Source organism: Diabrotica undecimpunctata, chromosome 2 (genome assembly GCF_040954645.1).
Source record: "Diabrotica undecimpunctata isolate CICGRU chromosome 2, icDiaUnde3, whole genome shotgun sequence".
Taxonomy (NCBI): domain Eukaryota; kingdom Metazoa; phylum Arthropoda; class Insecta; order Coleoptera; family Chrysomelidae; genus Diabrotica; species Diabrotica undecimpunctata.
This window is the reverse complement of record NC_092804.1, coordinates 119,285,621-119,344,969: the sequence shown is the minus strand read 5'-3', so window position 1 is coordinate 119,344,969 and position 59,349 is coordinate 119,285,621. Positions and strand designations below refer to the sequence as shown.

At 33.2% G+C, this 59,349-nt stretch overlaps 1 protein-coding gene across 1 annotated transcript; it reads right to left on the bottom strand.

Moving 5' to 3' along the window:
- Window positions 1-9,481: 9,481 nt before the first annotated feature.
- Window positions 9,482-39,596, bottom strand: LOC140434821 (antichymotrypsin-2-like). Its single transcript, XM_072523382.1, has 4 exons — window positions 39,440-39,596; window positions 26,886-27,677; window positions 24,064-24,202; window positions 9,482-9,637 (listed from the first exon to the last, which is right to left on the bottom strand). Exons 1-4 carry the CDS (start codon window positions 39,545-39,547, stop codon window positions 9,516-9,518), a joined length of 1,161 nt encoding a protein of 386 aa, XP_072379483.1. The 5' UTR covers window positions 39,548-39,596; the 3' UTR covers window positions 9,482-9,515.
- Window positions 39,597-59,349: the final 19,753 nt, after the last annotated feature.

Below are 59,349 nucleotides of genomic sequence, written 5' to 3'. Positions count from 1 at the left end.
TACAGTAAATCTTTTTTTATCTACAGTGTCCTATGATATCTTTTATGTCGCTGTACGTTAATTATTATTGAAGATACTATGTAATGCCCTCTTGGTAGTCGCCTTGTTTGTTTTTTTTCTATCATCTGACTATATTCGTTATATCCTCTCCTTTTATTTGCTAGGTCGCATGTTAGGATTTGATCAGTTGTTTATTGTGTATTCAGTTAGAGGCCTTCTTTAAGTTAATAAATTAAAATTTGTCTTAAAGTAACTCTATTTGTATTCAAGATACTGTGTAGTACCTTCTAGTAGTCGTCTTGTTTGTTTTTTATTACTTAATATATTCGTTGTTTCCTCCCTTTTTATTAGCTATTTAGCATGTTATGATTCGTTCAGTTGGTTACTTTGTACTTAGCCAGAGGCCTTCTAAGTCAATAAATCAAAATTTGTCTGTTAAACTATTTTTATACTTAGTGCAATATAATGTCTCGTATGTAAGTATATATTCATTAATAATGAAGACACTGTGAAGTGCCCTTTTAGTAGTCGCCTTGTTTATCATACCTTCCAATCGGACATATACCAAAAGAGATATGATCTAATGTCCTCTTAGCAATGCCGCAATGTGTGTTTTTTCTATGTCAATATATTCGCTACTCCCATTCTTTCCAATGATGTATTATACGTCAGGATCCCATAAATTATTCTACCCTTACCACAAAATACTCAAAAAATGAGCAGAATGAACCTTATTTTTTTATGGGATTTTACATGGAAAATAAAGCAGAAGCAGTATAGCAGCGTTTTTATAGGTATAGCTTTTACTTAATTGTACTTTGATTTAATTTTATTTAATTCTATTCATTTTTATTTAATTTTATTTATTGTTTTTTATTCTTACTTAGTTTCAAATATTTATATTTTAATTTGGTAAAAAAATTATTTGGTTTTGGTTTGTTAAACGTCATTTTATTTTTTATAGTAAGTGTATGCTCATCTTACCCAATGAGATTTAATAAATGTATATTATACGTCACTGATCTTACCTTACAATTATAGTAATGTATATTTTTAGCAATTTTTAGAAAAAATTAATTAGGGTGATGTAGTAAAATTTCTGATAAACAATACTTGGAAAGTCAATTTGTAGAATGTAGAATGGTAGTTCAGATTTATTTCCTAGGTGACTTCGTTACGTAACTGGACAAACGGTGTGGACATTTCGGACATTTCTTGGTCCGAGCCTAAAAATTTAGCTTTTTGCTTTATAAGTCTAAATTTTATGCATTTAAGAGAGCTTTTAGGTGGTCGAAAATTAAAGTTAGGGCAGTTTTAATTTATTACTTAACTTTAAATCTGAGGTATTATTTGATTAAGTAAACGCTAATTTTGTTGAAATTTAAAATTTTTAGAAAGTTACCGAAATTTTGATTTTAGAGAATGTAGAGGTAAAATACTGTTAGCTTCATAATATTTAAAAAATATTTACAAAGACTATTTTAAGCGCTCTTTAAAGAAAATGCACTTAAAATAAAAAAAAGAAAAAAAAATTTCTAGTTAGTTTGCACTATTAACATTAACCCATTTGTTTCAAAAATTGCATAAGTTGAATCCAACTTTTTTTATAATAATAAGGATCAATGAGTAACATAAAGCTCTCTGCATTTCCTAAAATCCAAATTTTCGTTACTTTGAAAAAACTTACAATTGATCAACTTAATTTGATTTAATTTTGTATAAATAAATATATATATATATATATATATATATATATATATATATATATATATATATATATATATATATATATATTGTATATATAAATATTATAAATTGAAAAATATTGTACTTACATAACTATATAATTTTAATAAGTTAAGTTTTAATGTTTTGTCAATTTAAAAGTTTAATGGATTAACCTCATGTTGTAAGTTTTTATACTAGTTTTATACAATGTTATTTAATTGTAATTTCATGGTATTTACTGATATCATATTTTAGCATATCCTGAAGAAGCAAATAAATTTTGCGAAAGCTTGATTAAAGAACAAAGAGTTTCACTTTCCTGCGCTATTAATGACTGCATCCTCAAAATAAAACTTTATTTTATATATAATTTATATATATATATATATATATATATATATATATATATATATATATATATATATATATATATAGATAAATTTACGCACTTTCAAAATATCTTTTAAAAAAGATTTTATTTTTAAAATAGTACAACTAAGTTTTTACTTCAAAAATTAAACAATAAAAATTCTTAATTACAAAATGAAACGCATTGATCAGAGAATGATAATGGAATAATTAAAATATAAAATTGAAAAATCAAGTTTATTGTCCCTTGGTTTGCAATTGCTGAGCTTGCTATTCCTTGGAGTTCAACGAACAATAATGTTAATAGTCTGGGAGCTAATGGTTACATTTCTTCTCCCTCGGTGAGATTTGACTTCGTCTTCGAAGTTCTTGATACTTCTGCTACTAGTTCGTCTAAAATTTGGATTTGGGCTGTGTCTAGCTTAGGTCCGAAAAGGATTTTGGAAATACGTTTTCTTTTCTTCAGTAGGAATATTGTTAGGATCGATGACACAAATAAGATAATTATTAGTGCAGTGATGCTGACTCCAGTGGAAAGTTGCGGTAAATTAGCGGTCATCTCGATAGGTTGAATTTGTCCATGCGTTTCTGGGATTCTCAATTTTTCGATTATGATTTCGTGGTTTGCAATAAGTTCCATGGGTATGATATCTGATACGTGGATTTCTAGATTTGACTTTCTGTTGAATTTGATGCCATCTATGGTAATGGATTCATTTGTGGTAAGGATGCTGCTGGATTTAATAGTTTGTTCTCTAATATTTATTGGTTCTACTATTCCCAATAGTATCGCATTGTTGGTTTCTTGGAAGAAATTTTCTTTGGCTATACTTTTGGTGCAATTCTTGACATTTGGTATAGTACATTGGGATCTTACTGGTTTTGTGCATATCATGTTTCAGCTTGTCTCGTGCAGGTCTCGAACCATTTATTATTTGAATGATAATGTGCTGGTGGAAGAATCATAATATGGTCTGCATTTGGAATAGGATAAATTTTAAATGTGTTGTGGGATTGTTCGTAGAGGATAGGAATTTTGATTATTATAAGCATGGTTCGCTGTGTGACACAAAATAATGTTTTGGAAAGTTCAACTAATTCATATGGGTATTCGTCATTTACTAATAAAGAATTTCTGGGATAAATTTTTAAGAGATCGGCTTTAAGAGTTTCAAGTTCCTTTAATGTAAACAATTCGATATTGGAGATATCTAGATGAGATAAGGAGATGGTTCTGATTAATTTCATAAAAAATTCATAAATGTTTTGAAGGTTTAATATTTCGTTCTGTAGTGCGACATATCCATCGAGGTCAACTGACAGCTTGTTAATAGTGGACGTGAGCAAAGCATTATTTTTATTTAAATTTACCAAGAGTTCTTCGAACCTCGTATCGCTGGCTTGCCCATACGAGATCTGATTATCAAGCGTTTTAATTATCTCGTTTTGTTTCATTTCTATAGCGGTAATATGAGTTTTTAGAAGGTCTAGATCTGAGTCATCTGGGTTTCCTGTAATGTATTTTATAGCTGTACCTAGAAAGTTGAAAAGTCCTCTTTTTTGCGTTCTTTTACGTGTAATTTTGTGTAGGTCATCTTGTGCTTGTTGTTGTAAATGTTTGTATTGAGTGTATAATGTCGAAAGCGGTCCTCTTTTTAGGTTGTCTTTAAAATAGTCTAATGGGCTAATGTTTAGGATTTCTTCTAGTTTTTCTAAGTCAATGTGAAGAAAGTGTCTGTGGTAGTAAGAAATTTCGTGAGATTTGCCAATATCTTCGGCGAAGTATCCATTATTGGGAACTTCCAGTATTTTGAGTGGATGTCCCAGGGACAGGGTTATCCTGAAAGGAGATTTTGTTTGAAATATTTTTGTCTACATGTTTCCTGGTTCGTTTTACAAATTTAAGGTGGGTGCTAGTTTTATTTTGTTTATCTGTCTTTCCGTTATTATTTTTTCGGTTATTTTAGTCTTTTCTTGTTTGTCGGGATGAATTGTGGAGTAAGGGGCTTGTAATTTGGGTTTGTGTTTTTTCTTAGATACATACAGAGGTTGTGAAAGATCGACTTCGGGTATTTCTTCGGCGTTTTCATTATGTTTGTCTAAAGCGTGTTGTCTTTTTTCTTTTTGTTTATTATAAAGTTCTTGGATGAATGGTTGTAATTCGTCTTTGTGGTTTTGGTTGTATGTTTCGTACACTGGAAGGTCGAAATCGAAATGTATTTCTTCGGCGTATGGACCATAAAGGATTGAGAAAGGAGAATAGTTGGTAGCATTGTGAATAGATTGGTTGTAGATTAAAACGGCATGTGTGAATAGTTAGGGTTTTGTGCGCGCAAGGTGCGAAGTTTTTCAATAAGTGTGGAGTGGAAGCGTTCTACGGGTGAATTAGAAGATGAGTTGTTGGCAGTAGTAAAATGTATTTCTATTTTATGAAGGTTTAAGAATTCTTTAATGACTGCAGAATTGAATTCTGTGCCTGGGTCGCAAACAATTTTTTGGGGATAGTTATGATGAGAGAAGTAGTGTCTTAGTTTACTCAGAATAGAGATCAAGGTTTTGTCAGGTAGTTTATAACATTGAGCGTACTTGGAGAATGAATCTACAATGGTCAGATAAAGATTTTTGTTACAATGAAATACGTCTATGTGTAATATGTGGAATGGTTTTTGTCCCAAAAGTGGTCCTAATTGTGGCGGTTTGTAAGGGTGTCTTTCGTACTTGTTTTGTAAGCATATTTCACACGAGTTGATAAAGTTTGAGATTGTAGTTTGCATAGAAGGCCAGTAAAATTTATGTCTCAGATGCTTGTAAGTTTCTACTATTCCATTATGGTTATCAGTGTGGTATTTTCTGATACATTCTAACTGTTGTGTTTCGTCTTCAATATCTTGTAATAGTTTGTTGCAAAATATTGTTTTGACTGTGGAATTTATGTTTTCTTTAAAATAGTTACATATGAATGGTCGGAATTCGTGTGGTATTTTTATAGCAAATTTTTGGTTGGGCCTAAGTAAATGTTGGAAGGTTTCTGGTAATTCGTTTTTCCAATCATCAGTGATAGTTACTGTATGACGGTGTTTGTTAAAAATTTTCTTATAAGTCATTTTGTATTCATCAGAGTGAGGTACAAATATATTTTGGTTGGATGACAAGTTGATTGGTTCTTCTGATATTTCTATTCCTGTTATGGGATTTTCGACAGAGGTGTGTTGCGTGTTTTCGTCCGTTAGGTTTTGGTTTTTGTCAAAGTCGTTTAAGAATTCATCGACGTCAAATTAATCATTAATATCCGGTGGTTCAGCAGAGTTTGAACTAGTGCTTAAGGCGTTTATTTGAACTCGGCTGAGAGCGTCGGCTACTTGATTTTCTTTTCCTTTTTTATATCGGACTTCAAATTGAAATTCCTCAAGTTTAATCCTTTGGCGAGATAATCTTGAGCAAGGGTCTTTGATTTTATTAATCCAAACGAGTGGGTTGTGATCGGTTTCAATGATAAAATGTTGGCCATAAAGATATGGGCGGAAGTGTTTACAAGAATCTACCATGGCAAGTAATTCTTTTTCGATTGTGGAGTAGTTCTGCTCTGCAGTATTTAGTGTGCGAGAGTAGTAGGCGATTGGCTGATTATTCTGAGATAACACTGATCCAATAGCGACATTAGATGCATCAGTGGTCAATACAAATGGTTTAGAAAAGTCGGGATATTGGAGAATCGGGGCGTTGGTTAGTAACTGTTTACATTTTTCAAAACATTCTAAAAATTCTGGATTAGTGGGGTCAATGATTGCATCTTTTCGTGTGCATCTTGTGAATGGAGAGGTGATCTTTGCAAAGTTTTTACAAAAACGCCTGTAGAAGCCAATGAGACCTAAAAAGGATTTTATTTCTTTGACAGTCTTGGGTAGAGGGTATTTTTGGATAGCTTCGATCTTACTGGGGTTTGGTTTTATACCTTCGGGAGTAACTATGTGACCTAGGAAGGCAACTTCTTTAGTCAGAAATTCAGATTTATCTAGTTGGACCTTGAGATTGTTTTTTCGAAATGTGTCAAAGATTGTGGAGATGTGGACCAAGTGATCTTGTAAAGATTTTGAGAAGACTATAACGTCATCCATATAAACAAAGCAAAATTTGTTTAGGAATGGTCTTAAGATGTTGTCCATTAATCTTTCGAAAGTGGCAGGACTATTCTTTAGTCCAAAAGGCATTCGTAAAAATTCGAAGTGGCCGTGGGGTACTGAAAATGCTGTTTTGTGAATAGAGTTTGGGTGAACTTCTATTTGGTGGAAGCCTTGAGCGAGATCTAGGGTAGTGAAGTATGTAGCTTTTCCGAGATTGTCAAGGATTTCATCAATTTTTGGTAAAGGATACTTATCTCCAATAGTATTCTCATTGAGTTTTCTATAATCAATCACCATACGGAATTTCCGTTTTCCTGAGGCGTCAGGTTTCTTGGGAACAATCCATACAGGTGCTGAGTATGACGAAATTGAATTTCGGATTATCTTGTTGTCCAAAAGTTTGTTTACTTGTCGAGTGATCTCTTCTTGCATAGATTTTGGATGTCTGTAGCCTCTAACATAAATGGGTGATTCGTCCTTGGTTTTTATTTCGTGTTTCACAGCAGATGTGAAAGTTAAATTCTTTGAATCATCGTAAAAAATATCTTTGTATTTTTTACAAAGTTTTATGATTTTACTTCTTTCTTCTTCGTTTAGGTGTTCTGTTCTTATTGCTGGTTCGTGAAATTCGGTCGGAAGAGGTGAAATTTCATAATTGTCTAGAGTTTCGACGTGTAAAGTGTCTAATTGCATAGGTTTTTGGAGTATAATGTTTTCTAAAAATCCGTCACTTACATTGTGGATTGAGTTAGGTATTTGTAAATTTGCAATTTCTGTGGCGTGAATAAAGACTTGTCCTCGTTGTATGTCAACGGGTATTTTATTGTATAAAGTATAGAAATTAATTTCGACATTGTGAGTGGTTAAGCTTAGTATTTTAGTTTTATAATTAATTACGGCTTTAAAACGTTCAAGCTCAGAGTTTCCTAAAAGAATATCGAAATCTTCGCTCCAATCAGCGATTCGAGCATTTATGGGTTCGTAAATATTATAGACTTGTAGTAGAGGTGTTTTTATGTTTAGTAAATAATTTTGGGTTGTTTTCATGGATGTCAGTGTGAAGGGTTTTTCGTGAATATGTGATGGATCAAAATATTTTAAAACTTTTGGTGAGACAACTGTGTGGGTGCCACCAGTGTCGATTAATACTTTAATATTTAAATCAGGTAAGAAGAAGAACGGTAGTCGGGGGTTAGCTTGGAGATTACTTAGATCGATATTGTCTGTTGGATTCTCGAGAAAATCCTGAGAAGTTTCTTCAATTAATTCTTGGGGATAGTCATTGTCATTAACTTCGAAATATTCAGGGGCGTATTCGAAATTTTCAGGGGTGTATTCGAAATTTTCATCTGAGTTTGCATTAATGTTAAAATGATGCGTACGTCTAATAGTGGACGCATCCAAATCCATGGGTTCATTTCTTGTGGCGATAGTCTGTACCTGACTCATTGGGGTAGCATGATATCTTTCAGGTTGGGGATTTCGGATTTGTCTATTGAAATTGTTATTATTTTGTGGATTATTTCTAAAAGAATTAAAATTAGAGTTAGGAGTTGCATTGGCGTTTGGCCTAGTAGCAAAATTTGTATTCTGATGGGCATTGTTTCTTGATGTTAAGTTAGAATTCGCTTGAGAAAAGTTTTGTCTCGGATTAGAGTTGAAGTTTGGTTGTCTCTAATAAGAGTTGGAGTTTAGTTGTCTCTGATAAGAGTTGAAGTTTGGTTGTCTCGGATAAAAGTTAGAGTTTGGGTAAAAAACATTTCTTGTGGGATTTGGGTTATTGTTAAAAAATGTCTGGTTTGTATTAGCAGGTTTTTGTTTTGGTAAAAATGGTTTGTTATTTTGTTGCGTCTTTAAATAATTCATATATTTCTGTTGAGATTTGTGATTGTCATAAACTATACATTTTTGGAGCGCTTGTTCAAGCGAAGTTATTGTAAAATGCGACAAATATTCGGCATATGGTTCATTAATACCTGTGCAAAATGTTTTTAAAGCTATATCTTTAAAATAGGGAGTCTTGAAATTAACAGTTTCAACGTTATCATTTAGAGTTGTATGCTGTAATAAATCGTTTAAATTTCTTGTAATTCTCTGGTGGTATTGATCATAAGATTCGTGATTTTTCTGGACAGTCGTTGAAAGTTGAGTAACTAAGATATCTTCGGAGCGTCTGTCTCCGTACTTAGCTAAAAGCGCTGGCCTTACTTCAGCCCAAGCTGTTTTGTTTGAATAATTAAGAAAATCCCGCGGTTCGCCTTTGATACGAGCAATAATGTTAGAGTTTAAGATAAATTCTTGCGAAGCTGTAAGCTGTTGGCCTACCAGGAATGTAATCAAGTTATCGACCGATTTTAAAAATGTAGATAAATTATCTCCGGTGGAAAATTCCGGCAATGTAGCACATAGGCTAGTAATATCGGCATTTAGAAAAGGCATTTCAACTTCTGTGATAATAATAGTAGGGATTTGTTGAGTAAAATCGGGATCGGCGTTAATACGGGTGTTAGAATCAATTTCAGTATTTAATGTGAGATTTTCAAGCAAAGTATTTAAATTATTAACAGAGTCTTGCGAAATATCAATGAAAGTGCTCATAAATCAAAAATAGGAATGAAAAGGAAAATGTACTTACAGTAGGATGATCTGTTGGGATGTCCTGCACATAATCTTTTCTTTTCCGGTTCGGATTTCTCGTCTAACAACTTCGTTGACCAAGGAAACTGCTTATGTTTCTTGTACGAGCTGTATCCTGTTCGCAGCGCCAGATAAATTTACGCACTTTCAAAATATCTTTTAAAAAAGATTTTATTTTTAAAATAGTACAACTAAGTTTTTACTTCAAAAATTAAACAATAAAAATTCTTAATTACAAAATGAAACGCATTGATCAGAGAATGATAATGGAATAATTAAAATATAAAATTGAAAAATCAAGTTTATTGTCCCTTGGTTTGCAATTGCTGAGCTTGCTATTCCTTGGAGTTCAACGAACAATAATGTTAATAGTCTGGGAGCTAATGGTTACATTTCTATATATATATATATATATATATATATATATATATATATTTATATTATGTATATGTATATAATATATATTTATATATATATATATATAAATATATATATATATATATATATATATATATATATATATATACATATATATATATATATATATATATATATATATATATATATATATATATATATATATATATATATATAGAGGAAAAACTTTGCCACAATAAAAATACAACTTAAAATTTCAATCTAATATATTTTTCCACAATATTAATATTTACTAAATTTTCCTGCAAATAATGTTAATCCACGACTTCTTAAGTAAAATAGGAATGGATGATCTGCGTTAAACTCCTCCGGTATTTCCCCATTCGACCAAGTAATAAATTGAGCTGAAATAAACGGGCGATTATTCATAATACTACTTTTAATTTTTTAGTAATTAAATTTTAAGTTTTTTAAACAATTTAATGTGTTTAAAAACAACTGTTGCATTGAAAAATCGTAAATTCTATATACGAAGAACTAAGAGTTACGGGGTGGTGGATATGTTTCTATACTACAGAGTACAGAGTAAATTTTATATTCTACACTAATAAGGATTTCTTATTTTCAGTTTTATATGGCTCAGCTAATTTTGGTATTTACTAAGAAGTATGCGTTAAAAGCATAGCAATCATATGTGGATGAAGATGTTTGTTTGTTATAGTAAAATAGATTGTTTTTGCTTTTGTTATTTCGGTCTATGCTAGAGATCTTGGCATGTTCTTACTTGTGTAACGATAGAAATATACTTAAGTATTAACAACCGTTTAAATGGGAAAGAATTTTGTTTGAAACATCTTAAATATTTAAATTAAAATCGTTATTTGTTTTTTAGTAAAACACCAGATAGGGGAGACTGGTGTACCTTGAGCATGGTGTACCTTGCGCTACAGTCAATATTTGACTAGTGCAGCTATGCTACGTGCGTACTGCGTCTTACCGTGTTATATGGCCCTTAATTTTATTGTTTTTGTAAAAAGATGTAACGATTTTAAATTATAGTTAAGTGTGGGTCGATTGTGCAAAACAGTATCAATATTTATGAGTAACAAATTGAGTAGTAGTCTGTCTCTTGGTAAGTGAAAAGAGCAAAATATCTTTATTAGTTAGTGACAGGTTTGGTCTGGGTGTGCACCTATTTTTGTTTAATTTTGCATAGGGTAATTCTAGGAGAGATGGAGTACAAAATTTAGAACTTCGTTATAATCTTTATGTGAAAAGATACAAAATCGTGTAAACTATCAAGTTAAAGAGCATTCAGCTGACTACCTTTTAATAATAAAATAAAGATGTTATTTCTAAAAAAAAAAAAAATTTATTAAATGAACAAAATCTATTGTAAGATAAAAGCCATCTCTCCTCTACTATATAGGAGAGATGACTCGCCACCTAAGGTGAGATGGCATGCTCATATTTATTAATAAAAAAATAATATTTTAGAATATTCAAATCTACATATTAATTTTTAGTTTTACATATTCTTCTTCCACACACATCACAAAAGTTTACGTATTCTGTACAACCCTTATGCACCCAACGGGTACAATTGACGCACTGAATCCAATCTTCGCGCTTAGTGGTCTTTTCATAATCTTCGCCGCAGCTAACACATGTTGTTTCTTCTTCATTGCCGCTGGAAGAATCGTTATAAATAATAGATTCGTCCCCATGGTCTTCGTCAGAGGAAGAAGCTTTATATTTCGTATTGTTTATAGCGCGTGTTTTCGTAATTTTACGTTTCGACACTGTAGTAGTTTTCTTCTTTTTACGATAAGTTCCAAGTGTTTTTTATCAATATTGGCGGTAATGGTAATATAGTAGCAACTTGCTTAGTTCTCTTTTTAACAGAATCAACACTAGTTAATGTAGGTGCAGGAGAAATAATATCTACTAACTTTCCCGGAGTCTCTTCCTCTGAATTTTCCTTTTCGGTAATAACTGTTTCTGCAGGCGGATGAGTAATATCTCTGAAACACTTTAATTTGTTTATGGCAGCTGAAGGATTGGGAATGTGCTCCGGAACTCTTTCGGAATTTGCTTGTTATTTGTTATTAGTACTGCTCGTACCCAAATAAGCATATTCTGGAATTACGGATGGACCAAATGGGACAATACCAGTAGCTTTAAATGACGAAACAGCATTTTAAACTGTTGCTGATTTTTCCCAAGCTGTGGCAAAGAGTCGACCAATTTGAAGTCTGCCTATTCTTCGTACTAGATTTTCTGATAAATATAAATTATATGACTGGTAATAGAAAGCTTTCAGCGATTTACCAAATACCCTATCAAGACGCTGTAAAAACTGCGTAGTGTAGCTTGGAAGGCAAAACGGAATAACATCATTTTCGGAAGCGTATTTTAATGTTTCTACACTACTGCAATGGGAAGAGTGGCCATTCAAAAGTAGTAACACCATTCCTATCGGTTTTCTTGAGATAAATTGTTCTTTAATCCATCGCAGAAAAAGTTCCTTGGTAACATACGCTGATTTTTCACCTATAAATACTGTTGCACCAGGTGGCATACCTTCTTCAAATTCTGCTTTTTGTTTTTGCCTTTAAAAATGCACACCGGTGATATAAAGAACCCCTCAGCGTTACATCATGCAATTACTGTGATCGTTTCTCCTTTTTCAGCCGATGTTACTGAAGCAACATTTTTTAAACCCTTAATTGCTATAACATGTTCCGGCATGTTATTAAGCTGCAACCCTGTCTCGTCAATATTGTATATTGAACCAGGTTTATTTATTAATAAATGTTCACTTAAGATATTTTCAAGTAGAGTGAAATAAGCAGAAACATCAGTTTTATTCATTCCTAAAGCTCTGGCGGCAGATATACCTTTAAATTTTCTTACTGACAATTGCTTATTTCTTCGTAGAAATGATTACAACCAAGTATAACCAGCATTCTAGCATGTCTGCATACAGAGAAGTATGCAGACATGCTAGATTCTGAGCTGTTACGTCCTGAACCAAAAGTAAAGAACTATGAAAAATTTGTAGATGTACTCAAAAATGTGTCTAGAAAAGCTATCCCCAGAGGATGTAGACAACAATATATTCCCGGGATGTCCAGCGAATCCAAAGAACTAATGAGTTACATACGAAACATACGAAACATACGAAACCCTCTATTCCACTGACCCTTTTAGCCAAGAAAGCTAAGTCAAGCTTAGCTAAGTCAAGCCAGATAGGGAAAGTGGATTGAGACCCTGGAAAAATGGACATGACACATAGTTACAAAATAGTATGGAACCTTGTAAAAAAACTTAGCGGTGATCCAAAAGAACATAAACCACCTTGCAAGGTTACAGCAAACCAAGTCGCTGTTCAACTCCTTATAAATGAAAGAACTACGAACCGATATAAGAGTCCAAACACTAGAAGAATATTGGATTAGGAGACAAACCACCTAGGTACTCCTTTTACACTAAAAGAACTCCACGACGGTATGAACAGGTTAAAAAACGGGAAAGCTGCAGGTGTGGATAATATATGCAGTGAACAAATAAAGCATCTAGGCCAAGGAGCAAAAAACTGGATCTTGCCATTTTATAACACGTGCTGCAAAACCTGCGAAATTCCAAAATCATAAAGAAAATCTAAAGTAATAGCCTTGTTAAAACCAGGAAAGGACCCAGAAAACCCCAGTAGCTACAGACCTATCTCGCTGTTGTGTTACTTTTTTAAACTAAACTCGTACTCGCCAGAATAGAAAAAAATGTCGACAAGCACCTCATCCCACAACAAGGAGGATTCAGACCCGGCAAATCTTGCACCAGTCAAGTCCTCGCACTAAGAGAACACATTGAAGAGGGCTTTGAAGAAAAACTTATAACAGGGGCTGCTTTCGTAGATTTTACAGCAGCCTATGATACAGTAAGGCACAAAACATTGCTCCACAAATTATACGACACTCTCAATGACCACCATCTGGGTAAGGTCGTATATTCATTACTGCAAAAGAGACGTTTTTTCATTCGATTCGAATGATACTTGGTCGATTTCAAGCAGTTGAAGCATGGTTGACCAACAATGCAAGGAAACATTCGATGTATACTCAGTTGCTAAAGCTCCTGGAATAGCTTACCCTTAAGCATATATGCCCAGCAATATTACTCATGGATTTAGTAAATCTAAAATCTACCCCTTTAACAAATTTGTGTTTTAAAATGACGATTGATTAGCTTCCTATGTTACTGATCGCTCGATAACCTCTCCTTTTCCAGCTTCAGTCGACACCTAGACACCACATCAGAAGTAGGGACGTTAAGTGCCACTCCTGCAATGCGGTTACAAACAAGGCAGCCGTTTGTTACTGTTACAGGACCTTTATGTAAAGAGTCTTCCCACTCCACATGTTCTTTTTTGTTTTAGTTGCGGGAACTTTAAGGGACAAAATTCATTCAGTTCCTGTTATTGCATAAGGTGCAACATGTAATACAACTAGTTTTACTCACGAAAGTAAAGAACCAGAATTTCTGTCGACTCACAAAGAAAAAAATGTGTTAAAATATGTATAACCCTGGAACAAGTTCAGCTTTACCTTAGGACATAGTTAAAAAAAAGAAAAGCTGGTGGAAGAAAACCGGGTGAAACCATGATAGCTACAGACACTCCAAAAAAAATGCTATTAAAGTAGAAAAAGAAAAAGCACGAGCAAGAAAGACAGCGAGAGAGAAAAAGGTGAAAACCAGAAGAAATATAACAAAGAATTTAACAGACGCTCTCTTAAAATCATCAAGCCCATATGTACAAAAGCCAAAGTCTAGAGAAAAGAAGGAACGATGGCAAGCAAAACAACTTCAATTTATTGACTCGTCTTTTGATACAGAAGACGATGTATTATCGTCGTTATATTGATATCGATATAAGTATTATTTCTTCTAGTGACAGTAAAGCTAGTACAAATGACTGCGTTTACTGCAGCAATTCGAAGGTTTATAACAACAGTAGGGAAAAATGGTGCAGGTGAGTGCATCTCTTATGGTCGACAGAATCCTTATCTATGTGCCGGAATTGAGGAAAGTGCTTGGAAAACATATGATTGTGACTTTTGACCTGTTTAATTGTTTAAGCGAACTCTGTTACAAAAAACAAAATATTCTTTAAAACTGTTATTTTACTTTTGTTATCTTTTTCTAAACATTATCACTATTATTTCTAACATTAAACATTATCACTATTATCGCTATTATTTCTAACATTAAATTGGACTACATTTTGACAAATATCGAACCACATCTTTATAAATCAAATGTTTTCGAGGGCACTTCAGTGACCATAAAGTATTTTTACTTAGTGTAAATTTGCAAGCCAATAAAGTATCGAAAAAAGATAAAAAAAACCCATCAGTTACCATCAGAGCGATAGGGATATGTCAGATGAAAATATGTTAATGTTTAAAGCAGGGATTTCTTCTACAGTTTTTGATGAAGTTTATTCACAATTGAATGCTGAATATGCCACAAATTCATTTGTTAGCATTTTAGATTACAATCTAAATTTATATTGTCCAATAAAAACACGGTATAAAGCACACAAAACAAATAAGGCTACATGGGTAACAAATGAGGTAATACACACTAGTGAAAATTTAAAAAATCTACACTGGATAGCAAAAAACAAAAAATATAGGGAGCCTCGAGTCTCAAGATACCTATAAATAGGCAAAGAAAGAATATAATTCTCCATTAATAAATACTAAAAAAAAAACTTTCATAGTGACTTAATTAATCAATTTTACAATATACCAAAAATAATTTGGAATTTAGTAAACAGTGAAACTGGTAGGCAAAAGAACAGGTCTGATATTATTCTACATTATGATAACAAAATTATTACCAAGTCTTGTGACATTGCTAATTCGTTTGCCCCATATTTTGCTACAATTACAGATTGCAATCTTCAAACTCATTTTGGCACTTTGCCTTCTTCATGTACTACCTCAAAAATGTGTAAAAAACATTTTTATTACCCGTAACTCCAATTGAAATAAAAATACGATCAACTAAAAAATAAGCCTACTACTGGTATTGATAACATATCTGTAAAAATAATAAAACTGATAAGTGATCATATATCGATTTCTTTAACCCATTTAGTTAATCTCTTAATAACAACCAGCCAATTTCCATCCATATTTAAAATGGCAAAAGTTATTCCAATCTTCAAAAAGAATGACCCTCATGATATTTCAAATATAGACCAGTATCTGTCCTTAGCATAAGTTCCAAAGTAATAGAGAAGGTTGTATACAACAGAATGTAAAATTTTATAGAAAAATACAATTTATTAACTCCAAACCAACACGGCTTTAGATCAAAAAAGTCGACACTCACAACTGCATGTAGCTTGTTTGAGCGTATTTATGATGAATTAGATAGTAGAAACCACGTGGCAGGACTATTTTTTGATCTATCACGAGCTTTTGACTGCTTAGACATAACTTTTATTCGCAATAAATTATAAAACGTTAGTTTTAGAGGGATATTTCTAGAATGTGTAATAAATTTCTTAAGTGACAGGAAGAGTGTTGTTAAGATGAAAGAATCAAGCTCAGAACCATACACGACAAATAAAGGAGTACCACAGGGATCCGTGCTGGGACTATTATTATTCCTAAGTTTTATTAACGTACCAGATCACATAAGGGCACTTATAATATCAATGTTTGCTGATGATACCTCGTTAATAGTCTGAAGACTGTTGTTGACTGCTTTATACGCTGGTGTAATACCAACAGACTAATATTAAACATTGACAAGACGGAAATTATTTATTTTCATTCATACAACTCATCTACCTATGACTATATCTTAACCATCCATGATAGAAACAACAATATGTTATCTTCCACTCACTCTACAAAGGTTTTGGGTGTGTTCATTGATTGTAATCTCAAATGGTCAGAGCAAGTAAATTCAGTGCACATGAAATTGAATAAAGCTTTTTATGCTATATCTAGAATTAAAAACACCCTAGCCATCTCGAATTTAATGAACGTTTATTATATCCTTGCTTACAGCCACATGTGCTATAATGTAATTTTGGGGGGGAACTCAGTAGATAGTAACAAAGTGTTCATTATCAAAAAAAAAAATAATCCATAAAATGTTTAATTTGGATTATCAACAGTCTGGTAAAAGAATTTTTATTAACCACCAAATTTTAACTTTCTACTGCCGCTATATCTATAAATGTTTACTTTATGTAAAAGAGAAAATCAATACATTTCCAGTAAATTCAGACAATCACTATTACAATACAAGAAGTGCTGAATCTTTACGAGTTCCTAAACACAGAACATCCAAATTTCAAAATTGCTTCAGATATATGGGACTGACCTTATACAATCATTTGCCAAAAACTTTGAAAGAAATACTACTTTTCTCTAAATTAAAAAAAAATGTTAAAGATTTACTCTTAAGAAAAGCATATTATTCTATAAATGAATATCTTGAGGACAAACTGCAGCAGCTTCATATTTTACTTGTAAAAATGTTATTTTATATATTTTATGTTTTGTCAGCTACTTATTTTTATTGGCCCGGCATAATCTATCCCTGTGTTAGTAAAGGGATGACTCGGGTTCACTCTGTCTTTCGGTAGATCTCCCATTAATTGTTGTGCTGCTTGGCTTTTATACCTCCTGCACCTTAAACATTTTGCTAGATGATCTTTCACGGTTCTTCTGCCGTTGATTATTCAGTATTTCCTTTTTATGTACTGTAGTGTTTGTTGTAATCCGCTATGTAGATTTCTTGCGTGACTATCTGTTATAAGTAACTTTGTTAATGCACTATCCTTTGGCAAAATTATCGGATGTTTTTCTCCGTACTTTAGATTCGTGTGTCTCAGTCTTCCGGTGACTCTTAGAATTCCTTGTCTATCCAGGAATGGTACCAATGACGCTAATTTATTTTTCTTGTCTAATTGCTGTTTCTTCTCCAGCTTATTTATTTCTTGTTTGAAGTAGGCGTGCTGTGTGTGCTTTATCACCTTTAATAGCGTTTCCTCTAATTCTTGGACTGTAAGCTGACTTTGTCCATTGTCTTTCTTTTTTCTGCATTTGTCTGCAAATCTCCTACAATATGAAAGTACTCTTCTCATTCTTTCTAAATTTGAGATTCTCTCGCATATGTCCTCCTTTATCGTTGTCATGTGCACCGTTATTTTCGTTTTGACTTCCTCCTCATTTGTCTCTGGTATTTCTTCTGATTCATGCGTTAAAGTTTTGTTACTAGTCAGCCAAGTTGGTCCCTTTCACCATAGCTCTGCTTCTAATAATTCTGATGCGGTACTTCCACGTGAGAGGATGTCCGCTGGATTTTCCTTTGTATCTACCTTATGCCAATTTTTCGGTCCTATAACGCCTCTTATTTCCTCTACTCTGTTGGCGACGAACATTTTCCACCTTTTTGATGATCCCCTTATCCAAGCCAGGGTTATCGTTGAGTCCGACCATGCATATACCTCAATGTTTTCCCTGTTCAATGCTTGTAGGGTTTTCTTCATTAAATTTGCTAGTAGTACCGCGGCACACAGCTCGAGCCTCGGTAACGTCGTTTTCCCTTTCAATGGTGCGACTTTCGATTTTGCTATCATTAGATTCGTTTTAATTTCTGGGCCTAATACCCTTGAGTAGATTACCGCTCCATATCCTTTCATAGACGCATCTGCAAATCCATGTAGTTCTACTTTGTTTATCTTGCTTAAGTTGTTTCACCTGGGCAATGTTATTTTCTCCAGATTTACTAATTGCGCCTGGTATGTATTCCACCTGCTTTGTTGGTTGCTAGTTAATTCTTTATCCCAACTGGTCTTTTGCTCCCATAATTTCTGTATGAACATTTTCGCCTGAATTACTACAGGTGCTATCCATCCCAGTGGGTCGTATAGTTTTGCTACTTCTGACAGTACGTGTCTTTTCGTTATTTTCTTTGCCGTCGTTATCCCTATTTTGAATGTGATTATATCCTCTTTAGGTGACCAGTGTATTCCTAACGTTTTCCGTACTTCTTCTTGTTTGAATGCCTTGGAGTCTACGTTCCTCATATCCTCCGGTACGTTCTCCATTATTTTTTCTTCGTTGCTCAACCATTTTCTAAGAATGAAACCTCCTTTTCTGAACAGTTGTATTAATTCCTTTTGGGCTGTTTCTGCTTCCTGCACTGTCTCAGCTCCTCCTAGTATATCGTCTACATACATGTTTTCTTTTACAATTTTCGATGCCAACGGGTACCTCGCTCCTTCGTCTTCTTGTAATTGTTGTATTGTTCTTAACGCTAAAAAGGGTGCTGCGGCCGTGCCGTATGTCACCGTCGTTAAGTTATACTCTTGTATGTGGTCCTTTGTGTCCTTTCTCCACAAAATTTTTTGATATTTTTGGTCTTCCTCTGCCATTCTGATTTGTCTAAACATTTTTTCCAGATCCGCTGAGTATGCTACCTTATTGGATCTCCATCGTAATAGTATATTTGTCAAATCTTGTTGTAATTTCGGCCCTGTGTGCATAATATCATTCAGGCTTACTGTCGATGAGCTTTTGCTTGATGCATCAAACACGGCTCTTATTTTCGTTGTAGTACTGTCCTCTTTTCTCACTGGATGATGAGGTAAGTAGTACCCATCTCCCTGGTTTTCTGCTATTACCATATGACCTTGGTTTTTATAATCTTCCATGAATTGTCTGTAATTCGCTTCTAACTGTTTGTCTTTTGCAAACTTCCTTTCTAGTTGCATCAATCTGGCGAATGCTTGCTGTTTAGATTCTCCTAACTTTGCGACGTCTTCCCTAAACGGAATTTTTACTTCGTATCTCCCTTCTTCATTCCTTTTTACAGTCTGTCGATACAGTTCTTCACATTCTTGTTCTTCCACTGAGAAACTTGTGTCCTGATTTACTTCTTCTAATTCCCAGAAGTTCTTTATTTGTACGTCCATTTCTTGTCTTGATATCATACAGCATACTTCTGCTTTTATATTCTCCCTTTCTCGTGCTATTCCCGAAACTATCCATCCTAGTTTGGTGTTTTGTCTCAGGAGTCCATTACTTATTCTGTGCATCCCTTCTGTCAATATGTAACTGTATTCTTTTACTCCTAGTAGTAAGTCTATCTTCCCTACCTTGTAATATCTTGGATCTGCCAGTATTGCATTTTTCTCGTTATAGTCCGGTAGAATTATATCCTGTTCCGGTAAATTCCTTGTTATCTTCGGTAGTACTAGTGCTTCTATTTCCATCTCGAAGTCACTTTCGTAATGAGTTTCGATTATGAGTTTCATACTCCAGTTGGCTGTTTTTTCTCCTGACGAGCCTATCCCGGATATGGTCGCCTGTATGGGCTTCCTTGTTGTTCCTAGCGTCGTCGCAGCTTGTTCAGTTATAAATGCGCATTGTGACCCTTGGTCGATTAGTGCTTTCATTATGTGTGAATCTCCTTTCGCATCTCTTATGCGTACCACAGCTGTCGCTAGTAATGCTTTACCTTCCTTATGGCTTGCACAGTTTACTGAATTCAGCCCACTTTGTTGGTCGTTGCTATTCCTAGGCCCATTGGTATCTTGTGTATTTTCTTGCCTTCCGTTATTTTGTTCTCTGGCGTTGTATGGATTATTATTTCCTCCTCTGTACCTATCAGCTTGGTACCCGTTTCTTCTATTGTTTGAATCTCTTCCATTTCTTTCTTGTGTTTGTTCTCCTTTCGTTCCATTGGAGTTTCTTTTGTTGCTTGTGTTTCCTTTTTCATAATGCAACATATGGTGGTGGTCTCCGCCACAGTGTCTGCACCTATATTGTGAATAACATTGTTTTTCTTTTTTATGTGCTAGGCAGTTTGTACACAATCCTTTTTCTTTTATCATCCTGTTCCGGTCTCTTACATTGAGTTCCTGAAATTCTCTGCAGTTCGGTACTCCGTGATCTCCGTTGCATATCACGCAATGTGTTCTTGGTTTCCTAAGAGATCCTCCTTGCTTCTCTTGTCTTTTTTCTGACTCCAGCAGTTCCAGTGTCTGAAATCTTCGCTGTAAGAATGTTTGTGTCGATTTGTACGTCGGTGTCTCTCTACTGTCTCCAATGTGGTTTTCGTACAGCCTCCTAGTTTCATTGTCCCATTTCGTTATGATAATTCGGGCTATCAATGGGCTCCACGCTTCCGTGTCTGTTCCTAACCCTCCTATGGCTTCCAGACTTTCGTGGAAGGTGTCATGTAGTGATTTCAATGCTCTAGCAGAAGATTCCTTTACTTCCTGCGCTAGTAGCATCCTGTCTATTAATTTAAACAATATCATCCTTGGGTTCTCATACCTATATTTTAGCATGTTCCAGGCCACTTCGTAGTTGGCCTCGGATATGTTTAAGTGTTGTATCATTCTGTTGGCTTCCCCTCTTACTTGAGTTTTTAGGTACTGCATTTTTTCTGCGTTTGATAACTGGTCGTTTTCATGTATTACTTTAGTAAACAGATCGTGGAAAGTTCTCCACGTTTCATATCTGCCTTCATACACAGGGATTTTTACCTGCGGCAATGTCACACCGTCCCTCCTCTGTGTGCTTTCTGGCCGTTGCATTCCTGGCCTTATTTTCTTTAAAACTTCCCTGACTTTTCTCTTTAGATGATTTATTCTCTCTACTTCTCCATTATCTGTAGCGTCTAGTTCCTCATTTACTGCTGCTTCAATCATTAGTGTATTCACCTTTTCCATGTATTCTCTTAACTCTGACTGCAATTCTTCACCCTCCTGCAAGTCTTGTTCATTTTCTGGCCGTAATAATTCCTCGATTCTTTGTTTTCTTATCTGTATCTCCTTTACTTTCGGTGCTTTTCCTCTTTTCAGCACCCTTTCATATTCTTCCAACAGGGTTTTCCCCTCAATGTATATCTTAAATACCTGATCATAGTATTTTGTTTCAAAATATTTTTCTTTCGTTATACCCCCTTCTAGCAGCTTTTCTTGGTTATTTAAAAATTTTGCCCAATATTCTTCTAATTTTTCCTGTCTATCCCGGATGTATTGTTGATTTTTCCGAGATTAGGAATCCTTTTTTGTATTTGAAACGAGTTTCGTTATTTCTGTTCCTAATTCTGCTTGCTTAACGTATATGCTTTTCATGATTATTCTTATAAATTTTTACATTCAGCGGTAAATATATTAGACAATACGAAATGTACGTTATTTATTAAATAAGTATACCTGTACTATAACACTTTCTTTTCTATCGAAATGTGCAATTTAGCGAAATATGAGTTTGACCTTGCCTGCTGTGCTATTCTTTGTACTGAGGTAGGTCAAGATGTAATCCACACACTCTTATAATGATATATATACATATATATATTGTTATCAAAATAAATGAAATTATTTGCTACGTAATTATTTTAATTTTTCGAAATAAAGTATTTAATTGAATTAAAAGCAAGCTATATGTATGAACGTTTCTTTTTTCAAATTGTCATACAAAATTACTGTTTAGTAAGTTATAGTTGTGAATGACGTTTATTTTTTGTTTTATCAATTCTCTGTATTATTTAAATGGTATACATTCTAAAGTACATTATTATACGATTGATAGAGTGGAGATTGTTGTTCTAAATTGTTAAATTGTAATAAAAAAAAACTTGTTAAATTGTAAAATTGTAAAAGTTGGAAGATTTTGTAATTATTCAAAAACTTACGGTTTTTTGTGTTCTTAGACGTTGAGGATCCCTCGCTTCTGGTGGGTTCTGCAATCGGTCCTGTCCTTTGGCTGCTCTGCGGCTCTAGTATGGCTCTCGGCTTTGGTACTACTCTCGGCACTAGTATGGCTCTCGGCTTTGGTACTGCTCTCGGCTCTAGTATGGCTCTCGGCTTTGGTACTGCCTCGGCTCTAGTATGGCTCTCGGCTTTGGTACTGCTCTCGGCTCTAGTGTGGCTCTCGGCTTTGGTACTGCTCTCGGCTCTAGTATGGCTCTCGGCTTTGGTACTGCTCTCGGCTCTAGTGTGGCTCTCGGCTTTGGTACTGCTCTCGGCTCTAGTGTGGCTCTCGGCTTTGGTACTGCTCTCGGCTCTAGTGTTGCTCTCGGCTTTGGTACTGCTCTCGGCTCTAGTGTGGCTCTCGGCTTTGGTATGGCTCTCGTTCTCCCAGGTCTAGTGGTCTCTCTCTGCTACTGAGGGTGTTGCTGGCGTGGACTGTATAGGCTCTCTCAAACTTCCTTGAAGTATTCTGTTTCTCGATAGGACCATGAACAAATCCCCTTCGTTGGCTCAGTGAAGATGTTCGTTCAGTTGTAATGGAAACACCAAATAATAGTAGCAGAGTTTATTGTAGAGACGTACACTATGGGTGTAGACCCGGGATTACTTTGAGTAGAGACTGATGAAGTTGATCGTTGAAGACTATCAAGTTCGTTGAGTGAAGATTGATTGAATGCCTCTCTAGGCAAGAGATCTTAGTTTTATATAAACTTTAATTGGGTCAATATTTTCGCGGACCTCGCGTGACATGTGTATTTAATTTATGTAAATAGTTTAACTTTGTCAGCACTTTTGACTGATGTCCAAATTATATTATTGATAATTGACCAAATGTGTATGTAACCTAATTAACTACGTGTGTGTATTTAATAACAAATAGATTCATTCGGTCTACTGGGTGATAAAATTATACTGTCCAATTTCGGATATGAATTCTAAAGATTTGATATTGGACACTATGACTATAACTATCTCAAAGTACAAGACGTTTTTCTCAAGGTACACAAGCATCATCCATAGTGCACATAATTTTTCGAAATTTATAAAAAACAACTAATATAGAATTTAATTTTTATAAATACTATCTTGATCTATTAAAAGGTACTGTCTTTACCCTAAATGTTTGGTCCCTAAATGAAAACCAAAAAGTGGTCCAAGGTACAACGGTCTCTCCTACAGGAGACCTACCCTAATAATTGGAAATTATTAGGGGAGGTCTCCTGTATGAGAGACCTCCTTTTTCTGTACCAAGCTTTAATCTAAATATATCACCGCGTAATAAAGTCGTTTTAAGTTCCTACCCAAAACAGGAATTAAATGAAAGCTTACATACCAATAGGTTTAGAGATATTATTGATTAGTAAATTACTTACTGTATAATAGGTAGACATATTAAAATATAACAGAATTTGTGTGGTTTAAGGACTTCAATTTAATGTTTTAGCTTGTATATACCTACTTTGAGTCTCTTTTGTGTCACTTTTGTGTGCTACAATATGGCCAATAATTTTGTAGCGAGACATGGGCACTATAAGTAAGATCCCTAAACCGTATTGAAGCTTTCCTCATTAAGGATGCTTAAAATTCTATGGGGCAACCATATTACAAATAAACAGGTCTTAAGAAGAACTAATATCCAAAGAAAGCTTCTAAACGTTGTTAAATAGCGAACGGTCTCGTATCTAGGCCATATGTTTAGAGGCGATAAATATAATCTTTTAAAAATCATTTTATTGTTCCAAATTAAAGGTTAAAGGCGACCAGGTCGCAAAAGACACTCATGGTTCAAAGTCATAAGAAACTGATGCGACATACCTGATATTATAATAACAATAAGAACAAAAAAAAACCTCTAAGCATTATAGAAATATGCAAACATCATAAACAGGACATTGCGCCAACATTTTAATTATAATTTAACTAAACATCAACGTAACACTGCCATAAAAAATAAATTAGTCCTATCTCGAAAAATTTAGACACACGGCACGAATAGCAGGCGGTCTATCACCAAATATATTACATATTTACCTTTTGTAGCAGCTGCAGCTTCAACTCCATTTTCATCGACATCAATAAATGCCTTTTGTCGAACTTCAGAAACCATTAGTTTTTTATTGGAAATTCCAGTGAGATCAGCTTCCTTCTCAAAAATGTTTTCAATTCCAAACTAAAATTATAATACTTTTACGAATACAGTTAAACAAAATTAAAATTAAAAATTAAAAATGATAAAGCTTTATTTATAAAAATTTATTTCATGTATAGTTTTTTTAATAATTACTATTTGAATGGGAATAAGCCACAACTAAAGTTTAAAATAAGTTTATTGACGTTTCAATTTCCACTTTGGAAATCGTTATTCGATATTTTCTCCCGATGAATGACCCACGATAGTTTTTTTAATTGTATATTCAAATTGTTTTACACGACTTTACCTTTACAGTTTTAGTAGATCAATGTTGTTGTTATAAAATATCATAAAATGACGTTTTAAAACATCATTTTATATGGTAAAAGAAATAATAAATTAGACTTACTCACAATCAATTTATTTAACTAATCAGACGACCGGTTTCGCTTTCTACAATATGCAAAGCATCTTCAGGTCACGATACAAAGTTAAATAAATGCTGAAAATAATAAACCCATATTAGGGTGTTGTCTAATAAAGATAAAACAAAGATAGATGATATAAATTATATAAATTACAGTAATTATGCCAATATTACATGTCTGTGGTTTTTCAAAATGAATAACTTCAAAATGAATTAACTTTTTAACTCTACAAATGATTACAATCAGGAGATCAAAATAAGAATAGAAAAGGCTAGAGCAAATTTCAACAAAATGAGAAGAGTGCTGTGTACCTGGGATTTAAAACTGGAACTAAGAGTTAGGTTGGCGAGGTGCTATGTTTTGTCGACTTTATTTTATGGAATGGAATCTTGGACCTTGAATGCGACATCAATGAAAAAACTGGAATTTGAGCTGTAGGTGTACAGAAGAATTCTGAAAATATACTGGACAGAACACGTCACAAACAAAGAGGTTCTGGGAAGGATGAACAAAGAAATGGAAATTTTAAATACAATAAAAACAAGAAAATTAGAATATCTCGGACATATTACACGTGGAAAGAAATACACCTTGCTCCAACTGATTATGCAGGGAAAGATCCAAGGAAAAAGAAGCATAGGGAGGCGTAGAATGTCATGGCTGTGCAACCTGAGAGAGTGGTACGGATGTACATCAAATAAACTTTTCAGAGCAGCCGTCTCAAAAGTCCGAATAGCTATGATGATTGCCGACCTCCGCCGCGGAGATGGCACTTGAAGAAGAAGAAAATGACTTTTTATTTTGTTTGTTATACTTCTTTTGTCTTCTACTATGTATTTTCTTTTTTTATTTGGTAAATAATAAATTCATTAGTAAAACTTCAGTGTTTATCTTATTTTACCTATTATTGGGAAATATTAATAATAATATCTAAGTGGTCCGCCAATAATTCTGAAAGATACAAGTGGTCCTCAGTGGTGAAAAGGTTGAGAACCACTGTTCTAAGCAATGCGGACAGTTGAGATATTATTTCACTTAATATTTCCTCAAAGTTGCGAATAAAATTTAATATTATTTAATATTAACATCTCAAATTCAAAGTAATGATTCTAAATGAATTTTCATATTTTTAAATTACAAATTATTATGCAATCTCAAAAATATAAACAATAATCCTTTGATTTATTATTTCACGTCGTTTTATTTTGCATGTGTTAGTACCTAGTGAATAATTGTTAGTTTACAAGTAGACAGACATTACCAGTTACTCCTCTCTTTATTTATCATTAAAATTAAATTGATAGAAGAATTTTTCATGAAGTAACAAAGATCACAATTTGTTTAATTTATTAATGTTTTGTATTTTGTGAATGATTTCCGCAGTGGAAATCGAGACGACAAAAAAACTTGTTTTAAACTGAAATCATGGCTCATTTCCAATAAAAATAGTAATTATTTAATATAAAATATTATTATATACCTATCAAACAGTCCACTGTTGAGAAGAAATTTAGAGAAACTGGGTACGTGAAACATTTTGCAAGTGCTAATTGTGTCCAAATAAATAATAATATAAACTTTAAAGTAGTATTAAGTACAGAAGAAAATGCAGGAAATCGATGCGGATGATCCAGATCACCGAATGCAGTTTTGCGAAATAATGCAAGATTTATGTAATGAAAATCCACGCTTCACGGGTCAAACCTTTTTTTCTGATGCAGCAATCTATCTACAGGGTACATTATATCGGCAAAATTACAGATAACGGATCCTCCCCCAAGATCTCCAGTTCTTGCAACACTCTATAGAGTTACTTAAAAACTTACTTCCCACCTGCCTCTTACCGCTAAGAGGCAGGTGAGAAGCAATTTAAATATTTGAGCAAACTAAAAATATATTATGATTAGTCAAATAAACATTTTTAAGCTATTTGTTACCAGTAAAACCTATTTTGTATTACCAAAATTACATATATAATTTAAAAATTTCATATTTTTTGGCCACTCTTTATAAATAATTATGTTAATGTTTATATTACTAAAAGGAGAATTAAATAGCCTTTGACATGAGCTAGCAGACGAACCCTATTTTCATTTGAAGCTACCAAAACTCTGTCAAAAGGCTTCAATTTTTCTGTCACTCCTCTTTACATCTCAACAGAGAAAATTATTTGTTAAACTAAAGAAGTACTGAAACACTATTACTACAAACTTAACCTTACAAATAATAGATCAAAATAGATAATATATTTCTCCTGAAACAAAATTAAAATAATTAAAGTACATAAAACTTACCGATTGCAGGATGGGTTTAAAATCAATTTCTGTTTCGATTTTGAACTTGGGCAGTGTGGTACGAACCATAACATTGCTCATTTTTTGTGGAGCTAAGTACTCTTGCAGATTTTCTTCAACAGCTGCTAATCCATTAATTTCGTCGGGTAACACAAAGGTCATAGTAACATCGCTATCTTTAAATTCAAGCTCCAAAAATTTAGCTTTAAGCTTGTCATTGTGTGCGTATTTGGAGACTAATACTGTCTGCATACTGGGAATTTCCTTAGATTCAGTGGGTGAAATATGAAAAAGTCTATTAGCCGTAGAGTCATTCTTGAAAGTATATTTCCATTTCCCGGAAAAGTATAAAGCATTGACTAACACTAACATTACATGATTATTCAAACTCTTCGGATCAATGAGATTTTTGATTTTGTTATTAGTTTTTCCTTCAACCCAGTCATTGATCGAATTAGAGGCCTCTGTAGGCTTGGTAAAGTCTAAATTTTGTACTTCTGAGTCATATTTAGTAACAGCAATATGGTTAAATGCTTTTTTAATTAAGAAGTTTTTAGCTGGATACATTTTGTTTGCTGATAACAGTTTAAATTGTTTTTTGTCTGTTTTTAGGCGAGATGTTATTTCAGCGAAGGCTGTATTTATACCTTTTATGTTTCTGGGCAATCCCAAACCATCTAACAATTGTCTTCGCGTCTCTCCTCTGGCTCCATTTGCAACCAAAGATAATACGATTTCTGCAGACAATCCACTTACAATAATGTTATTATTGCCAGGTATTTTTATAAGTTCCTGCAAAATAAAAAATGTTTTGTAAAAAATTAAACAAGTAAAAATGAAGTGCAAAAAATACAGCAAATTAAATTTCACTTAATAACTCATACATAAAGTTAGGAATTATCTGACAAAATGGTAGTATACTTTTTTACTTCTCCCTCGACAGAGTTCATAGAATTTTTTCTGTCAAATAAAATCGGCATTCAGATGTCAAAACCTTCTATCTCAAAATGAGTGTATTTTTGAAATCACTTAAAACTTCCCATATTAAAGTTTTGTTTTCTAAAATGTGGGTATTTTCAAAAAATGAATGATTTGTGACAATAATTAAACTTGAAAAAAGTAAAGTTAAATTTAAAAAAAAAAAAACGTAAAGTACGAGTTTTTGAAATTTAAATGGTATTTAATTTCAGCACTTACGAAGTTTGGTAGTGTATTATCATCTATCTTACATCTTTTTTTTACACAAAGAAAACAATATTGACAGAAAAAAAATGTTTATTCTTAAAAGAAATGAAACAAACATGTAGCATAAGCATTCTTATATAAAATAAAATAAAGACAAGTATTTGCCATATTTTATTATTATCAAAAATATAATAAGTGCTTCAACGAGTCATAAAAATCACGATAGCCTGTTTGAATAACGGTCTTAAGATACTGCAGGTAATTAAATTTGTCTTCTGTAATTAGAGTCCTCAGAATATTCACGCATGTGTTTTCCACTTTTTTTCTAGACTGTAAGAAATCATTCAAGAAATACTGCGTGTATATTTGCAGACGACATAGTATTAATTGCGGAAACTGCAGAAAAACTGAAATACAACTTAGAGAAATGGAACCTAGAAGCAAGCAAATGCAACTTAAACGTAAACAAAGAGAAGACTCAGATAATGAAAATATCAAGGAAACAAGGGACGGAAGATCAAATAGCAATAATGATAGACCAACAAAAAATAATACAGACAAATTTATACAAATACTTAGGAACAGTAATCAACAACAAAGGAGACATTGAGGACGGTCTTAACAACAGAATGGAAAAAATAGGAAAACTGTTCCAAGCTCTAAATAGGGGATTCCTTAATAACAAAGAAATATCAACAAAGACCAAGATAACGATAGGAGTAAAATGAACTGATAGAATCAGAAATGAAGAAATAAGAGAAAGACTCAAAATCAAACCGATATTCGAGTCAATCAAGGAGAAAAAATTGGCATGGTTCGGACATCTAACCCAAATGGACAATAATAGACAAGTAAAAAGAGTGTGGGACGTCAAACCAATAGGAAAGAAAAGAAGAGGAAGACCCATTAAAGAATGGAACAGTGACATCTCGCAGATACTGCAGAGTAAGGGTAAGACTTGGCAGGAAGCAACACAGATGGCATCCAATAAGAGGAATGGAGAAAGTTCGTTAAGAGCTAGGACACCTTAGAAGACTGTCAAATATTGTAATTTAATGAATTGTATTTTAAACGGCCCAACACCAAAAGGTACAAATGGGTCTACTGATTAAATAAAGTAAATTATTTCACTTTTTTCTTAAACGAATGGATGCATAATCCATCATGACTCCTCAAAGAAACTATTGTGTTTATGACTCAGTAGTTAAGTACTATAAAAAGTGTCAAAAAGTTGCACAAAGTGATCTTTATGTGCGAAATGTAGAACGTTAACACGTAGTGGCTGCCTGAAAAGTATTAAGCAGAATGACATAACATCAAATCAACAAATATATGCAATTATTTAAATATATGCAATTAACCAACCAGTCGCCATCTACTCAAGAAATGAATTTAATAAACCATTCTAACAAGAACCTAAATTTTGAACAACCCATACAGTCTAGCAGTAAAAAATACCTAAAAAACAAATAAACTACACCCGCCAAAAATATTACTTTAACGAAAGTCTAGCTGTTCATAAAGAACGGAGTTTCCCAACAAAAACTGTGTTTAACAATGTTACCAACAAAAATAAACAACAAAGAAAAGACAGTTAAGATTTTATTTCACGTATAGGGAGCTTGCGCATCCGTTTATACGTATTTCAGCCCAATAGGCATCATCAGAACGGCTTTCGCAAGCGCTCTGAACGTGAAATAATTCTTCTCTGTCTTAGGAAGCAACTATAACATGGCTTCGTATAGACGCAATGTAGCGACATCTGATAATAAAATCGTAGACTAATTTTCGAAACCAAATTCAAGAATTCCGCTTTAATCTGTGCCTTCTAAGAATTGCAAGGCAAAAACAGACGTTGATAAAGGTGTTAAGAGAGACATGGGGAATCTAAAACTTGCATTCCACAACATATCTTTTCAACTAAGCAAAATTCTTAGCTAATTGGTTTCTAGTACTCGTACAGAGTATATCGAAATAACAAGGAAAAGACAGTTAAGATTTTATTTCACGTATAGGGAGCTTGTGCATCCGTTTATACGTATTTCAGCCCAATAGGCATCATCAGAACGGCTTTCGCAAGCGCTCTGAACGTGAAATAATTCTTCTCTGTCTTAGGAAGCAACTATAACATGGCTTCGTATAGACGCAATGTAGCGACATCTGATAATAAAATCGTAGACTAATTTTCGAAACCAAATTCAAGAATTCCGCTTTAATCTGTGCCTTCTAAGAATTGCAAGGCAAAAACAGACGTTGATAAAGGTGTTAAGAGAGACATGGGGAATCTAAAACTTGCATTCCACAACATATCTTTTCAACTAAGCAAAATTCTTAGCGAATTGGTTTCTAGTACTCGTACAGAGTATATCGAAATAACAAGGAAAAGACAGTTAAGATTTTATTTCACGTATAGGGAGCTTGCGCATCCGTTTATACGTATTTCAGCCCAATAGGCATCATCAGAACGGCTTTCGCAAGCGCTCTGAACGTGAAATAATTCTTCTCTATCTTAGGAAGCAACTATAACATGGCTTCGTATGGACGCAATGTAGCGACATCTGATAATAAAATCGTAGACTAATTTTCGAAACCAAATTCAAGAATTCCGCTTTAATCTGTGCCTTCTAAGAATTGCAAGGCAAAAACAGACGTTGATAAAGGTGTTAAGAGAGACATGGGGAATCTAAAACTTGCATTCCACAACATATCTTTTCAACTAAGCAAAATTCTTAGCGAATTGGTTTCTAGTACTCGTACAGAGTATATCGAAATAACAAGGAAAAGACAGTTAAGATTTTATTTCACGTATAGGAAGCTTGCGCATCCGTTTATACGTATTTCAGCCCAATAGGCATCATCAGAACGGCTTTCGCAAGCGCTCTGAATGTGAAATAATTCTTCTCTGTCTTAGGAAGCAACTATAACATGGCTTCGTATAGACGCAATGTAGCGACATCTGATAATAAAATCGTAGACTAATTTTCGAAACCAAATTCAAGAATTCCGCTTTAATCTGTGCCTTCTAAGAATTGCAAGGCAAAAACAGACGTTGATAAAGGTGTTAAGAGAGACATGGGGAATCTAAAACTTGCATTCCACAACATATCTTTTCAACTAAGCAAAATTCTTAGCGAATTGGTTTCTAGTACTCGTACAGAGTATATCGAAATAACAAGGAAAAGACAGTTAAGATTTTATTTCACGTATAGGGAGCTTGCGCATCCGTTTATACGTATTTCAGCCCAATAGGCATCATGAGAACGGCTTTCGCAAGCGCTCTGAACGTGAAATAATTCTTCTCTGTCTTAGGAAGCAACTATAACATGGCTTCGTATAGACGCAATGTAGCGACATCTGATAATAAAATCGTAGACTAATTTTCGAAACCAAATTCAAGAATTCCGCTTTAATCTGTGCCTTCTAAGAATTGCAAGGCAAAAACAGACGTTGATAAAGGTGTTAAGAGAGACATGGGGAATCTAAAACTTGCATTCCACAACATATCTTTTCAACTAAGCAAAATTCTTAGCGAATTGGTTTCTAGTACTCGTACAGAGTATATCGAAATAACAAGGAAAAGACAGTTAAGATTTTATTTCACGTATAGGGAGCTTGCGCATCCGTTTATACGTATTTCAGCCCAATAGGCACGTTCATCATTCACGTTCAGAGCGCTTGCGAAAGCCGTTCTGATGATGCCTATTGGGCTGAAATACGTATAAACGGATGCGCAAGCTCCCTATACGTGAAATAAAATCTTAACTGTCTTTTCCTTGTTATTTCGATATACTCTGTACGAGTACTAGAAACCAATTCGCTAAGAATTTTGCTTAGTTGAAAAGATATGTTGTGGAATGCAAGTTTTAGATTCCCCATGTCTCTCTTAACACCTTTATCAACGTCTGTTTTTGCCTTGCAATTCTTAGAAGGCACAGATTAAAGCGGAATTCTTGAATTTGGTTTCGAAAATTAGTCTACGATTTTATTATCAGATGTCGCTACATTGCGTCTATACGAAGCCATGTTATAGTTGCTTCCTAAGACAGAGAAGAATTATTTCACGTTCAGAGCGCTTGCGAAAGCCGTTCTGATGATGCCTATTGGGCTGAAATACGTATAAACGGATGCGCAAGCTCCCTATACGTGAAATAAAATCTTAACTGTCTTTTCCTTGTTATTTCGATATACTCTGTACGAGTACTAGAAACCAATTCGCTAAGAATTTTGCTTAGTTGAAAAGATATGTTGTGGAATGCAAGTTTTAGATTCCCCATGTCTCTCTTAACACCTTTATCAACGTCTGTTTTTGCCTTGCAATTCTTAGAAGGCACAGATTAAAGCGGAATTCTTGAATTTGGTTTCGAAAATTAGTCTACGATTTTATTATCAGATGTCGCTACATTGCGTCTATACGAAGCCATGTTATAGTTGCTTCCTAAGACAGAGAAGAATTATTTCACGTTCAGAGCGCTTGCGAAAGCCGTTCTGATGATGCCTATTGGGCTGAAATACGTATAAACGGATGCGCAAGCTCCCTATACGTGAAATAAAATCTTAACTGTCTTTTCCTTGTTATTTCGATATACTCTGTACGAGTACTAGAAACCAATTCGCTAAGAATTTTGCTTAGTTGAAAAGATATGTTGTGGAATGCAAGTTTTAGATTCCCCATGTCTCTCTTAACACCTTTATCAACGTCTGTTTTTGCCTTGCAATTCTTAGAAGGCACAGATTAAAGCGGAATTCTTGAATTTGGTTTCGAAAATTAGTCTACGATTTTATTATCAGATGTCGCTACATTGCGTCTATACGAAGCCATGTTATAGTTGCTTCCTAAGACAGAGAAGAATTATTTCACGTTCAGAGCGCTTGCGAAAGCCGTTCTGATGATGCCTATTGGGCTGAAATACGTATAAACGGATGCGCAAGCTCCCTATACGTGAAATAAAATCTTAACTGTCTTTTCCTTGTTATTTCGATATACTCGATATACTTAGTTGAAAAGATATGTTGTGGAATGCAAGTTTTAGATTCCCCATGTCTCTCTTAACACCTTTATCAACGTCTGTTTTTGCCTTGCAATTCTTAGAAGGCACAGATTAAAGCGAAAAATAAACAAGTTGTTTTTTTGATCAAAAATAATAAACAATTATAAGCGGATATTTTAAGGATAAAATCGGAGGCAAAATGTTTGGATAATTGATAAATACTGAGAATACAAATTCGGTTACAAATAATAATAGTGGGCAAAAATGAAAAACTGTTAGGCATAAAAAAAGGAATGGACGTCTTGTTATAGGTAATATTGAGAACTCCAAAATCAGTGGTGTCTCAAAATTTAGCCATCTCCATGTTATTAGAGTAGACCAACATACAACGGCAGAAAATCTTAAGAAGATGTTAGAAAAACACTTTCCAGAAGTAATATTTACGTCGTTAACGGCTAAGCATTCCAACATATATTCATCCTTTAAAGTTTCAATTTTTGAACAAAATTTCTGCATAGCGATGGACCCAAAACTATAGCCAGTACGCTCCTATGTGTGTAGGTTTTTTATAAAGCGTCCAACACATACGCAAATAAAGTGAAGGATGAAAAAACTTTTAAAAAGGAAAAAAAGGGATGGGTATGATCTCTTTCTGTCAAATATTCAGGGACTAAATCAATTTAAAATGAATTGTTTATATGCTGATTATAAGGAGTCTGATTTGACATTTTTTTGTGTGATTTAGTCGTGGTCAGCAGATGGCGAGGTGACTTATTATAGTTTTCCAAATTTTAACATTGTAAATTCTTCTAGTAGATTCCAATATAAATGTGGTGGCGTTGCAGTTTGGGCAAGGGATGATATGAAGATAAGTTCCATTTTACTTGATCAGTACTTTGTTGAAAAAGACATTGAGCTATGTTGGCTAAAATGGCATTATAATTCAAATCAACACATAATTTTAGTATGCTACATGTTTCCTAAAGGTAAATTTGATGTATTTTATGAAAAACTTAATCTTATTTCAAATTCAAGTAAAAGAAGTCAATTCATATTTTTAACAGGCGATTTTAATGTAAATTCCATGACACTAAATAATTCACACAGATTTTCTAGTCTTCTAACATCATATGGATTGTCACCCAGGAACTTAACACCTACAATCAGGTATATACAAATTGTGATGATTGTATAGGTACTCTTATTAATGTAAATTCTGAATCGGATCACGATATATTCCTTTTGAGGTTAAAATTTAATAATCTAACTATGACATCTCGAGATACTATCAGAGGGTCACATGAAGGCTCTATAAATGCATTCAAAAATCTCTTTATTCTTGAATAAAGAAACATGGTAAGATGTTTATCATATAGCTAATGTTGAGAGTAAATCTAATGTCTTTCATGATAAATTACAGTTTTATTTCATTATTAGTTGTCCTATTAGAAAAAACAAACATTGCCAAAACAAAAAAAAAACATGGGTCACACAAGAAGTAAAATCTTCTTCAGATACTCTGAAGGATTTGTATACTTTGAGTAATGCATATTTTGATCTAAGAACTCTATATAGACAAAAAACTATTAGCACAAGGTTCTTATTGAGACCACAAAAGGTCAGTTTTATTTTAACAAAATCTCTAAATCCTCTAACAAAAACCAAACCACATGGGCTGTTATAAATGAACTTAATGGACAACAATAAAATCACAAAAATATCTGTCTAAAAATATATGATACTAGGATTACAGATTCAGATACAATGTCAAACAAATTTATTGATTACTTTATAGATGCACTTTATAGAAGATATAAGTAGTAAAATAATTAAACCAAATTTTAATTTTCAGCATTTCAACGATTTTGTTGAAAATAGTTTTTATCTATCTTATATAACAGAGGAAGATATCATAGACATAATAAAATATAAAACTAAAAACAAAGCATTGTGTGGTTTTGATAAAATATTAGGTATAGTAATTAAGAAAATTGCGTCTCAGATTTTGACACCAGATGCTCACATAAAAAATGCTTCTTTTAAAACTGGCGGTTTTCCCAGTATGCTGAAAACTTATATCATTTTACCGGTAATAAAACAAGGTGATCGTGTATTAACGTCAAATTTTCGACTATTGTCTGTTTCATCTATAGTATTTAAGATTATTGAACATGCAACGCTAAAACAACTTTTATCTTTTTTAGATATCAACCAAATTACGACAAAGCATTAACATGGATTTCGAAATAAATTTTCTACTTCCACAGCCATTAACAGTTTCTATGAGGAACTTTTAATCTCAATTGAAAACAGTGAAAATCGCACTGCCATTTTTTGTGACCTTAGTCGTGCTTTTGATTGTGTGTAACACGAGGTACTCCTCGATAGATTGTACATATATCATGTTAGGTAAGTTGCCAATAGTTGGTTTGGTTCCTATCTGAAAGACCGGCACCATTGTTAAAATAAAAAATAACTTCAAAATTTCAATGTCCGGTCCGATTGTTAATAGGAATGGAGTAAGACAGGGCTCCATATTGGGCCCGATATTATTTATTTTGTATATTAATAAACTACTATACGTAATGTCTGATGCATTTGTATTAGTTTATGCGGATGACTTAACAATGCTATATCTCGATAAAGACATAAATTTTTTACAAGACAAAATAACAAACTCACTGAAGACCTTCTCTGATTGGTCCAGTAATTAGTCGCTCTAGTTCAATGTTCACAAAACTAAATTTGCATCACTTACATCCCGTATAAGTTTTACTAAACCTAAGAGAAGTATTTCCATCAATGGTGAGGGTATTTTGAATTTAGTGATGTGAAGTTTTTAGGAGTTACTTTCGACTCTCATTTATTTTTTAAGACTCATTGTTGGAATGTGTGTAAAAAACTCAATTATAAATGTTATCAATTGAGAGATTTGGGTAGAATACTTCTTCATATTTTTTATTTTGCTGAATTAAAGTCGACAATGAGTTACGGTATAACTGCCTGGGGTGGCTCTCTTAGTATAAACGACGTTTTCAAGGCCCAAAAACAAACGCTATAGAGGGATAAAATGATAAAATCTGCACTCGGCTGGATTTTTATTTGGGTTTAGGTACTTGAAAGTACATATTTAGAAACCTCTCTATCCAAATTCGTAACTCCTTAGCTCCCTGGGGTTCCTTATGGCAAAAATATGTCATTTAAAAAAAAAAGAATTCTGAGCGTTTCTTTGCTTTAAAAAATTTGAAAAAATTCGCAAATATACATTTTAATGCTCAAAAATCCTGTAATGCTTTAAGGATTTTTTAAAGAAAAATTAAGCTTAAGAAAAAATTAAAAAAAAATTAGGTTATGTAGGTAATCTTTGGAAATCTTCCTTATAATTATTTTAGGTGTATTTTTTTGGTTCTTTTGAAAAGATGGGTTAAATTTTTCATTTTTGCTCCAAAAAATAGTCAGAATTTGAAAAAAAAAAACCGTTTTTTGATATTTTTTCCCATGTGTATAAAACCTCATTTAAATGTCACAAATAGCAATTTTTGTTTCTATTCCCTCTTTATTCGAGTGGTGAGTTTCATTTAAATGTTTGCATGACCAAAAACAGTCATGATTTTTTTTTAGATTTTTTAAATTGTGCTCAGAAAATTTTTAGGTTATGTATTTAGTTTTTGGCAAACTGAACCAAATAATAATTTTTTTATTTTTTTTTTGTTGGCAGGGTTAAATTTTTTATTTTCGCTCCGGAAAATTATTGAAATTCCAAAAACTTTTTTTGGTGTTTTTCCTCACAACTTTAGCACATAATCTCATAGTTTCTTAATAGAGCCATCAGGTTTGCCACTTTCAGACCAGACCATGCGCAAAATACGAAAACCCAATTATTTTCATATGTTTTTCCATGTTTTTAGCAAATAACCTCAACTGCATGTAAATTAAAAACGTTTTCTCATACATTTTTTTCAGATTTTTTAATAGCTGTATTAGATTGGCCATTTCCACACTTAATTCGAAAAAACTGCATTTTTCTGTTATTTTTTACATATTTTAAGCACTCGAGTCGCGATTATCATTTAAATACATATTATCATTTATGGATTAAATTAATAAAATAATTATATTTAATTTCATATTTGACCTTTTTTTTTTAATTTCTACTCTAAGCGAGTGCGTTAATGTTCGAGATTGTTAATCGCCATTTTAATCTACGAGTTCGTTAAAAAACTTTTCCGTCGACCATACTTTTCAGAAATAAAAATATCTTAGTTTATACTTAATAAAATCGTTCATTAATAGAAAATCATTCATTAATAGGGGTCATTAATCAATGATTTTGAGGGTGTTAAAATTAATCATAAATAAGGTCGACGGAAAATATAACTACATACACGTTGTGCATGAAATTAGATTTAATGCATGCCACTTACATATAAAATTAAAGTTTTATGCAATGAAAACGCTTTTAAAAAAGTATGAAAATTTTTCTATTAATATATTTTTCCGTCGACCGTCCATTTATGATCAATTTTAACACCCTCAAAATCATTGATTAATGACCCCTAATGATAAATGATTTTCTATTAATGAACGATTTTATTATAGGCAACACAACATATATTGTTTGCATAAATTAATTAAACGATCTGTCATTGGCAGTGACCTGTGGTGTAGGCAACCAAGCACATAACTATTGATATTCCCACTAAAAAATTAATTTAAAATGAAGTAGGTGCTGTTAGTACTATCTGTCATTGTATGTCATTATTTACTTTATCGTTTAAAATTCTGTGTATTTTAAAAATCAAAGGATGGATATTGACACAAAGTTTAATTTAACTCCACCAGAATTTAACTTCTTCTATCACAGAATTTACAGAGGTCCAAGAAGACTTAAATATAAATTTGTCAAAATGCTAAACAGCCGATAATCATTTATCAATATCTTCCTTTAATTTCAGTAATTGTACCATTTCGAATATTAATGTTTACTTTAATAAAACTACCACTAAGGAAACTTTGAATAAAGTCAATGAAAGCTGAAAAAATTGTTTTTTATCGTTAAGTAAATAAATAATTTAACTAAGGTATCTTTATTTCTGAAAAGTACGGTCGACGGAAAAATTTTGTAACGAACTCGTGAATTAAAATGGCGATTAACAATCTCGATCATTAATGCGCTCGCTTCGCTCACGCGTTAAAATATCTCAATTGTTAATCGCCCTTATTAATACACTTGTTGGATAAATAACTATTAAAACAAACTTTCTATAGTGGCATTATAATAATTTTTCTCTATAGTAAAATGCCGTGCAGATCGTCACGAATTTAGCGATATGAAATAGTTATAAGAGTGTTTATTTAAACTTAGTTAAACTTTTTTTATTAAATCTAAAAAAATACTAAAATTACTTCATTTAATTTTCAAAATATTATTTAAAATTTAAAAATACAGAAAATATAGTACGAAGCTTCTGTTAGTCTACAATACTAATCTATTGTGTCACTTTTGTGTAAATACTTTAGCCTATTAAACTATTATCTTTAAAATAATTTTCAATTACCTTAGCTTATTTTTACATTAAACGAAAAAGTCATATAAAAATGGTAATTTCGACTGAGAAATCAAAAGACACAAAAAAGATGGAGAAATTTCTTATGAAAAACCTATTTAACCATATGTCGTTAAGATTATCTGCTAAAAACATTGAAACAAAAATTATAAAAAGAAGAGGGATTTTCATATTTTGAGGATCTTCTGAAAATGGCTAACCTATTCCCGCTATTAGAAATACCAAAAATCGTTATTTATGTAGTTGAGAAGTTCTAAAAACATGGAGAAAATACCAAAAACTGGGTTCTTCTTCTATTATTAAGGATGTTACGGAGACAAAATGGCAAATCTAAACCCGGCATTTAAAAGAACGTAACAAAGCACTCAAAAAATAATTATTAAGAAGTTTCCCAAAAATTACCTATATGCCCTAAAATTTTTTTGATAACTTAAAATATTTCTCCCAAGCTCAACTTTTATTCAAAAAATCAGAACAGTATCAAAGAGTTTTTAGACATTTAAATTTATATACGTGAATTTTTTTCAGATTTTTAAACCAAAGAATAGCTCAGTAAAATATTTTCTCAAAACAACACATTTTTGCGATAGGAGAACCCAGGGGCCACTAAAAATTTTACAAAGGGTTTTCAAATATGTACTTTTAAGTACCCAACCTCAAATAAAAATTTAGCCAAATGCAGAGTGCAGATTTTACCATCTTATCCTGCTAAAGCCTTTAAAGCGTTGTTGATTATGATGTCTGTAATCTAAGAAAACGATAAAACTGTAAATTGGTATTAAATTCTAATTTTAACAATAAACAAATATTTTACCTTGTATGTATTTGCTGTAAATTTATCATTGCCTTGAAGAACGCTTCGGAAATTGTCAGCATTACATCCAAAAAATGATGCAACTATTAAAACGACCACAATATGCATCTTTTCAATTTGAAAATCAAAGCATAAGTGACTAGAAAATTGGTTTAAAAATTGTTGAAGTTAAAAATTCAATCAATTCGGTATCAATCCCATTAAAATATATTTTTATTATAACTTTTCGGTAACAAAGGAATAGGTAATTTATGTTATGCCATTAAAATTTTATTAGGTAATTTAATTTAAAAAATAGTTTAATTAATTAAATAAGTATAAAAACATAAAAATATACAATCAATAATAAATATAAAAGCATTAAGATATCCGGTAAATTCCTTACACATCAGCGAACTCGTACCAACCAACAATAAGTCAGCGTGATAAGGTACGCCTCACAAACCCTAACATGAAAGATACAATTAAATCATGGCCCTAATTCTCCGTAGGCTCTCAAATGACCCTAAACTCTACAGAAATAACTTAAGCATTACATAACAATAAAAGTCATTTTAAGTATGTAATTATGTAGGTAGGTGACTTTAATGGCAAGTGTGAAAGAGAAATGGCAAGGAACAAGTTATGGGTAAAAGTATGAAGTGGGTGAGAGAACTGAAAGGGTACAAAGACTGGTTCAGTTTGCACAATATCAATACATGCCCATTGTCAATAGATTAAAATAAAAGATGTCAGTATAATAAATAAATTTCAAACAGGCGGCGACCATAGACTAATCAGAGCAAAAATTGTTCTAGATCTGAAACTAAAAACAATCAAATTGATCACAACAACAGTAATCGGTATAAGTTGGCGTAAAAATGAACTCTACAAAAACAAAAACCATGTACAATGAGCTAGTGAATGTTCAAGATGTATTATTAAACAACACTGTACTTAAAACAGTACGAGTATGTATACCTGAGACAACTAATACATAAATCTGACTCCTTACTCCCAGACATCAACAGAATAGTGTAACCGGCTTGGGCATCTTTTATTAGAAATTTTTCAAATCAAAGATGACACTCGACTTGAAAAAGAAGCATTCAATCAGTGTATACTACCAGTCATGACAACGGCAGCCAAACCTGGATACTAAAGAGAGAAATAATAGAGAAACTTAAAGTCACTCAAAGGTCAATGGAGCGATGCATGTTGGGAATAACAAAGAGAAATCCAAAAATAATTGAATGTATTAGACAAAAGAAACCACAGTCACTGATGTAATCCACAGAATTATATCTTTAAAATGGCAGTGGGCAGAACATTTAGCGAGAATAACTGACAATAGATAGTCCACTAGAATTACACTGTGGTATACAAAAGGCGTCAAGAGACTAAGAAGACGTCCAAGTTTAAAACGGGACTATGACATAAGACAAGCGACATGCACAGACAAGCGAATAGTAGACAATTGTGACAGAAATAAGAAGCGACCATGTAAGGGAGGCTGCACCATAATTGGTAGAATGCACTGAGAATAATGATGACCATTAGGGCTCTAGGGCTCAAAAGTGCATATTTGCAGGTATATTACAATATAGACAAATATCTTAGAACGCAAGTAATGCAATTTAGCGTGGTAGGTAGAAATACCCCCCAGATATACCCCTTATTGGTATTAGCATTATATGACAATATGGTATTAATACTTGAACAATGTAACGCACAAGTCTCGTACACAAAAGCCTCAAGATTCGGTTCAGCAGCTCATAACTACAAAAACAAACCAAGTTTCTTATCAACAAAATTTTAATAAGGATTTATGCAATTTATTGATTGGTTACAATATTCCAATTGCAACATTGGATAATCCATTATTCCAACAATTTTTAAAAAACTACTGCAATACTGATGTTATACAAGTTCGTTCTACTACGATTCTACGAAAAAAATATGTAGATTCCAGCATGCAATTTACTGTTACAGCGATTAAAAGTGCAATTGGGAATAATCCAATATGGATATCTGTTGACGAGACGACTGATGTTAAAACGAACGAATAAAAACCAACAATGTAGCTATTTTTAGATTTGCAAAGGAATGTCTAAGTAACTTAATCGATACCAACTGAAAAAATTTTGTTATTGTTTAGTGATACTGCGCCATATATGATCAAAGCTGGACAGCATTTAAAAAAATTCGAGCGATATCAAAAAATAATTTAAATAAATAATATTATTAAGATGGTGAATTGTGCAGATAATTTGATTTTACAAGTAGAACCCACAATTATACAATATCAGTTCGGTTCTGCATCGATAAGTATAATGTTGTACTCAATGTGGGCTCCGAATATTTTTAACATTAACAAAGTTTAACCCATTAGCGTCCACGGTATCTTATTTTAAGAATTAATATATTTTGCATTAGATATTTATTAGTAATATGATTTGTAACAAAACTTCAAATGTAACTATAATTGAAAAAAACAGAATTACTTAGATATAGATATGTACCCAAGTGAGTACACTGGGCACTACAGCGACTTAATAGATAATGTACTTAACAAAAAATTAATTGAAATGAAAAGTCTTGAAACACTCTCTTTCAATACAAAGGGTTATATTACACTTTTCACAACTCTTTGATGACACTGAGCACACCTTAATTTTTTAATAAGTTTTTTTGGAAAGTGACCTTCATGTTTTCTAACGGTAGGCAGAATATTTCCGGAAGGTCTGGATTTCATATACATTGATTTCGCATTACAGCCTAAATAATGTCGTACAAGTACTCTTTGAAAATCAAGAAGACTAGTTTGTTGACCTTTAGCCAGCTGATAAAATCTCCAACTATTTACAACAGTCATGTTTCTAAAATTAGTAAAAAACACCCACCACCTATTTTTACCTCTTATTCCGATGCGGTAACTGTTTAATTGCTGATCATGTAAGTCGACACCACCCATTGACTTATTATAATTTTTATATAAAGCAGGTTGAGAAACATCCACTTTGGCCTTAGCAGTGGTTGTTCATCGTTTAACTTGTGCTACAGGTTCCATAGAGTCGTAATTCGTAGCCATAGTCACTATGTTATTATCTTTCCATCTAACAAATAATATACGTTGAGCCTTGTCATATTGATGTTCAAAATAACCTCTGTCTTGGTTTTTTAATTGTTTGGCATTTGATAGGGGACATTTTTTTGTTCTATTGTCTCTTACAGTTCCAGTAGCTCTAATTCCTATTTTTTTTTAATTTTTCCAACAGATCGTAACTTAGTTAAAAAGTTATCAAAAAATAGTGTATGGCCAGATGAACAAGCGATGTGGTCTACCAGATCCAGAACTACTTGTGATCCTAATGGTAGGCTATTTTTCTTATCAATATTTTTGGCTCCACAATAAGTGTCTACGGCATAACAATAACCATTGGCACTACATAACAACCAATTTTTGTAGTCGAATCTAATAGGTTTACTTTTTATAAATTGTGTACTGGTATGTCTCCCAAAAAATTTAACCATAGATTCATCAAAATTAAACACATAAATGTTTATGAAAAACACCCCACTGTCTGTAATTCTGATTCAGCTTTGTTAGCAGAGGTCCAACTTTTGCCATTTTATCATGTGCTGGTAATGCTGTATTGTCGGCAAGGTGAATGTAGAGCTTTATATCTAGAAATCTATTTCTAGACATAGATGCACAAACAAACGGCACATTTAAATCTTCGGATAGACTCCAGTACATTCTTTCACTGGGTAGTTGGTGATATCCTGTTAGTAATAATACACCGAAAAATGTTTGTTTATCTACCTTGGACACAAAGAAACTATGGTTGTTGCATTGAGAATATAAATTAGTTTGTGTAACTATGTTATCAAACAAAAATGTCGTCAGTGAATAATTTTTCAAATATCTCAACTTCATTTAAATCTTGTAATTCATATTTAACGATTTCAAACCGCTCATTCCACCCTGATGTTCCTACCATACTATTATTTGTACAAGTTTTTGTCCATTGAGGGCCTAAACTCTTTTGTTCTCGTACTCTTTTTAACCGCAGTGCCAAAGGTACATCATCTAAGTCTTCGTCTTCATCTGAAGAGCAATGCACTTCAATTTCTCCTACAACATCTTTAGGTAGTGTCAAATTTCCTTCTATAAGGTTATCATCCTCAATGTTTTCCTCATCAGTAAGCATATCTGGGTCTGGAGGAATAATAACCATATCCACTTCAGACCGCGAATTAGAAGCACGAATCTCTTCTAAAGCAGAAGGTGAACCTTCGTACCTCTTTCCATAAAAATTTCGAACACTAATACTCTCAAAATCGTCTACAGATGTCATATATGTAACAAAATTGCAAAATATCAAACATACTCCCATACGCCCATTGTACTCATATGAGTACACCTAATTTTAACAACAAATAAATCACGTTATAATTAAAATTATGAATAATTAATCACTTAAGTACTTTACTAAACTTATTATAAACTAACGTAAATCATTTGATCGTAAAAAGAAGTAAATGAAAGAAACTTACTGTAAATTTACAACGTCGATGTCGAGAAAATAAACAACTCACGTGTTGATATCATAAACAATAAATCAAAACTAACAAACCAAGCTGAATCATTCAACGAAATCTGTTAAAGTTGTCGTCTTAGGGGTATTTAGTTTCCTGTAATTACTAAGAATGGCAACTATTTTATTGTAGATGGCACTAGTATGTCAAAATAGCAGCTGTACTTAAATGAGTACAGTGGGCGCTTATAGGTTAATGTAAGTTATAAATTGTGAATCTTAGTGATATATTGAAATTAACTGTGTAAGTGTACAAACTCTTTACATAATATTCAGTTAAATTAGCATTAAAGTCAGCAAATTGCAATTATTTGTTATTGTTGTAAAAAAACAAATCCAGTTTTACCCGCAAATAACCTCTTTTAGTAAAGATCGATATACCTGTTTTAACAGGTATACAGGGTCGGACTTACTTTTGACAAATGAATTTAAACATGGAATCACACAACAGTTCTACAATACAAGACCATCAAAATCAAATAAACACATTACAGTCATACTCTTCGGCAGCGTCGAGAGCAATAATTCCTTTAAAATTCCCAAGCAATTTTCTTTAGTGTCTAAGAAAACACCAAACTTTAAGACTTAGTTTTCCCACTTGGAAATATAATTCAACCGAAAAATATAATCTTCTCTTCTAGATTATCTAATAATCGCATATGTATGTATTTATCCAATAAACAAATAGTGGACGATTTTATGAATAATAATGGTCAAATAGAAATACAAGGTGAAATTGTCAGAGCAAGTAGGGTAGTTACACCAGCGGAACGACTTGTGCTTTCCGGCGTATGTCCTTCAATACCGCACGACTTGCTAGTCAATGAGTTACAAAAAATCGGAATAGTTCATGTCTCCCCCATGACCTTCCTCAAAATAAGTGCTCTTATGCCTGAGTACAATCACATCCTTAGTTTTTAAAGACAAATCTATATTAGTCCTCACAATCTAACACTACCAGAGTCATTTAATCTTGTTTTTGACAACACGACATATAGAATATTCATTTCTGAAGACAGTTTAGTTTGCTTTAGATGAAAGAAGCCAGGACACATCGCTTCACAGTGCTCCGAACCACAAGCTCAACTAAACCCCAACCAAAACAATGAAGCATCGTTATCCAGCGCAACAAATATATCCTTGCAAGCATCCAATGACACAAACTCGTCTCAGTGTGAACAAATGTCTATATCTAATATTCCGGAGATACCGAACAAAGTAGATGCATCAAATAAGGACAGTCACATAATTAATCAACCAAAAAGAAACTTTGATAAAATTATTTTACCTAAAGCAGATCCATCTTCAAAAGAATGTAACATTTTTCCACCACCTAAAGTCTAAGCAAAATCCAAAAAAGCTAAAATTAGTTCAGCAGGCACTTCTGAACGCTCATTTTCTCTCTTACTTGACCCTGCTAAAAACTTTATAGAAAATCACCCTCTACCTTTTCTCCTAAACGTTGGTCAACTTAACATGCTCCTAATGAATATCACGGGGTCAGCAGATCCTATAACCACAATTCAAGAATATACCACAGACCTACCAGCTTTGTCCCATATGCTCAGTCAAGTGTATCCCCACTTAAAGGAAAGATCCATAAAACGTAAATTCTCGTCCATAGGAAAAAAAATCATAATTATATTAACAGTGAGGCATCGGAAGCGGAAAGTGACACATCTCAGTTAAGCCAACATTAATTAAAAACATCCCTTTTTGTCTAGTCCTTTCTGACTCTCTCAGTGCAGTCAAAGCTATGCAAAATGTATACCCTAAACACCCCATTGAGAAAATTATCAAGGCCGAATTAATGAAATCTTAAGAAAATTTCAGAAGAGTCCACTTCCTATGGATTATATAGGCATAGAAGGGAATGAAGAAGCAGGTACTAGTGCGCGTAACGCTATCACCAGTGACACATCAGAAACAGGGTGTCGGAGTATCGCAGGCGATCTAAAAGTTCATTTCAAAAAAAGGTGTTAAAAGTCCACAGTGAGAAGTAGAAGATGCCCAACTATTATTACACGTCTACGACTTGGACACTGTAGGTATACTCATGCCTATCTCTTCTCAAATAGTGAACCTCCAAAATGCGAAACATGCAATACAGTACACCGTATAAAGCACTACTTGATAGACTGTCCTAAATATGTAAATCAAAGACAGTCTTACAATTTGCCAAATAACCTGAAAGCACTACTCAACAAAAGTTTAGTTCCGAACAATTTATTAGGTTACATAAAATGTATAAATATGTTACACAAAATTTAACTTAATTAATTGTTACAAATGTTCAATTGTTCACAAATTGTAATTAATTGTTACCATTATTGATTGTTACAAATGTTAAATTTAATATTATTACAAATGTTACAGGAATGTCGCAAATTCCCTTTGGGTAGATGCGACTTTATTTCTTTAATTAAAAAAAAATTATACAATATTTTAAGCTTGCTCCTTTAACTTTATGTGAAGTAGAAAGAAGTTTTTTACCATATAAACAGTTGTTCTGAAGCTATTTTCTTGTGGCATTTTAAATTAATTACTATTTAACTGGGAATAAGCCACAATTAAAGGTTAAAATATGTTTATTGACGTTTCAATTTCCACTTCGGAAATCGTTCTCAAAATACAAACATTAGTTTTGTTTATGGTCAATTGTCCGCGCTTGTTTTACTCCGAGATATTTGTACATATCATTTTCACCCATTGCCTTGATGTTTTGGCCATCTTGCATATCAAAACCTCCGGGCTGAACCTTTCCTCTGACTATGTTTAGTATACGGCACTTGTCTAGTCCAAAATTCATACTGATATCATTTGAGAAATTTTCTACAGTTTTTAGCATCTCATCTAGGTGGTTTCGAGTGAAAGCCATTAATTTTAAATCATCCATATACAACAGATGATTAAGCTTCGCTACAACAGTGTTGTTATTTTTGATGCTAAAACCTGAGTCAGTAGAGTTCAGCAGCTGAGATAGTGGGTTCATTGCTAGACAAAACCAAAGCCCCCGGTTAATAGGGATATCTTCAGTTTCGATATTAATTTCACCCGGTATTTGAACGTGAATTTTAGTCTTCCACTCTGCCATTATATGCTTCAAAAAGGTCACGAGATTATCATGGACTTTATATATTTTTATTGTTATTATATTATTATACATTAAAGTTTTATAGTTTCAATAATAATACTGCATTAGGTATATTTGTTAAATTATTGTTAATGATACTGACTGGTTTTTATAACAAAACGTTTACCTATTTCTTTACTAGACAATATACTCCATACATTTCAAAATTTTTATTAACCATTAAAATTATTTTGCTTTAATAAGAACTTTAGTGTAAATTTGACAAAAGAAGACATGTTGTACCTAACAATACTTTTTCTATACAAACGCTCCGAGCTTTACACAAGACTTTCTAGAAGATTTATTCTAGAAGGGATTGTTTTCTGTGCCCAGCAGACATTAAGCTCGCTTCTGATTTCTCTTGGCAACCTAGGAATTATTGATTTAACTTCAATTTGTGGTCGGATTAACTTCCAAGCACACTTTTCAAGAAAGTTACCGCGTTTTATTTTCTGTTTGGGATGATTAGCCGTATACACGCTGAAGATGTTTATGCCAGAAATATTCAATAAATTGTAAAACACAACCATTTGCCAATGGCATTTATTTCCTGCGACGTTATAATTTTGACAAAATTGATCTACTATATACACGCCAATTTTTATGTTGTTATATTCAGTGATCTGTTACGTAAAAATATGAGTCATATTTAAAAACCTGTAAACATGTTTTTCTTCACATTTTTATGTTTTAGATTTTACGAGAGGCTTCTATTTACCTGAACGGACCTTCCAGAAAACGGTCGAAACGATGACCCGGATTGACCTTCTAGTATAATCAGGCTGAATTTTCGACCGGCTGTGTTTTGATATATAATAACGAAGCTTTCATGGAAGGAATTCTGAAGACGCGCTAGCGAATTTAATTGTTACGTTCTGATATATAAATTATTGTAAGATAAATTAATATAAATAAAGAAAATAAATTAAATTCGTAAGTGTTATAAATATTGAACCTTTAGTAAATTAAGATAAGAACAAGACATTATAAATTAAAGAATTCACAACAAAATTTAAATAATTATAAATAAATAAAAGACTTTACAGATCATTACTGGCTTTCTATCATCTCTAGTATCTTCATCTATAGCATCGTCATTGTGCATGAAGGATATCAATACCACCGACTTACTTTTCTTTGAGACATATGATACCATAGTACAATCATCTTGGAAACCAAAAAGACACGACTTAATTTCTCGATTTTTCTGGGGCAGAACCTTTTGAGGAAACACTAGTGTGTTTTTTTTACAGTAGCCAAATATGTAAGTTTTTTCTTCAGTAAAGTGTTGACCAATGATAAACTGCTAAACCAGTTGTCTGCCGTAATATTACGACTGGTACCTGTAATGGGCTCTACCAACCAAAGAATTATTTCGTTACTGGTATTTACAAATTTGTAGGGACCTTCTAAATCAAAGTTAAGCTAGTACTAGATAATACAGAAATTGAACAAAATCTTCGTACAAATACCTTTGAGCATGGATAACAGAAGATACTAATCAGACAAAAGAAATAAGATGCCGCATTGAAATTCCACGGTCAACTTTTAATAGAATGAGAAAACTTTTTTGTAATCGCGATATCAATATATCGCTCCGAATAAGAATGCTTCGATGTTATATTTTCTCTACCCTTTTGTATGGAGTTGAAACTTGAACACTTAAAAAATCCAACATTAAAAACCTAGAAGCATTCGAAATGTTATTACGGACCGACCTATTTTGAAAATATCATGGATGGATCGCAAAACAAACGAACCAGTTCTCGAACAACTAGGAAAACAATGCGAAGTTTTCAATTCCATAAAAATCAGGAAATTGGAATACTTGAAGCACATCATGAGGGGTGAAAAATACTAACTTCTAAGGAATATAATGTAGGGTAAAATCAAAGGCAGAAGAAGCGAGAAAGACGTAAAATCTCGTGGCTACGCAATCTCCGTGAATGGTTTGGATGCAGTTCAATGAACTATTCAGGCGCGTGACCAACAAAATAATAATTGCCAGAATGATTTCTAATATCCGATAGGAGCGGAACTTGAAGACGAAGAAGAAGAATGGACTTTCTGGCTGAGTTCCCACGTAAGTTTCCAAATTAAATGTGTTAAACGGTTTTGCGTCTACCAGAGCAAATGTTTGAATGTCATATTTGGCTGGCTTCGTTATGATGTACTGCCTAAACGCACAACGTCCTCTAAAAACTAATATTTGTTCATCTACTGTAAGATACTCACTAGGAATGAAGTTATTTTGGAAATTCCCCAAAAATATTTCCAGAAGTTCTCTAATGGGTGCAAGTTTATCAATTTCTCTTCGCTCTGTTCTTGTCTCCACATCATCGAACCGTAGACATCTTATGAAAAATTGAAACATTTTCTTGCTCATTGCCAGGTAGCATGACTTAACTCCGGATCCTTGAGAATTATCCCATATGTTATGTAAGTTTTTTTCTGGAATTTCTAAGAATACCAATCAAGAACAATATCCTAATACATACACGAATATCAGTTTCATTAGTATGTCTACAATCTTGATTTCTTTGGTAATTCTCCGTATATTATCAATAAAAATATTTGTCTAGACAGTTATTACTCTAATAACTGTTTCATCCAAAAATAACTTTAGGCAATCAATTTCAGTTTCAACAGTGCGTGCGTTTCCTTTTGTACCAGGCATAAGTTTGATGAGATTCTGAGAACGGATACGAACTTGTAAATTGGATCTATTCTTTTTTCCATTTAGTCACCCTGTCTTTTCCTATGTAAAAATTTGAAGAACGTGCTTTATCAGAGTCGTCTAATGTTCCTTCATCTTGGCCAATTCCTCTTGCTCCGATGTTTCTAATTCAGAGTCTCTTTCGTGATCACTGCTTTCGGCAAAATTAACATTCACGTCGAGACCATTTTCGGATTCATCATCACAGTCTTCTTCTTCCCCTTATATTTCCTCAAACCATCGAGACTAAACTTCCGGGTCGTTGCTTCGTTCCACCCGTCTTCTTTTATTATCCTACATAGTATGATCTAAAATATATCACAGTAACTACAAGTGTACTAAATGGTAATAAATAAAAGTTACCCTGTATTTTGAAAACAATTTAATCAAATATCTGCAATGTAGCCAGATGTTGTAACGTCAGTGGATACGTGGTGTACGATCGTAGACTAGTACTATTTTATGCTTGACTCAATACTCAACTGAAGTGCCGAACACAAAATAAAACCATAAATTAGAATAAAACGCCCGTTAGCAACAGCTACACACACACACACACACGCAGTGATCAACCCCGCCCCTAGAAACATGTTCAAAGATCAAACCGGTCACACTTCGCTAGTCGAAGTGGTACCTATCTGACACCCCCAGGCTTTTCCACCACCCCTCCTCATCGTGTGACTTACGTGAGGAGGCTTATGATCTAAAATTTACTTAAGATGCCCTGGGTAATATGACATCCTCAGATTTTAGTGAATGTGGTTATGCCACCTAACTGTAGGGGTAGCCACATCTAGGCTTTTCTACCTATTTACTTTACTGACTCTATTGATTTTACTCTACTTTACGTCGGGACTTGAGTCCCTAAAAAAAAAGAAAAAAGAGCGTGTGTTAGAGCCATCAGCCTAAGCTGATGAGCCTTGTCCACGGCGGGTTGTGTCTCTACTACAGTTGGGGGGCGGGACTTCGCGCGAATCTGCAGCTGGGCTCGGCTCTTCGTCGATGGCGTCCATCGTATTGACATCGTCATCGGTGTCGATTTCGCTTCTTTTTTCTTCCTTTGACTCGGGCAGATAGGAGTCATCGTCAGAAGATATCACGATTTCTATGTCGTCGATCGCGGGATTAGTCGATTTAATAAATTTATTATATAGCTCGATCGAGCTGGCAACAGAGGGGATTGATGATTTGGCTAAATCATTCTCTTCTTCTTCTTGTGTTGTCACCTGCGTGACAACACTTTTCTGGGGGGGGGGGGAATATCACTCATATTGCCGTAAGGCAGTGAACAATTAGTTCATAAGATATAAGAAAATTCTACTTAGACGACTCTGTTTTTTTTTCCACCGACTGACCGCTGTCAGTACGGCTTACTGGGTGCCGTCCCAGGTATCTCGCGGTAGTTCACTCCCTGTATTCACAGTGAGGGATCCTCTTCCTGTTACTCACACCTCAGGAGCAGGGGCCGTTTCTGTCCGAGCTTGTCAAATGTCAAGGCCTTACAGTGTCATCCCTGACGACACATTGAGGTGATCCCGAATTCTTCGCAAACGCGAAGCTATTATAGCCTCCGCGAGGAGCCTATAAAAACAGCTCCTTTAACTAGTAACAACCTCGCATCCGCTTTTCGCTAATATGTAGGACAAGTGCCTATGCCACACTCGGTGTCTTACCCACCGGGAGCTGAGAAGCTCCGTTGACAATAGGTCAGTCGCCCCCACCTAAGCACGCTTCTCTCTTGAGCACGTCCGTACTGTTCGACTGCTCGAGTCGAACTCCTTAGCAACAGCTACTGAGATGCACGCGCATGTAAGAGAAAATGACAGAGATATACAAGTGTTTGAAAAGAGGTGGTCTACGATTGGTGTCCTAACCCTTCGTTAGGCCCACGTACCTAACGAAGGGTTATTTTAATATTAACATAACAATAGATATAAAATGAGATAGATATCAACACGTTTTGTGCTGACATGAAACACTAACGATTATAGAAAATAAACCATATTAATTAATCTGAGTTTAATTTTATAAAAAAGTCATTTATGTTAAACCTTATCAAAAGCTTGACTTACATTTAGTGATAGTTGATTTTATGGGTTATCCGTGGCATTTCTCAATAGTTGTTTTCTCGTCAAAATTCAAATTGATAATTTGGTATTCAGTCTGTGCCTGTAAAGTCTGGATCTATTCTTTTTATTAAAAGTATTTCTAGTAATTTGGAGATTATTGATAACAGACTGATAGGTCGATATGACTGGGATCCTTTCCTGGTTTTGGGAATAAAACTATTTCTGCAATTTTTAAATTGTTCGTCCAATAATTACCCCTTGATATTGCGTTAAATATATATGTAAGTATTAATATACTCTGTTTGGGCAATTCTTTTAACATTTTTGGTGTTTTGGTGTAAGTCAAATCCTGACGACTTTTTGATATTTAGTTTCAAAATTTCTTCTTTAAGTTCCTTTGGCATTGTTAGTTATTTTCTTTACTGATGGTTGTGCTAAATTTAAATCATTAATATTTTTTTTAGATTCTTAAAAGATTGTCTTCATTGTTTTGTGGTCATAATACTGTTGCTAAATGTTTAGCAACTAACGTTACGTTATTCCCCACTCTATTTGGATGTCACCTTAATTTTTGCTTTGAAGTAGTTTTGCTATCACGTCTGCTTAAAAGGTTTCACATGTGCCTTTGTTCCTTAGTTTGTCGACGTCATATTTTTATAAGATATTCTCTGTTTTTTAACACTTGGGATAGTTTCTCTTAATTTTGTGATTAGGATTAGTTTGAGATCAGAATCTGTTATTATTTTTGCGTGCTTGCTTTTCACTAGGACGTGGCCGATTTGGTTGCGTGTTCTACTATCTGGAGGGAACCATTGTTTTTGTTGGTTTTTTGTGATCAAAGTAAGTACTCATAATTCCCAAGTTATTTTCTTGTGCAAAGCCTATCAACAACTTCCCATTCTCGTTGCTTTCGTCATGTTTGCGTCATGTTTCCGTAGTTTTTCGGTATATATCTTTATTCCCCACTTTGGCGTTTAAATCAGTTATTACAATCTTAATTCATATCATATTTTGAAATTTGATTATAAAAAAGTTCAATTTTACTGTAGAATTCCTGTTTTACATTCTGGTGTTTACTCTCTAAAGGAGCATACACATTTACTAAAATTAATTTTCTAGTTTCACCTCTTAGTCTCGGCCTACAAATCTATTCAGATATTGGCTCGAACCCCTCTATAGCACTTTGTAATAGATCACTAATTATAAAAGCTGTTTCCAACATTCGGTCTTCCCCACCACTACTGGAAAAGCTGTAGTTGTCCATTGTCATTAGCACACTTGTTTCCTTTTGTTTCGTTTCTTGCATTATCAAGATATTTACCTTGTATTGTTTCATCGTCATTTTAGGGCGCTCACTTCATAAGTACTGTTTATGTCCCAGGAAGCTATCCGGATTGTACTTGGATGACATTTATTGTTCCTTATTTTCCTTGTTTTCTCTATTGATAATTCCTCCATATCCTCATTTATTGCCATAATTCCATTATCCCTTGATCCATCCCTGCACATGATTAGTTTGCTGATGAGTCTAGCTCCCCTTTTGTTCGGTTGCATTTTCATACTCTGTCATCTATTGTAACTTTTCGAAATTCTCTTTTTACTGTTTTACCCTCTCTTGTAGCCTCTTGTGCTTTTTTATCTATTTCCTCTTGCATTTTTTTCTTAGTTATTTTCAAGTCATCAATTATGTAAATTTTTTTTTGACTTTAGGATAAATACCCACACAGTCAGACACCAATTTTTAAAAACAGATACAAGGATTACACAGTGATTACACTCTTCTCACCCAGAGGCCGATCAGGGCATTTTTATAAACAATAGAAGGTAGGCCTCGGACAGATAGGTATACGTACATTAAGGAAAGACATCAGGTATTAACAAAGGTGGTTATGTTTCGCTGTTCTGACGAAAGACAGTAAACAATCGTAAATTTCTTTTCTGTCTAAAGCAAAAAGATGCAGTATATTATATGGGCTTTCAATGTTTAATTTTAAAAGTTTCCTGAAAAGCGCTCATTAGATTGAGCTCACAAAGATCAGTCTCAAGTATTTTTATTTTATATAAATGTGCTGGATAACATGCGTGACCAAACTTTATTCTGCTGATAGTAGTTATACTTTTTTGACTGTAATCGTACTCATTGTACCAAAGTTTTCTCCCTAATTTGGTTTCAAGTCTGGTGTAACGTGTTGGATTTGTAAAGCTGTACTCTTGACATAAATAGGACAATTTCTTTATTATTCTCTGTTTGGCTATGATTATTTGTTCATCTGTAGTTAATTCGTAATTTATTTGTTCCCCCTTTACTATGCTTTCTTTGGCAATTTTATCTGCAATTTCATTATTTGTTGTTCCTGCGTGTGCTTTAACCCAGAAGAATTTTATATATTTATTTTGATCATGTAAATGTTTGAGTATTGGTTGGATGCTAAAAATAATGTCATTAGTTGTGTTTGAGTTTGATTTTAAAATTTTAAAAACTGAAAATTGAATCGGAAAATATTATAGCATTCTGATCCTCTACCTGATGAACATATTCTAGTGCTTTTAGAATTGCTATTGCCTCAGCTGTGAAAATAGATGTGTTTTTGTTTAACTTATATATTTTCGGTATACGTTTAGGTATTACGAAAGCGCAACCTGTACCATCGGTGTTTTTTGATCTATCAGTCTATATAGTGACGTAGTTTGGATGTTCCTCTAAAATTTGATTTATGACTATACTATTAAATGATGCTAACTCCGAATAAAGGGGTATATTCACATCACAGGAAACAAAGTGATCAAAGTAGTCGGTCTCTACCTTTGTTTGTGGTTTTAAGGCCACGTTTCTTAATCCATCACAAATAGGAGGAGAGTGTTTATGAATCGAAAAAGGCTTAGTTAGGTCGTATTTGTTTAATTTATATATGCTGCTAATAAATGGTGAGTATTTTTTAGCGATTTAATAATAATTTTTTCCGCTAAAAATGATCTTCTCAGTTCTAATGGAGGTTCAAGTGCTTCAGCTCTTAACGGTTCAACTGGTGTAAATTTCATTGCTCCCAGACATATTCTGAGTGATTTGTTTTGTATAATATCCAGCTTATGTAGATTTGTTTTATTGGCTGTTCCATAAAGTGTACAACCATAATCAATTATTGATCTTATATAAGCTTTATAGAAGATTAGAGCTGTTTGAGGTTCTGCACCCCACCAAGTTCGCATAATGGATTTTAAGAAGTTTAACCCTTTATTGCATTTTGTCTCTATTTGTTAAATATGAAGTATTTGACATTGGTATCCACCGGGAATTCTGTACCATCTACTGTAATTTTCTCCATCGGTTTCATGTTATGCCTGGTGAAGATTATAACTTTGGATTTTTCTGCGGAGATTTGAAGCCCCAAATCACTTATGGATCTTAAAACGAGTTTCGTGCTTGAATTCAAACGATTAATGCATTCGTCGATGTTTGCTACGTGTATAAACAACAAAATCATCGGCATATTGTATAATAGTTGCTTTAGATATGGAGGTGTGTAAATTATTAGTATATATATTAAAAAGTGATGGTGCAAGGACTGATCCTTGTGGTAAACCTAAATTTGCAGTTTGGTATTTTACTGGGCACCTACAATGTCCTCTGAGCCCTACTTGCCTGTTTATATATAATTTGCATATCGTGTTAGCAACTTCTTAAGGGATTTGTAATTGCATCATTTGTTCCCGTAAGATGACTCAGTTGACAGTGTCGTAGGCACCTTTAACATCTAGAAACATCGTTCCAATATATTTCTTTTCAGATAAGCCTATTTGTATGTCTGTAACTAAGTGTGTCACCGCATCTATGGTGCCAAAACCTTTTTTAAAACCATATTGTGTAGTTGGCAGAGCGCCGGTTGTATTTAACCACCATTCCAATCGGTTTTTAATTATTCTTTCGAAAACCTTGAGTATACAGGGCATAAGTGCAATGGGTCTATATGAGTCATATAGGTGGGGGTCTTTGTTTGGTTTGTGTATTGGTATTACATTCTTTTTTCATTCTTCTATACTTTCCCCATTGATTCAGATATCATTTAGAATTTTGATTAGAAGCATCTTGGCATTGTTTGTTAATTGGAATATCATAGGATATCTAATATCATCATATCCAGGTGATGTATTCTTTCTGTTTTTTATGATATAGTTTAATTCTGGTAAGCTAATTGGTTGAATAACATTTTATGGTTGGTGTTATTTTGTCTTTGTTTTGAGAAAATGTGTGAGATATCATCCAAAGCATTAGCTGGTGTAATTTTATCTAAAAATTGTTCTTGCCATTCATAATTCCCCGATGTATTACCCTTCCCATAGATCCTATTCATTTTTCTGGCCTGAGTCCATATGTTTGTCAATGGTGTATTTCTATTTAAGTTTTCGCACCAGAGCGTCCAATGTAATTTAGTTTTACCATTAGATTTTAAAAACTTTTTTGTTTTTCAAATTTCGTTTTTACATTTCACATAATTTTCCATGGTTGCTTATACGTGTTGAGCATTTGTTTTCTTTTCTTAATAGCCTCTTTGCAGCTTTTATCCCACCATGGTGGAAGAAGAGTTTTTTTGTTCGGTTTAAAGGGTTGGTAAATGGGTATAGAGGCATTGGCTGTCTTATTTATCCCTTCAATTAATAAGCTATAATTATGTTTTGCGTTATTGCTATTTTTAATGAGAAATAGTTATTTGCAACTTCTTGATATAGAGTCCAATCTGCTTTATTCAAATTCCATTTTGTTTTTGGATAAATTATGATGTCTTTACTTTACAAATATGCTATTTGACTTGGTACAGTTAAGAATTGCGTCCCAATCGGTAGTTATTGTTCGTATATCAGGTGGGCAGTATAAAGAGAAATGTTATTCAATACTTACAATAATTATGGGCACTGTTATTCAATATTTGTATACCACACATTAAAATATATTCATTAAAATTTTTCTTAATTGGAATTTCTTTAAAACAAAATACATTTCTGACAAGGATTCCCACACCTACATAACCATCATTTCTATCTTTACGAATATCTAATATTATAACCCTTGAAATTATATTGTTTATCAGGCTTGAACCATGTCTCTGAAATTAAAGCAATATCAATTATATTTTCATTTAAACATTTAAGTAAACTCAGTTTATTGGCTACAGCCGGAGCCGATTGTGCATTCCATTGTAAAATTTTTATTTTATTTTTTATTTTATTAGCCATTACTTAAATTTATTGAAACTGTTAATTTTATCATAAATGTATGCTTTATCTGACTTTTCTAAATCGCTAAAAGAATCAAACTCTTCGAGTACACTTTTAAAAATATTGAAAAATATGTTTATAAATTCATTTGTATTAGGATAAGGATCGGCACTGTGTAAAATATTTGAGGGAAGAGGTCGTTTTGGACCAAATTCAAAAGAAAACATAGCTTCAGGTAAGGGAGATTGGGCTTTCCTTTTTTTAAAATGTGAAGAAGTTTCAGGTTGATTTGGAGGTACTTTTTGTGTTTGTTTTTGGGTATTGGATGAGGATGGTTTAGGTATATGTTTGGTGTTAGTTTGACTTGGGAGAGGTGGAAAGCTTTCATTATTTAGCATACCTAATACTTCAAAACTATTCCTTGTACTAACAGCAGATGTGTAAGAGTTTTTTAGACTGTCCTTTGCTTTTAAGAAAGTTAAATTTTTTTCGGCCATATGTCTTTTAATTTCGGTTTGTTCTTTAAATTCTGGACATTGTTTGGAAATAGATTTATGCTCATAATTTTTACAGTGTATACAATAACTGTCTTGTGGGTCTCTAAAGTTATGATCATTGTTTTTCTCTTGTCCGCAGTTAATACATCTGGTTTTTGTACTCTTGCAATTACGAAATATGTGTCCATGTTGCAAGCATTTGAAGCATTGTATAACTCTAGGCACATAGGATTCTACGGAACAGGCAATACTGTTTATATATACATATCTTGGTAAAATGTTTTCTTCAAAAGTAAGTAATACCATTTGTCTGGGGATATATACTTTTTCTCCATTTAAGTCAATTTTCCTTTTGAGTCGAGTGACTTCCGTTACTGTTATATTGGATATTATATTATCAAAAAGATATTGGTCATTAAAAGCAGTATCTACGTTTCTTATTATGCCTTTTCGTTGAAGCAAATTATTTGGAATATATGCTTTCAGTTGTTTTTCTTTAAAATTTTCATTTTTTACTAAATTATTTGCATCTTTGGGGCTTTTAACTTGTACTTTTACCCTATTCTTCCTTACTCTGTCAATACTAAGAATATTCTTGATTGCTAATTTTATATGTAAAATATGACCTACCTTCATAGGATACAGTTTGCCAATATTTTCTTCATTTGTTTTTTCAATGAATACATATACCTTATCCGTATAGAGATAACCTTTTTGTAGATTAAACCGCTTAATTCCTTTTTCCTGTTCCTTGGTTTGTAGGCATTCTTCCACTTGGTCCATATTTTGGGTCCCCCCTTTATCAGGAGAGAATTTTCATCCATTTTTGTAAACTACCACTACATACACACAAACAGAAACAATAATAAACACTTAAATAAACACAAAAACTGGGTTTATTGTCCGGAGTGAAATTGGTTTATTATTGATAGTCACAAAAAACTGTCTTCATAACTATTTAAGCACCTGTAAATATACGTGTTCTCTCTATGAATAATCAAACAAGACTGTTTCTTCTTTAAAGTCTTTAAATTTTATTCTATTTCTCATTAGCTTCTCCTTTTCTTCTTGGTTTTTTATCTACAGCAGCCATGTTTTCTCTATTATCTTAAGAGCTGATTTAATTTCTACCTGTATATGTAAGGTTTCCTATATCATTTTTCTTATGGTTAATTTTAGCAAGACCGGTTCATCAGGGTCTATTTCCCAACCTGTTACAATCATTTTATCGTTTTTCTTCTCTTTCTCTAGGTACTAAAGTCTGGTACTTAATTCTCGAACTTTCTTCTTTGTCTGTTCACTTTACTTTCTAATGGTTCCATTTTCCTTCTCCAGCTTTTTATATAAAAAATAAACATGCTAAAAAGTTGTGAAAACTGTATTCTCTCTATTCTCTTTATTACACTAGCTGACCCGGTGAACTTCCTATGGCCTTAAAATGAAATATTCTATTAAAGTTCAATAATCTCCTTTTTTGAGTCTGTTTATGTCAATACGTTGCGTCGCCGTTATAAATATTTTTTAGATCTTGCCTATACTTGTTGGTTACTTCCTCTGTTTTGAATTCGTCGTTGTTATATCTTATGTTTTGCCTTCTTTTGGGTTTTATTTTTTTTGAATAGTCATACTTTAACTTTACTACGACTTCTTATGTTAGTTATAAGTTCTAAAAATTTATCCTGAATTACCACATGGTCAATTTGA

Excerpts from the sequence above, each read along its gene's own strand:
- LOC140434821 (XM_072523382.1), bottom strand. The coding sequence starts at position 39,547 with ATGCATATTGTGGTCGTTTTAATAGTTGCATCATTTTTTGGATGTAAT. Across the intron at positions 27,678-39,439 it reads TTACAGCAAATACATACAAG|GAACTTATAAAAATACCTGG; the intron begins GTAAAATATTTG and ends TTTATTTTGCAG. Across the intron at positions 9,638-24,063 it reads AGCTGCAGCTGCTACAAAAG|CTCAATTTATTACTTGGTCG; the intron begins GTAAATATGTAA and ends CGTTTATTTCAG.